We start from the raw sequence: 70000 nt of genomic DNA, 5'->3' as shown, positions 1-70000 counted from the left end.
AACCTAAGAATTACTAACCGCCAAACGTAAGGAAACTAACCCCCAAACGAAAGAATCCCTAACCTCCAAACCTAAGAAAACTAACCCCCAAACGTAAGACTTACTAACCCCCAAACGTAAAAATCCCTAACCCCCAAACGTAAGAATTACTAGCCCCCAAACGTAAGAAAACTAACCCCCCAACGTAAGAATCCCTGAGCCCCAAACATAACAAAACTAACTCCCAAACCTGAGAATTACTAACCCCCAAACGTAAGAAAACTAACCCCCAAACGTAAGAATTACTATCCCCCAAACGTAAGAAAACTAACCGCCCAAAGTAAGAATCCCTAAGCCCCAAACATAAGAAAACTAACTCCCAAACCTAAGAATTACTAACCGCCAAACATAAGGAAACTAACCCCCAAACGAAAGAATCCCTAACCTCCAAACGTAAGAAAACAAACCCCCAAACGTAAGACTTACTAACCCCCAAACTTAAAAATCCCTAACCCCCAAACGTAAGAATTACTAGCCCCCAAACGTAAGAAAACTAACCCCCCCACGTAAGAATCCCTGAGCCCCAAACATAACAAAACTAACTCCCAAACCTGAGAATTACTAACCCCCAAACGTAAGAAAACTAACCCCCAAACTTAAGAATTACTATCCCCCAAACGTAAGAAAACTAACCGCCCAAAGTAAGAATCCCTAAGCCCCAAACATAAGAAAACTAATTCCCAAAGCTAAGAATTACTAACCGCCAAACGTAAGGAAACTAACCCCCAAACGAAAGAATCCCTAACCTCCAAACGTAAGAAAACTAACCCCCAAACGTAAGACTTACTAACCCCCAAACGTAAAAATCCCTAACCCCCAAACGTAAGAATTACTAGCCCCCAAACGTAAGAAAACTAACCCCCCAACGTAAGAATCCCTGAGCCCCAAACATAACAAAACTAACTCCCAAACCTGAGAATTACTAACCCCCAAACGTAAGAATTACTATCCCCCAAACGTAAGAAAACTAACCGCCCAAAGTAAGAATCCCTAAGCCCCAAACATAAGAAAACTAACTCCCAAACCTAAGAATTACTAACCGCCAAACGTAAGGAAACTAACCCCCAAACGAAAGAATCCCTAACCTCCAAACGTAAGAAAACTAACCCCCAAACGTAAGACTTACTAACCCCCAAACGTAAAAATCCCTAACCCCCAAACGTAAGAATTACTCGCCCCCAAACGTAAGAAAACTAACCCCCCAAAGTAAGAGTCCCTGAGCCCCAAACATAACAAAACTAACTCGCAAACCTGAGAATTACTAACCCCCAAACGTAAGAAAACTAACCACCAAACGTAAGAATTACTATCCCCCAAACGTAAGAAAACTAACTGCCCAAAGTAAGAATCCCTAAGCCCAAACATAAGAAAACTAACTCCCAAACCTAAGAATTACTAACCGCCAAACGTAAGGAAACTAACCCCCAAACGAAAGAATCCCTAACCTCCAAACGTAAGAAAACTAACCCCCAAACGTAAGACTTACTAACCCCCAAACGTAAAAATCCCTAACCCCCAAACGTAAGAATTACTAGCCCCCAAACGTAAGAAAACTAACCCCCCAACGTAAGAATCCCTGAGCCCCAAACATAACAAAACTAACTCCCAAACCTGAGAATTACTAACCCCCAAACGTAAGAAAACTAACCCCCAAACGTAAGAATTACTATCCCCCAAACGTAAGAAAACTAACCGCCCAAAGTAAGAATCCCTAAGCCCCAAACATAAGAAAACTAACTCCCAAACCTAAGAATTACTAACTGCCAAACGTAAGGAAACTAACCCCCAAACGAAAGAATCCCTAACCTCCAAACGTAAGAAAACTAACCCCCAAACGTAAGACTTACTAACCCCCAAACGTAAAAATCCCTAACCCCCAAACGTAAGAATTACTCGCCCCCAAACGTAAGAAAACTAACCCCCCAACGTAAGAGTCCCTTAGCCCTAAACATAACAAAACTAACTCCCAAACCTGAGAATTACTAACCCCCAAACGTAAGAAAACTAACCCCCAAACGTAAGAATTACTATCCCCCAAACGTAAGAAAACTAACCGCCCAAAGTAAGAATCCCTAAGCCCCAAACATAAGAAAACTAACTCCCAAACCTAAGAATTACTAACCGCCAAACGTAAGGAAACTAACCCCCAAACGAAAGAATCCCTAACCTCCAAACCTAAGAAAACTAACCCCCAAACGTAAGACTTACTAACCCCCAAACGTAAAAATCCCTAACCCCCAAACGTAAGAATTACTAGCCCCCAAACGTAAGAAAACTAACCCCCTAACGTAAGAATCCCTGAGCCCCAAACATAACAAAACTAACTCCCAAACCTGAGAATTACTAACCCCCAAACGTAAGAAAACTAACCCCCAAACGTAAGAAATACTATCCCCCAAACGTAAGAAAACTAACCGCCCAAAGTAAGAATCCCTAAGCCCCAAACATAAGAAAACTAACTCCCAAACGTAAGAATTACTATCCGCCAAACGTAAGGAAACTAACCCCCAAACGAAAGAATCCCTAACCTCAAAACGTAAGAAAACTAACCCCCAAACATAAGACTTACTAACCCCCAAACGTAAAAATCCCTAACCCCCAAACGTAAGAATTACTAGCCCCCAAACGTAAGAAAACTAACCCCCCAACGTAAGAATCCCTGAGCCCCAAACATAACAAAACTAACTCCCAAACCTGAGAATTACTAACCCCCAAACGTAAGAAAACTAACCCCCAAACGTAAAAATTACTATCCCCCAAACGTAAGAAAACTAACCGCCCAAAGTAAGAATCCCTAAGCCCCAAACATAAGAAAACTAACTCCCAAACCTAAGAATTACTAACCGCCAAACGTAAGGAAACTAACCCCCAAACGAAAGAATCCCTAACCTCCAAACGTAAGAAAACTAACCCCCAAACGTAAGACTTACTAACCCCCAAACGTAAAAATCCCTAACCCCCAAACGTAAGAATTACTAGCCCCCAAACGTAAGAAAACTAACCCCCCAACGTAAGAATCCCTGAGCCCCAAACATAACAAAACTAACTCCCAAACCTGAGAATTACTAACCCCCAAACGTAAGAAAACTAACCCCCAAACGTAAGAATTACTATCCCCCAAACGTAAGAAAACTAACCGCCCAAAGTAAGAATCCCTAAGCCCCAAACAAAAGAAAACTAACTCCCAAACCTAAGAATTACTAACCGCCAAACGTAAGGAAACTAACCCCCAAACGAAAGAATCCCTAACCTCCAAACGTAAGAAAACTAACCCCCAAACGTAAGACTTACTAACCCCCAAACGTAAAAATCCCTAACCCCCAAACGTAAGAATTACTAGCCCCCAAACGTAAGAAAACTAACCCCCCAACGTAAGAATCCCTGAGCCCCAAACATAACAAAACTAACTCCCAAACCTGAGAATAACTAACCCCCAAGCGTAAGAAAACTAACCCCCAAACGTAAGAATTACTATCCCCCAAACGTAAGAAAATTAACCGCCCAAAGTAAGAATCCCTAAGCCCCAAACATAAGAAAACTAACTCCCAAACCTAAGAATTACTAACCGCCAAACGTAAGGAAAGTAACCCCCAAACGAAAGAATCCCTAACCTCCAAACGTAAGAAAACTAACCCCCAAACATAAGACTTACTAACCCCCAAACGTAAAAATTCCTAACCCCCAAACGTAAGAATTACTAGCCCCCAAACGTAAGAAAACTAACCCCCCAACGTAAGAATCCCTGAGCCCCAAACATAACAAAACTAACTCCCAAACCTGAGAATTACTAACCCCCAAACGTAAGAAAACTAACTCTCCAACGTAAGAATTACTATCCCCCAAACGTAAGAAAACTAACCGCCCAAAAGTAAGAATCCCTAAACTCCAAACATAAGAAAACTAACTCCCAAATCTAAGAATTACTAACAGCCAAACGTAAGGAAACTAACCCCCAAACGAAAGAATCCCTAACCTCCAAACGTAAGAAAACTAACCCCCAAACGTAAGACTTACTAAACCCCAAACGTAAAAATCCCTAACCCCCAAACGTAAGAATTACTAGCCACCAAACGTAAGAAAACTAACCCCCCAACGTAAGAATCCCTGAGCCCCAAACATAACAAAACTAACTCCCAAACCTGAGAATTACTAACCCCCAAACGTAAGAAAACTAACCCCCAAACGTAAGAATTACTATCCCCCAAACGTAAGAAAACTAACCGCCCAAAGTAAGAATCCCTAAGCCCTAAACATAAAAAAACTAACTTCCAAACCTAAGAATTACTAACCGCCAAACGTAAGGAAACTAACCCCCAAACGAAAGAATCCCTAACCTCCAAACGTAAGAAAACTAACCCCCAAACATAAAGACTTACTAACCCCCAAACGTAAAAATCCCTAACCCCCAAACGTAAGAATTAGTAGCCCCCAAACGTAAGAAAACTAACCCCCCAACGTAAGAATCCCTGAGCCCCAAACATAACAAAACTAACTCCCAAACCTGAGAATTACTAACCCCCAAACGTAAGAAAACTAACCCCCAAACGTAAGAATTACTATCCCCCAAACGTAAGAAAACTAACCGCCCAAAGTAAGAATCCCTAAGCCCCAAACATAAGAAAACTAACTCCCAAACCTAAGAATTACTAACCGCCAAACGTAAGGAAACTAACCCCCAAACGAAAGAATCCCTAACCTCCAAACGTAAGAAAACTAACCCCCAAACGTAAGACTTACTAACCCCCAAACGTAAAGATCCCTAACCCCCAAACGTAAGAATTACTAGCCCCCAAACGTAAGAAAACTAACCCCCCAACGTAAGAATCCCTGAGCCCCAAACATAACAAAACTAACTCCCAAACCTGAGAATTACTAACCCCCAAACGTAAGAAAACTAACCCTCAAACGTAAGAATTACTATCCCCCAAACGTAAGAAAACTAACCGCCCAAAAGTAAGAATCCCTAAACCCCAAACATAAGAAAACTAACTCCCAAATCTAAGAATTACTAACAGCCAAACGTAAGGAAACTAACCCCCAAACGAAAGAATCCCTAACCTCCAAACGTAAGAAAACTAACCCCCAAACGTAAGACTTACTAAACCCCAAACGTAAAAATCCCTAACCCCCAAACGTAAGAATTACTAGCCACAAAACGTAAGAAAACTAACCCCCCAACGTAAGAATCTCTGAGCCCCAAACATAACAAAACTAACTCCCAAACCTGAGAATTACTAACCCCCAAACGTAAGAAAACTAACCCCCAAACGTAAGAATTACTATCCCCCAAACGTAAGAAAACTAACCGCCCAAAGTAAGAATCCCTAAGCCCCAAACATAACAAAACTAACTCCCAAACCTGAGAATTACTAACCCCCAAACGTAAGATAACTAACCCCCAAACGTAAGAATTACTATCCCTTAAACGTAAGAAAACTAACCGCCCAAAGTAAGAATCCCTAAGCCCCAAACATAAGAAAACTAACTCCCAAACCTAAGAATTACTAACCGCCAAACGTAAGGAAACTAACCCCCAAACGAAAGAATCCCTAACCTCCAAACGTAAGAAAACTAACCCCCAAAGGTAAGACTTACTAACCCGCAAACGTAAAAATCCCTAACCCCCAAACGTAAGAATTACTAGCCCCCAAACGTAAGAAAACTAACCCCCCAACGTAAGAATCCCTGAGCCCCAAACATAACAAAACTAACTCCCAAACCTGAGAATTACTAACCCCCAAACGTAAGAAAACTAACCCCCAAACGTAAGAATTACTATGCCCCAAACGTAAGAAAACTAACCGCCCAAAGTAAGAATCCCTAAGCCCCAAACATAAGAAAACTAACTCCTAAACCTAAGAATTACTAACCGCCAAACGTAAGAAAACTAACCCCCAAACGAAAGAATCCCTAACCTCCAAACGTAAGAAAACTAACCCCCAAACGTAAGACTTACTAACCCCCAAACGTAAAAATCCCTAACCCCCAAACGTAAGAATTACTAGCCACCAAACGTAAGAAAACTAACCCCCCAACGTAAGAATCCCTGAGCCCCAAACATAACAAAACTAACTCCCAAACCTGAGAATTACTAACCCCCAAACGTAAGAAAACTAACCCCCAAACGTAAGAATTACTATCCCCCAAACGTAAGAAAACTAACCGCCCAAAGTAAGAATCCCTAAGCCCCAAACATAAGAAAACTAACTCCCAAACGTAAGAATTACTAACCGCCAAACGTAAGGAAACTAACCCCCAAACGAAAGAATCCCTAACCTCCAAACGTAAGAAAACTAACCCCCAAACGTAAGACTTACTAACCCCCAAACGTAAAAATCCCTAACCCCCAAACGTAAGAATTACTAGCCCCCAAACGTAAGAAAACTAACCCCCCAACGTAAGAATCCCTGAGCCCCAAACATAACAAAACTAACTCCGAAACCTGAGAATTACTAACCCCCAAACGTAAGAAAACTAACCCCCAAACGTAAGAATTACTATCCCCCAAACGTAAGAAAACTAACCGCTCAAAAGTAAGAATCCCTAAACCCCAAACATAAGAAAACTAACTCCCAAATCTAAGAATTACTAACCGCCAAACGTAAGGAAACTAACCCCCAAACGAAAGAATCCCTAACCTCCAAACGTAAGAAAACTAACCCCCAAACGTAAGACTTACTAACCCCCAAACGTAAAAATCCCTAACCCCCAAACGTAAGAATTACTAGCCACCAAACGTAAGAAAACTAACCCCCCAACGTAAGAATCCCTGAGCCCCAAACATAAGAAAACTAACTCCCAAACCTGAGAATTACTAACCCCCAAACGTAAGAAAACTAACCCCCAAACGTAAGAATTACTATCCCCCAAACGTAAGAAAACTAACCCCCCAACGTAAGAATCCCTGAGCCCCAAACATAACAAAACTAACTCCCAAACCTGAGAATTACTAACCCCCAAACGTAAGAAAACTAACCCCCAAACGTAAGAATTACTATCCCCCAAACGTAAGAAAACTAACCGCTCAAAGTATAAATCCCTAAGCCCCAAACATAAGAAAACTAACTCCCAAACCTAAGAATTACTAACCGCCAAACGTAAGGAAACTAACCCCCAAACGAAAGAATCCCTAACCTCCAAACGTAAGAAAACTAACCCCCAAACGTAAGACTTACTAACCCCCAAACGTAAAAATCCCTCACCCCCAGACGTAAGAATTACTAGCCCCCAAACGTAAGAAAACTAACCCCCCAACGTAAGAATCCCTAAGCCCCAAACATAACAAAACTAACTCCCAAACCTGAGAATTACTAACCCCCAAACGTAAGAAAACTAACCCCTAAACGTAAGAATTACTATCCCCCAAACGTAAGAAAACTAACCGCCCAAAATAAGAATCCCTAAGCCCCAAACATAAGAAAACTAACTCCCAAACCTAAGAATTACTAACCGCCAAACGTAAGGAAACTAACCCCCAAACGAAAGAATCCCTAACCTCCAAACGTAAGAAAACTAACCCCCAAACGTAAGACTTACTAACCCCCAAACGTAAAAATCCCTAACCCCCAAACGTAAGAATTACTAGCCCCCAAACGTAAGAAAACAAACCCCCCAACGTAAGAATCCCTGAGCCCCAAACATAACAAAACTAACTCCCAAACTTGAGAATTACTAACCCCCAAACGTAAGAAAACTAACCCCCAAACGTAAGAATTACTATCCCCCAAACGTAAGAAAGCTAACCGCCCAAAGTAAGAATCCCTAAGCCCCAAACATAAGAAAACTAACTCCCAAACCTAAGAATTACTAACCGCCAAACGTAAGGAAACTAACCCCCAAACGAAAGAATCCCTAACCTCCAAACGTAAGAAAACTAACCCCCAAACGTAAGACTTACTAACCCCCAAACGTAAAAATCCCTAACCCCCAAACGTAAGAATTACTAGCCCCCAAACGTAAGAAAACTAACCCCCCAACGTAAGAATCCCTGAGCCCCAAACATAACAAAACTAACTCCCAAACCTGAGAATTACTAACCCCCAAACGTAAGAAAACTAACCCCCAAAACGTAAGAATTACTATCCCCCAAACGTAAGAAAACTAACCGCCCAAAGTAAGAATCCCTAAGCCCCAAACATAAGAAAACTAACTCCCAAACCTAAGAATTACTAACCGCCAAACGTAAGGAAACTAACCCCCAAACGAAAGAATCCCTAACCTCCAAACGTAAGAAAACTAACCCCAAAATTTAAGACTTACTAACCCCCAAACGTAAAAATCCGTAACCCCCAAACGTAAGAATTACTAGCCCCCAAACGTAAGAAAACTAACCCCCCAACGTAAGAATCCCTGAGCCCCAAACATAACAAAACTAACTCCCACACCTGAGAATTACTAACCCCCAAACGTAAGAAAACTAACCCCCAAACGTAAGAATTACTATCCCCCAAACGTAAGAAAACTAACCGCCCAAAGTAAGAATCCCTAAGCCCCAAACATAAGAAAACTAACTTCCAAACCTAATAATGACTAACCACCAAACGTAAGGAAACTAACCCCCAAACGAAAGAATCCCTAACCTCCAAACGTAAGAAAATTAACCCCCAAACGTAAGACTTACTAACCCCCAAACGTAAAAATCCCTAACCCCCAAACGTAAGAATTACTAGCCCCCAAACGTAAGAAAACTAACCCCCCAACGTAAGAATCCCTAAGCCCCAAACATAAGAAAACTAACTCCGAAACCTGAGAATTACTAACCCCCAAACGTTAGAAAACTAACCCCCAAACGTAAGAATTACTATCCCCCAAACGTAAGAAAACTAACCGCCCAAAGTAAGAATCCCTAAGCCCCAAACATAAGAAAACTAACTCCCAAACCTAAGAATAACTAGCCGCCAAACGTAAGGAAACTAACCCTCAAACGAAAGAATCCCTAACCTCCAAACGTAAGAAAACTAACCCCTAAACGTAAGACTTACTAACCCCGCAACGTAAAAATCCCTAACCCCCAAACGTAAGAATTACTAGTCCCCAAACGTAAGAAAACTAACCCCCCAACGTAAGAATCCCTGAGCCCCAAACATAACAAAACTAACTCCCAAACCTGAGAATTACTAACCCCCAAACGTAAGAAAACTAACCCCCAAACGTAAGAATTACTATCCCCCAAACGTAAGAAAACTAATCGCCCAAAGTAAGAATCCCTAAGCCCCAAACATAAGAAAAATAACTCCCAAACCTAAGAATTACTAACCGCCAAACGTAAGGAAAATAACCCCCAAACGAAAGGATCCCTAACCTCCAAACGTAAGAAAACTAACCCCCAAACGTAAGACTTACTAACCCCCAAACGTAAAAATCCCTAACCCCCAAACGTAAAAATTACTAGCCCCCAAACGTAAGAAAACTAACTTCCCAACGTAAGAATCCCTGAGCCCCAAACATAACATAACAAAAGTAACTCCCAAACCTGAGAATTACTAACCCCCAAACGTAAGAAAACTAACCCCCAAACGTAAGAATTACTATCCCCCAAACGTAAGAAAACTAACCGCCCAAAGTAAAAATCCCTAAGCCCCAAACATAAAAAAACTAACTCCGAAACCTAAGAATTACTAACCGCCAAACGTAAGGAAACTAACCCCCAAACGAAAGAATCCCTAACCTCCAAACGTAAGAAAACTAACCCCCAAACGTAAGACTTACTAACCCCCAAACGTAAAAATCCCTAACCCCCAAACGTAAGAAATACTAGCCCCAAACGTAAGAAAACTAACCCCCCAACGTAAGAATCCCTGAGCCCCAAACATAACAAAACTAACTCCCAAACCTGAGAATTACTAACCCCCAAACGTAAGAAAACTAACCCCCAAACGTAAGAATTACTATCCCCCAAACGTAAGAAAACTAACCGCCCAAAGTAAGAATCCCTAAGCCCCAAACATAAGAAAACTAACTCCCAAACCTAAGAATTACTAACCGCCAAACGTAAGGAAACTAACCCCCAAACGAAAGAATCCCTAACTTCCAAACGTAAGAAAACTAACCCCAAAACGTAAGACTTACTAACCCCCAAACGTAAAAATCCCTAACCCGCAAACGTAAGAATTACTAGCCCCCAAACGTAAGAAAACTAACCCCCCAACGTAAGAATCCCTGAGCCCCAAACATAACAAAACTAACTCCCAAACCTGAGAATTACTAACCCCCAAACGTAAGAAAACTAACCCCCAAACGTAAGAATTACTATCCCCCAAACGTAAGAAAACGAACCGCCCAAAGTAAGAATCCCTAAGCCCCAAACATAAGAACTCTAACTCCCAAACCTAAGAATTACTAACCGCCAAACGTAAGGAAACTAACCCCCAAACGAAAGAATCCCTAACCTCCAAACGTAAGAAAACTAACCCCCAAACGTAAGACCTACTAACCGCCAAACGTAAAAATCCCTAACCCCTAAACGTAAGAATTACAAGCCCCCAAACATAACATAACAAAACTAACTCCCAAACCTGAGAATTACTAACCCCGAAACGTAAGAAAACTAACCCCCAAACGTAAGAATCCCTGAGCCCCAAACATAACATAACAAAACTAACTCCAAAACCGAAGAATTACTAACCCCCAAACGTAAGAAAATTAACCCCCAAACGTAAGAATTACTATCCCCCAAACGTAAGAAAACTAACCGCCCAAAGTAAGAATCCCTAAGCCCCAAACATAAGAAAACTAACTCCCAAACCTAAGAATTACTAACCGCCAAACGTAAGGAAACTAACCCCCAAACGAAAGAATCCCTAACCTCCAAACGTAAGAAAACTAACCCCCAAACGTAAGACTTACTAACCCCCAAACGTAAAAATCCCTAACCCCCAAACGTAAGAATTACAAGCCCCCAAACGTAAGAAAAGTAACCCCCCAACGTAAGAATCCCTGAGCCCCAAACATAACAAAACTAACTCCCAAACCTGAGAATTACTAACCCCCAAACGGAAGAAAACTAACCCCCAAACGTAAGAATTACTATTCCCCAAACGTAAGAAAACTAACCGCCTAAAGTAAGAATCCCTAAGCCCCAAACATAAGAAAACTAACTCCCAAACCTAAGAATTACTAAACGCCAAACGTAAGGAAACTAACTCCCAAACGAAAGAATCCCTAACCTCCAAACGTAAGAAAACTAACCCCCAAACGTAAGACTTACTAACCCCCAAACGTAAAAATCCCTAACCTCCAAACGTAAGAATTACTAGTCCCTAAACGTAAGAAAACTAACTTCCCAACGTAAGAATCCCTGAGCCCCAAACATAACATAACAAAAGTAACTCCCAAACCTGAGAATTACTAACCCCCAAACGTAAGAAAACTAACCCCCAAACGTAAGAATTACTATCCCCCAAACGTAAGAAAACTAACCGCCCAAAGTAAGAATCCCTAAGCCCCAAAAGAAAGAAAACTAACTCCTAAACCTAAGAATTACTAACCGCCAAAGGTAAAGAAACTAACCCCCAAACGAAAGAATCCCTAACCTCCAAACGTAAGAAAACTAACCCCCAAACGTAAGACTTACTAACCCCCAAACGTAAAAATCCCTAACCCCCAAACGTAAGAATTACTAGCCCCTAAACGTAAGAAAACTAACCCCCCAACGTAAGAATCCCTGAGCCCCAAACATAACATAACAAAACTAACTCCCAAACCTGAGAATTACTAACCCCCAAACGTAAGAAAACTAACCCCCAAACGTAAGAATTACTATCCCCCAAACGTAAGAAAACTAACCGCCCAAAGTAAGAATCCCTAAGCCCCAAACATAAAAAAACTAACTCCGAAACCTAAGAATTACTAACCGCCAAACGTAAGGACACTAACCCCTAAACGAAAGAATCCCTAACCTCCAAACGTAAGAAAACTAACCCCCAAACGTAAGACTTACTAACCCCCAAACGTAAAAATCCCTAACCCCCAAACGTAAGAAATACTAGCCCCAAACGTAAGAAAACTAACCCCCCAACGTAAGAATCCCTGAGCCCCAAACATAACAAAACTAACTCCCAAACCTGAGAATTACTAACCCCCAAACGTAAGAAAACTAACCCCCAAACGTAAGAATTACTATCCCCCAAACGTAAGAAAACTAACCGCCCAAAGTAAGAATCCCTAAGCCCCAAACATAAGAAAACTAACTCCCAAACCTAAGAATTACTTACCGCCAAACGTAAGGAAACTAACCCCCAAACGAAAGAATCTCTAACTTCCAAACGTAAGAAAACTAACCCCCAAACGTAAGACTTACTAACCCCCAAACGTAAAAATCCCTAACCCCCAAACGTAAGAATTACTAGCCCCCAAACGTAAGAAAACTAACCCCCCAACGTAAGAATCCCTGAGCCCCAAACATAACAAAACTAACTCCCAAACCTGAGAATTACTAACCCCCAAACGTAAGAAAACTAACCCCCAAACGTAAGAATTACTATCCCCCAAACGTAAGAAAACGAACCGCCCAAAGTAAGAATCCCTAAGCCCCAAACATAAGAACTCTAACTCCCAAACCTAAGAATTACTAACCGCCAAACGTAAGGAAACTAACCCCCAAACGAAAGAATCCCTAACCTCTAAACGTAAGAAAACTAACCCCCAAACGTAAGACCTACTAACCCCCAAACGTAAAAATCCCTAACCCCTAAACGTAAGAATTACAAGCCCCCAAACATAACATAACAAAACTAACTCCCAAACCTGAGAATTACTAACCCCGAAACGTAAGAAAACTAACCCCCAAACGTAAGAATCCCTGAGCCCCAAACATAACATAACAAAACTAACTCCAAAACCGAAGAATTACTAACCCCCAAACGTAAGAAAATTAACCCCCAAACGTAAGAATTACTATCCCCCAAACGTAAGAAAACTAACCGCCCAAAGTAAGAATCCCTAAGCCCCAAACATAAGAAAACTAACTCCCAAACCTAAGAATTACTAACCGCCAAACGTAAGGAAACTAACCCCCAAACGAAAGAATCCCTAACCTCCAAACGTAAGAAAACTAACCCCCAAACGTAAGACTTACTAACCGCCAAACGTAAAAATCCCTAACCCCCAAACGTAAGAATTACAAGCCCCCAAACGTAAGAAAACTAACCCCCCAACGTAAGAATCCCTGAGCCCCAAACATAACAAAACTAACTCCCAAACCTGAGAATTACTAACCTCCAAACGGAAGAAAACTAACCCCCAAACGTAAGAATTACTATCCCCCAAACGTAAGAAAACTAACCGCCTAAAGTAAGAATCCCTAAGCCCCAAACATAAGAAAACTAACTCCCAAACCTAAGAATTACTAACCGCCAAACGTAAGGAAACTAACCCCCAAACGAAAGAATCCCTAACCTCCAAACGTAAGAAAACTAACCCCCAAACGTAAGACTTACTAACCCCCAAACGTAAAAATCCCTAACCTCCAAACGTAAGAATTACTAGCCCCCAAACGTAAGAAAACTAACCCCCCAACGTAAGAATCCCTGAGCCCCAAACATAACATAACAAAACTAACTCCAAAACCGAAGAATTACTAACCCCCAAACGTAAGAAAACTAACCCCCAAACGTAAGAATTACTATCCCCCAAACGTAAGAAAACTAACCGCCCAAAGTAAGAATCCCTAAGCCCCAAACATAAGAAAACTAACTCCCAAACCTAAGAATTACTAACCGCCAAACGTAAGGAAACTAACCCCCAAACGAAAGAATCCCTAACTTCCAAACGTAAGAAAACTAACCCCCAAACGTAAGACTTACTAACCCCCAAACGTAAAAATCCCTAACCCCCAAACGTAAGAATTACTAGCCCCCAAACGTAAGAAAACTAACCCCCCAACGTAAGAATCCCTGAGCCCCAAACATAACAAAACTAACTCCCAAACCTGAGAATTACTAACCCCCAAACGTAAGAAAACTAACCCCCAAACGTAAGAATTACTATCCCCCAAACGTAAGAAAACTAACCGCCCAAAGTAAGAATCCCTAAGCCCCAAACATAAGAAAACTAACTCCCAAACCTAAGAATTACTAACCGCCAAACGTAAGGAAACTAACCCCCAAACGAAAGAATCCCTAACCTCCAAACGTAAGAAAACTAACCCCCAAACGTAAGACCTACTAACCCCCAAACGTAAAAATCCCTAACCCCCAAACGTGAGAATTACAAGCCCCCAAACGTAAGAAAACTAACCTCCCTAACGTAAGAATCCCGGAGCCCCAAACATAACATAACAAAACTAACTCCCAAACCTGAGAATTACTAACCCCGAAACGTAAGAAAACTAACCCCCAAACGTAAGAATCCCTGAGCCCCAAACATAACATAACAAAACTAACTCCAAAACCGAAGAATTACTAACCCCCAAACGTAAGAAAATTAACCCCCAAACGTAAGAATTACTATCCCCCAAACGTAAGAAAACTAACCACCCAAAGTAAGAATCCCTAAGGCCCAAACATAAGAAAACTAACTCCCAAACCTAAGAATTACTAACCGCCAAACGTAAGGAAACTAACCCCCAAACGAAAGAATCCCTAACCTCCAAACGTAAGAAAACTAACCCCCAAACGTAAGACTTACTAACTCCCAAACGTAAAAATTCCTAACCCCTAAACGTAAGAATTACTAGCCCCCAAACGTAAGAAAACTAACCCCCCAACGTAAGAATCCCTCGTCACCAAACATAACAAAACTAACTCCCAAACCTGAGAATTACTAACCCCCAAACGTAAGAAAACTAACCCCCAAACGTAAGAATTACTATCCCCCAAACGTAAAAAAACTAACCGCCCAAAGTAAGAATCCCTAAGCCCCAAACATAAGAAAACTAACTCCCAAACCTCCCAATTATTTATTAACCGCCAAACGTAAGGAAACTAACTCCCAAACGAAAGACTCCCTAACCTCCAAACGTAAGAAAACTAACCCCCAAACGTAAAAATCCCTAACCCCCAGACGTAAGAATTACTAGCCCCCAAAACGTAAGAAAACTAACCCCCCAACGTAAGAATCCCTAAGCCCCAAACATAACAAAACAAACTCCCAAACCTGAGAATTACTAACCCCCAAACGTAAGAAAACTAACCCCCCAACGTAAGAATATCTGAGCCCCAAACATAACAAAACTAACTCCCAAACCTGAGAATTACTAACCCCCAAACGTAAGAAAAGTAACCCCCAAACGTAAGAATTACTATCCCCCAAACGTAAGAAAATTAACCGCCCAAAGTAAGAATCCCTAAGCCCCAAACATAAGAAAACTAACTCCCAAACCTAAGAATTACTAACCGCCAAACGTAAGGAAACTAACCCCCAAACGAAAGAATCCCTAACCTCCAAACGTAAGAAAACTAACCCCCAAACGTAAGACTTACTAACCCCCAAACGTAAAAATCCCTAACCCCTAAACGTAAGAATTACTATCCCCCAAATGTAAGAAAACTAACCCCCCAACGTAAGAATCCCTGAGCCCCAAACATAACAAAACTAACTCCCAAGCCTGAGAATTACTAACCCCCAAACGTTAGAAAACTAACCCCCAAACGTAAGAATCCCTGAGCCCCAAACATAACATAACAAAACTAACTCCAAAACCGAAGAATTACTAACCCCCAAACGTAAGAAAACTAACCCCCAAACGTAAGAATTACTATCCCCCAAACGTAAGAAAACTAACCGCCCAAAGTAAGAATCCCTAAGCCCCAAACATAAGAAAACTAACTCCCAAACCTAAGAATTACTAACCGCCAAACGTGAGGAAACTAACCCCCAAACGAAAGAATCCCTAACCTCCAAACGTAAGAAAACTAACCCCCAAACGTAACACTTACTAACCCCCAAACGTAAAAATCCCTAACCCCCAAACGTAAGAATTACTAGCCCCCAAACGTAAGAAAACTAACCCCCCAACGTAAGAATCCCTGAGCCCCAAACATAACACAACTAACTCCCAAACCTGAGAATTACTAACCCCCAAACGTAAGAAAACTAACCCCCAAACGTAAGAATTACTATCCCCCAAACGTAAGAAAACTAACCGCCCAGAGTAAGAATCCCTAAGCCCCAAACATAAGAAAACTAACTCCCAAACCTAAGAATTACTAACCGCCAAACGTAAGGAAACTAACCCCCAAACGAAAGAATCCCTAACCTCCAAACGTAAGAAAACTAACCCCCAAACGTAAGACTTACTAACCCCCAAACGTAAAAATCCCTAACCCCCAAACGTAAGAATTACTAGCCCCCAAACGTAAGAAAACTAACCCCCCAACGTAAGAATCCCTGAGCCCCAAACATAACAAAACTAACTCCCAAACCTGAGAATTACTAACCCCCAAACGTAAGAAAACTAACCCCCAAACGTAAGAATTACTATCCCCCAAACGTAAGAAAACTAACCGCCCAAAGTAAGAATCCCTAAGCCCGAAACATAAGAAAACTAACTCCCAAACCTAAGAATTACTAACCGCCAAACGTAAGGAAACTAACCCCCAAACGAAAGAATCCCTAACCTCCAAACGTAAGAAAACTAACCCCCAAACGTAAGACTTACTAACCCCCAAACGTAAAAATCCCTAACCCCTAAACGTAAGAATTACTAGCCCCCAAACGTAAGAAAACTAACCCCCCAAGGTAAGAATCCCTCAGCCCCAAACATAACAAAACTAACTCCCAAACCTGAGAATTACTAACCCCCAAACGTAAGAAAACTAACCCCCAAACGTAAGAATTACTATCCTCCAAACGTAAGAAAACTAACCGCTCAAAGTAAGAATCCCTAAGCCCCAAACATAAGAAAACTAACTCCCAAACCTAAGAATTACTAACCGCCAAACGTAAGGAAACTAACCCCAAACGAAAGAATGCCTAACCTCCAAACGTAAGAAAACTAACCCCTAAACGTAAGACTTACTAACCCCCAAACGTAAAAATCCCTAACCCCCAAACGTAAGAATTACTAGCCCCCAAACGTAAGAAAACTAACCCCCCAACGTAAGAATCCCTGAGCCCCAAACATAACAAAACTAACTCCCAAACCTGAGAATTACTAACCCCCAAACGTAAGAAAACTAACCCCCAAACGTAAGAATTACTATCCCCCAAACGTAAGAAAACTAACCGCCCAAAGTAAGAATCCCTAAGCCCCAAACACAAGAAAACTAACTCCCAAACCTAAGAATTACTAACCGCCAAACGTAAGGAAACTAACCCCCAAACGAAAGAATCCCTAACCTCCAAACGTAAGAAAACTAACCCCCAAACGTAAGACTTACTAACCCCCAAACGTAAAAATCCCTAACCCCCAAACGTAAGAATTACAAGCCCCCAAACGTAAGAAAACTAACCCCCCAACGGAAGAACCCCTGAGCCCCAAACATAACATAACAAAACCAACTCCCAAACCTGAGAATTACTAACCCCCAAACGTAAGAAAACTAACCCCCAAACGTAAGAATCCCTGAGCCCCAAACATAACATAACATAACAAAACTAACTTCAAAACCGAAGAATTACTAACCCCCAAACGTAAGAAAACTAACCCCCAAACGTAAGAATTACTATCCCCCAAACGTAAGAAAACTAACCGCCCAAAGTAAGAATCCCTAAGCCCCAAACATAAGAAAACTAACTCCCAAACCTAAGAATTACTAACCGCCAAACGTAAGGAAACTAACCCCCAAACGAAAGAATCCCTAACCTCCAAACGTAAGAAAACTAACCCCCAAACGTAACACTTACTAACCCCCAAACGTAAAAATCCCTAACCCCCAAACGTAAGAATTACTAGCCCCCAAACGTAAGAAAACTAACCCCCCAACGTAAGAATCCCTGAGCCCCAAACATAACAAAACTAACTCTCAAACCTGAGAATTACTAACCCCCAAACGTAAGAAAACTAACCCCCAAACGTAAGAATTACTATTCCCCAAACGTAAGAAAACTAACCGCCCAAAGTAAGAATCCCTAGGCCCCAAACATAAGAAAACTAACTCCCAAACCTAGCAATTACTAACCGCCAAACGTAAGGAAACTAACCCCCAAACGAAAGAATCCCTAATCTCCAAACGTAAGAAAACTAACCCCTAAACGTAAGACTTACTAACCCCCAAACGTAAAAATCCCTAACCCCCAAACGTAAGAATTACTAGCCCCCAAACGTAAGAAAACTAACCCCCCAACGTAAGAATCCCTGAGCCCCAAACATAACAAAACTAACTCCCAAACCTGAGAATTACTAACCCCCAAACGTAAGAATTACTATCCCCCAAACGTAAGAAAACTAACCGCCCAAAGTAAGAATCCCTAAGCCCCAAACATAAGAAAACTAACTCCCAAACCTAAGACTTACTAACCGCCAAACGTAAGGAAACTAACCCCCAAACGAAAGAATCCCTAACCTCCAAACGTAAGAAAACTAACCACCAAACGTAAGACTTACTAACCCCCAAACGTAAAAATCCCTAACCCCCAAACGTAAGAATTACTAGCCCCCCAACGTAAGAAAACTAACCCCCAACGTAAGAATCCCTGAGCCCCAAACATAACAAAACTAACTCCCAAACCTGAGAATTACTAACCCCCAAACGTAAGAAAACTAACCCCCAAACGTAAGAATTACTATCCCCCAAACGTAAGAAAACTAACCGCCCAAAGTAAGAATCCCTAAGCACCAAACAGAAGAAAACTAACTCCCAAACCTAAGAATTACTAACCGCCAAACGTAAGGAAACTAACCCCCAAACGAAAGAATCCCTAACCTCCAAACGTAAGAAAACTAACCCCCAAACGTAAGACTTACTAACCCCCAAACGTAAAAATCCCTAACCCCCAAACGTAAGAATTACTAGCCCCCAAACGTAAGAAAAGTAACCCGCCAACGTAAGAATCCCTAAGCCCCAAACATAACAAAACTAACTCCCAAACCTGAGAATTACTAACCCCCAAACGTAAGAAAACTCACCCCCAAACGTAAGAATTACTATCTTCCAAACGTAAGAAAACTAACCGCCCAAAGTAAGAATCCCCAAGCCACACATAAAAAAACTAACTCCGAAACCTAAGAATTACTAACCGCCAAACGTAAGGAACCTAACCCCCAAACGAAAGAATCCCTAACCTCCAAACGTAAGAAAACTAACCCCCAAACGTAAGACTTACTAACCCCCAAACGTAAAAATCCCTAACCCCGAAACGTAAGAATTACTAGCCCCCAAACGTAAGAAAACTAACCCCCCAACGTAAGAATCCCTGAGCCCCAAACATAACAAAACTAACTCCCAAACCTGAGAATTACTAACCCCCAAACGTAAGAAAACTAACCCCGAAATGTAAGAATTACTATCCCCCAAACGTAAGAAAACTAACCGCCCAAAGTAAGAATCCCTAGGCCCCAAACATAAGAAAACTAACTCCTAAACTTAAGAATTACTAACCGCCAAACGTAAGGAAACTAACCCCCAAACGAAAGAATGCCTAACCTCCAAACGTAAGAAAACTAACCCCCAAACGTAAGACTTACTAACCCCCAAACGTAAAAATCCCTAACCCCCAAACGTAAGAATTACTAGACCCCAAACGTAAGAAAACTAACCCCCCAACGTAAGAATCCCTAAGCCCCAAACATAACAAAAGTAACTCCCAAACCTGAGAATTACTAACCTCCAAACGTAAGAAAACTAACCCCCAAACTTAAGAATTACTATCTTCCAAACGTAAGAAAACTAACCGCCCAAAGTAAGAATCCCTAAGCCCCAAACATAACAAAAGTAACTCCCAAACCTGAGAATTACTAACCCCCAAACGTAAGAAAACTAACCCCCAAACGTAAGAATTACTATCCCCCCAACGTAAGAAAACTAACCGCCCAAAGTAAGAATCCCTAAGCCCCAAACATAAGAAAACTAACTCCGAAACCTAACAATTACTAACTGCCAAACGTAAGAAAACTAACCCCCAAACGTAAGACTTACTAACCCCCAAACGTAAAAATCCCTAACCCCCAAACGTAAGAATTACTAGCCCCCAAACGTAAGAAAACTAACCGCCCAACGTAAGAATCCCTAAGCCCCAAACATAACAAAACTAACTCCTAAACCTAAGAATTACTAACCCCCAAACGTAAGAAAACTAACCCCCAAACGAAAGAATTACTATCCCCCAAACGTAAGAAAACTAACCGCCCAAAGTAAGAATCCCTAAGCCCCAAACATGAGAAAACTAACTCCGAAACCTAAGAATTACTAACCGCCAAACGTAAGGAAACTAACCCCCAAACGAAAGAATCCCTAATCTCCAAACGTAAGAAAACTAACCTCCAAACGTAAGACTTACTAACCCCCAAACGTAAAAATCCCTAACCCCCAAACGTAAGAATTACTAGCCCCCAAACGTAAGAAAACTAACCCCCCAACGTAAGAATCCCTGAGCCCCAAACATAACAAACCTAACTCCCAAACCTGAGAATTACTAACCCCCAAACGTAAGAAAACTAACCCCCAAAGTAAGAATCCCTAAGCCCCAAACATAAGAAAACTAACTCCGAAACCTAAGAATTACTAACCGCAAAACGTAAGGAAACTAACCCCCAAACGAAAGAATCCCTAACCTCCAAACGTAAGAAAACTAACCCCCAAACGTAAGACTTACTAACCCCCAAACGTAAAAATCCCTAACCCCCAAACGTAAGAATTACTAGCCCCAAAACGTAAGAAAACTAACCCCCCAACGTAAGAATCCCTAAGCCCCAAACATAACAAAACTAACTCCCAAACCTGAGAATTACTAACCCCCAAACGTAAGAAAACTAACCCCCAAACGTAAGAATTACTATCCCCCTAACGTAGGAAAACTAACCGCCCAAAGTAAGAATCCTTAAGCCCCAAACATAAGAAAACTAACTCCCAAACCTAAGAATTACTAACCGCCAACCGTAAGGAAACTAACCCCCAAACGAAAGAATCCCTAACCTCCAAACGTAAGAAAACTAACCTCCAAACGTAAGACTTACTAACCCCCAAACGTAAAAATCCCTACCCCCAAACGGAAGAATTACTAGCCCCCAAACGTAAGAAAACTAACCCCCCAACGTAAGAATCCCTGAGCCCCAAACATAACAAACCTAACTCCCAAACCTGAGAATTACTAACCCCCAAACGTAAGAAAACTAACCCCCAAAGTAAGAATCCCTAAGCCCCAAACATAAGAAAACTAACTCCGAAACCTAAGAATTACTAACCGCAAAACGTAAGGAAACTAACCCCCAAACGAAAGAATCCCTAACCTCCAAACGTAAGAAAACTAACCCCCAAACGTAAGACTTACTAACCCCCAAACGTAAAAATCCCTAACCCCCAAACGTAAGAATTACTAGCCCCAAAACGTAAGAAAACTAACCCCCCAACGTAAGAATCCCTAAGCCCCAAACATAACAAAACTAACTCCCAAACCTGAGAATTACTAACCCCCAAACGTAAGAATTACTATCCCCCTAACGTAGGAAAACTAACCGCCCAAAGTAAGAATCCTTAAGCCCCAAACATAAGAAAACTAACTCCCAAACCTAAGAATTACTAACCGCCAAACGTAAGGAAACTAACCCCCAAACGAAAGAATCCCTAACCTCCAAACGTAAGAAAACTAACCTCCAAACGTAAGACTTACTAACCCCCAAACGTAAAAATCCCTACCCCCAAACGTAAGAATTACTAGCCCCCAAACGTAAGAAAACTAACCCCCCAACGTAATAATCCCTAAGCCCCAAACATAACAAAACTAACTCTTAAACCTGAGAATAACTAACCCCCAAACGTAAGAAAACTAACCCCCAAACGTAAGAATTACTATCCCCCAAACGTAAGAAAACAAACCGCCAAAAGTAAGAATCCCTAAGCCCCAAACATAAGAAAACTAACTCCCAAACCTAAGAATTACTAACCGCCAAACGTAAGGAAACTAACCCCCAAAAGAAAGAATCCCTAACCTCCAAACGTAAGAAAACTAAACACCAAACGTAAGACTAACCAACCCCCAAACGTAAAAATCCCTAACCCCCAAACGTAAGAATTACTAGCCCCCAAACGTAAGAAAACTAACCGCCCAACGTAAAAATCCCTAAGCCCCAAACATAACAAAACTAACTCCCAAACCTGAGAATTACTAACCCCCAAACGTAAGAATCACTATCCCCCAAACGTAAGAAAACTAACCGCCCAAAGTAAGAATAGCCTAAGCCCCAAACATAAGAAAACTAACTCCGAAACCTAAGAATTACTAAAAACCAAACGTAAGGAAACTAACCCCCAAACGAAAGAATCCCTAACCTCCAAACGTAAGAAAACTAACCCCCAAACGTAAGACTTACTAACCCCCAAACGTAAAAATCCCTAACCCCCAAACGTAAGAAAACTAACCCCCCAACGTAAGAATCCCTGAGCCCCAAACATAACAAAACTAACTCCTAAACCTGAGAATTACTAACCCCGAAACGTAAGAAAACTAACCCCGAAACGTAAGAATTACTATCCCCCAAACGTAAGAAAACTAACCGCCCAAAGTAAGAATCCCTAAGCCCTAAACATAAGAAAACTAACTCCCAAACCTAAGAATTACTAACCGCCAAACATAAGGAAACTAACCCCACAACGAAAGAATCCCTAATCTCCAAACGTAAGAAAACTAACCCCCAAACGTATGACTTTTTAACCCCCAAACGTAAAAATCCCTAACCCCCAAACGTAAGAATTACTAGCCCCCAAACGTAAGAAAACCAATCCCCGAACGTAAGAATCCCTGAGCCCCAAACATAACAAAACTAACTCCCAAACCTGAGAATTACTAACCCCCAAACGTAAGAAAACTAACCCCCAAACGTAAGAATTACTATCCCCCAAACGTAAGAAAACTAACCGCCCAAAGTAAGAATCCCTAAGCCCTAAACATAAGAAAACTAACTCCCAAACCTAAGAATTACTAACCGCCAAACGTAAGGAAACTAACCCCCAAACGAAAGAATCCCTAACCTCCAAACGTAAGAAAACTATCCCCCAAACGTAAGACTTACTAACCCGCAAACGTAAAAATCCCTAACCCCCAAACGTAAGAATTACTAGCCCCCAAACGTAAGAAAACTAATCTCCAAACGTAAGACTTACTAACCCCGAAACGTAAAAATCCTTAACCCCCAAACGTAAGAATTACTAGCCCCCAAACATAAGAAAACTAACCTCCCAACGTAAGAATCTCTAAGCCCCAAACATAACAAAACTAACTCCCAAACATGAGAATTACTAACCCCCAAACGTAAGAAAACTTACCCCCAAACGTAAGAAGTACTATCCCCCAAACGTAAGAAAACTAACCGCCCAAAGTAAGAATCCCTAAGCCCCAAACATAAGAAAACTAACTCTCAAACCTAAGAATTACTAACCGCCAAACGTAAAGAAACTAACCCCCAAACGAAAGAATCCCTAACCTCCAAACGTAAGAAAACTATCCCCCAAACGTAAGACTTACTAACCCGCAAACGTAAAAATCCCTAACCTCGAAACGTAAGAAAACTAACCCCCAAACGTAAGACTTACTAACCTCCAAACGTAAAAATCCCTAACCCCCAAACGTAAGAATTACTAGCCCCCAAACGTAAGAAAACTAACCCCCCAACGTAAGAATCCCTGAGCCCCAAACATAACAAAACTAACTCCCAAATCTGAGAATTACTAACCCCCAAACGTAAGAAAACTAACCCCCAAACGTAAGAATAACTATCCCTCAAACGTAAGAAAACTAACCGCCCAAAGTAAGAATTCCTAAGCACCAATCATAATAAAACTAACTCCCAAACCTAAGAATTACTAACCGCCAAACGTAAGGAAACTAACCCCCAAACGAAAAAATCCCTAACCTCCAAACGTAAGAAAACTAACCCCCAAACGTAAGACTTACTAACCCCCAAACGTAAAAATTCCTAACCCCTAAACGTAAGAATTACTAGCCCCCAAACGTAAGAAAACAAACCCCCCAACGTAAGAATCCCTAAGCCCCAAACATAACAAAACTAACTCCCAAACCTGAGAATTACTAACCCCCAAACGTAAGAAAACTAACCCCCAAACGTAAGAATTACTATCCCCCAAACGTAAGAAAACTAACCGCCCAAAGTAAGAATCCCTAAGCCCCAAACATAAGAAAACTAACTCCCAAACCTAAGAAATACTAACCGCCAAACGTATGGAAACTAATCTCCAAACGAAAGAATCCGTAACCTCCAAACGTAAGAAAACTAACCCCCCAACGTAAGAATCCCTAAGCCCCAAACATAACAAAACTAACTCCCAAACCTAAGAATTACTAACCCCCAAACGTAAGAAAACTAACCCCCAAACGTAAGAATTTCTATCCCCCAAACGTAAGAAAACTAACCGCCCAACGTGAGAATCCCTAAGCCCCAAACATAAGAAAAATAACTCCCAAACCTAAGAATTACTAACCGCCAAACGTAAGGAAACTAACCCCCAAACGAAGGAATCCCTAACCTCCAAACGTAAGAAAACTAACCCCCAAACGTAAGACTTATTAACCCCCAAACGTAAAAATCCCTAACCCTTAAACGAAAGAAAACTAACCCCCAAACGAAAGAATCCCTAACCTCCAAACGTAAGGAAACTAACCCAAAAACGTAAGAGTTACTAACCCCCAAACGTAAAAATCCCTAACCCCCAAACGTAAGAATTACTAGCCCCCAAACGTAAGAAAACTAACCCCCCAACGTAAGAATCCCTAAGCCCCAAACATAACAAAACTAACTCCCAAACCTGAGAATTACTAATCCCCAAACGTAAGAAAACTAACCCCCAAACGTAAGAATTACTATCCCCCAAACGTAACAAAACTAACCCCCCAACGTAAGAATCCCTAAGCTCCAAACATAACAAAACTAACTCCCAAACCTGAGAATTACTAATCTCCAAACGTAAGAAAACTAACCCCCAAACGTAAGAATTACTATCCCCCAAACGTAAGAAAGCAAACCGCCTAAAGTAAGAATCCCCAAGCCCCAAACATAAGAAAACTAACACCCAAACCTAAGAATTACTAACCGCCAAACGTAAGGAAACTAACCCCCAAACGAAAGAATCCCTAACCTCCAAACGTAAGAAAACTAACCTCCAAACGTAACACTTACTAACCCCCAAACGTAAAAATCCCTAACCCCCAAACGTAAGAAAACTAACCCCCAAACGAAAGAATCCCTAACATCCAAACATAAGGAAACTAACCCTTAAACGTAAGACTTATTAACCCCCAAACGTAAAAATCCCTAACACCCAAACGTAAGAATTACTAGCCCCCAAACGTAAGAAAACTAACCCCCCAACGTAAGAATCCCTAAGCCCGAAACATAACAAAACTAACTCCCAAACCTGAGAATTACTAACCCCCAAACGTAAGAAAACTAACCCCCAAACGTAAGAATTACTATCCCCCATACGTAAGAAAACTAACCGCCCAAAGTAAGAATCCCTAAGCCCCAAACATTAGAAAACTAACTCCCAAACCTAAGAATTACTAACCGCCAAACGTAAGGAAACTCACCCCCAAACGAAAGAATCCCTAACCTCCAAACGTAAGAAAAATAACCCCCAAACGTAAGACTTACTAACCCCCAAACGTAAAACCCCCTAACCCCCAAACGTAAGAAAACTAACCCCCAAACGAAAGAATCCCTAACATCCAAACATAAGGAAACTAACCCCCAAACGTAAGAGTTACTAACCCCCAAACGTAAAAATCCCTAACCCCCCAACGTAAGAATCCCTAAGCCCCAAACATAACAAAACTAACTCCCAAACTTGAGATTTACTAACGATCAAATGTAAGAAAACTAACCCCCAAACGTAAGAATTACTATTCCCCAAACGTAAGAAAACTAACCGCCCAAAGTAAGAATCTCTCAGCCCCAAACATAAGAAAACTAACTCCCAAACCTAAGAATTACTAACCGCCAAACGTAAGGAAACTAACCCCCAAACGAAAGAATCCCTAACCTCCAAACGTAAGGAAACTAACCCCCAAACGAAAGAGTTACTAACCCCCAAACGTAAAAATCCCTAACCCCCAAACGTAAGAATTACTAGCCCACAAACGTAAGAAAACTAACCCCCCAACGTAAGAATCTCTAAGCCCAAAACATAACAAAACTAACTCCCAAACGTAAGACTTACTAACCCGCAAACGTAAAAATCCCTAACCTCGAAACGTAAGAAAACTAACCCCCAAACGTAAGACTTACTAACCTCCAAACGTAAAAATCCCTAACCCCCAAACGTAAGAATTACTAGCCCCCAAACGTAAGAAAACTAACCCCCCAACGTAAGAATCCCTGAGCCCCAAACATAACAAAACTAACTCCCAAACCTGAGAATTACTAACCCCCAAACGTAAGAAAACTAACCCCCAAACGTAAGAATTACTATCCCCCAAACGTAAGAAAACTAACTGTCCAAAGTAAGAATCCCTAAGCCTGAAACATAAAAAAAGTAACTTCCAAACCTAAGAATTACTAACCGCCAAACGTAAGGAAACTAACCCCCAAACGGAAGAATCCCTAACCTCCAAACGTAAGAAAACTAACCCCCAAACGTAAGACTTACTAACCCCCAAACGTAAAAATCCCTAACCCCCAAACGTAAGAAAACTAACCCGCAAACGAAAGAATCCCTAACCTCCAAACGTAAGGACACTAACTCCCAAACGTAAGAGTTACTAACCCCCAAACGTAAAAATCCCTAACCCCCAAACGTAAGAATTACTAGCCCACAAACGTAAGAAAACTAACCCCCCCAACGAAAGAATCCCTAAGCCCCAAACATAACAAAACTAACTCCCAAACCTGAGAATCCCTAACCCCCAAACGTAAGAATTACTAGCCCCCAAATGTAAGAATCCCTAACCCTCAAACGTAATTGAACTAACCCCGAAACGAACAAATTACTAACCTTCAAACGTCAGAAAAATAACCCCCAATCGTAAGAATTACTAACCCGAAAACGTAAGAAACCTAACCCTAAAACGTAAGAAATACTAACCTACAAAACGTAAGAAAACTAACTCCCAAACGTAAGGGAAATAACCCCCAAACGTAAGAAAACTAACTCCCAAACGTAAAAATCCCTAACCTTCAAACGTAAGAATTACTAAACCCCAAACGTAAGAATCCCTAACCCCAAAACGTAAGAATTAGTAAACCTCAAACTTAAGAAAAATAACCCTCAAACGTAAGAAATACTAACCCCCAAACGTAAGAAAACTAACCCTTAAACATAAGAATTACTAACCTCCAAAAATAAGAATCCCTAACCCAAAACGTAAAAAAACTAACCCGTAAAACGAAAGAATTACTAACCCCCAAACGTCAGAAAAATAACCCCAAAACATAAGAATTACTAAACCCCCAACGAACGAACGCTAACCCTCAAACGTAATAAAACTTATCACCAAACGTAAGAATCCCTAACCCCCAAACGTAAGAATCCATTACCCGAACTGTAAGAAAACTAACCCTTAAAAGAAAGAATTACTAACTCCCAAAGTTCAGAAAAATAACCCCCAAACGTAAGAATTACTAACCCCCAAACGTAAGAATCCCTAACCACCAAACGTAAGAAAACTAACCCCCAACCGAAAGAAATACTAACTCCCAAATGAAGAATTACTAACAAAAAACGTAAGAATCCCTAACCCCAAAACGTAAGAATTACTAACCCCCAAACGTAAGACACCTAGCCCCCAAACTTAAGAATTACTAAACCCGAACGTAAGAAAAAAAAACCCAAATGAAAGAATTGCTAACCCCCAAACGTAAGAAAACTAACCCCTAAACCTAAAAAAACTAACCTGCAAACGTAAGAATCCGTAACCCCCAAACGTAAGAATTACTAACCCCCAAACGTAAGAATCCCTAACATCCAAACGTAAGAAAACCAACCCCCAAACGAAAGAATTACTAACCCCCAAACGTAGGATTTCTTAACCCCGAAACGTAAGAAAACTAACCCCTAAACTAAAGAATTACTAATCCGCAAATGAGAAATTACAAACCCCAAACGTAGGAATCTTTAACCCAGAAAGGCAAGAATTACTAACCCCCAAACGTAAGAATGACTAACCCTTAAAACGTAGGAAAACTAACCCCCACACCTAAGAAAACTAACCCGAAAGGTAAGAAAACCAACCCCCAAACGAAAGAATTACTAACGCCCAAACTTCAGAAAAATAACCCCTAAACGTAAGAATTACTTATCCCGAAACGTAAGATTCCCCAACCCCAAAATGTAAGAATTACTAACCCCCCAACGAACGAAAACTAACCCCGAAACGTAAGAAAACTATCCCCCAAACGAAAGAATTAAAAAGCCCCCAATGAAGAATTACTAACAAAAAAGGTAAGAATTCCTAACCCCCAAACGTAAGAATTACTAACCCCCAAACGGAAGAAAACTAACCCCAAAACCTAAGAAAACTAACCCCCAAACGTAAGAATCTTTAACCCCCAAACGTAAAACTTACTAACCCTCAACCGTAAGAAAACTAACTCCCAAACCTAAGAAAACTAACCCCCAAACGCAAGAATCCCTAACCCCCAAGCGTAAGAATTACTAACCCCCAAACGTAAGAATTACTAACCCCCAAACAGAAGAAAACTAACCCAAAAACCTAAGAAAACTAACCCCCAAACGTAAGAATCTCTAACCCCCAAACGTAAAAATTACTAACCCTCAATCGTAAGAAAACTAACTCCCAAACCTAAGGAAACTAACCCCCAAACGCAAGAATCCTTAACCCCCAAACGTAAGAAAACTAACCCTCAAACGTAAGAATCCCTAACCCCGAGACGAAAGAATTACTAACCCTCAAACGTAATAGAACTAAACCCCAAACGAAAAAATTACTAACCCTTAAACATCTCAAAAATAACCCCAAATCGTAAGAATTACTAACCCCGAAACGTAAGAAACCTAACTCCAAGACGTAAGAATTACTAACCCCCAAAACGTAAGAAAACTTACCAATAAACGTAAGAGAACTAACCCCCAAATGTAAGAAAACTAACCTCCAAACATACGAATCCATAACCCCCAAACGTAGGAACTCCTAACCCATAAACGTAAGAAATCTGATCCCCAAACGTAAGAATCCCTAACCCCCAAGCGTAAGAATTATTAGCCCCCAAACGTAAGAATCCCTAACCCCCAAACGTAAGAAAACTAACCCCGAAACAAAAGAATTACTAGCCCCCAAACGTAAGAAAACAAACCCCCAAAGGTAAAAATCCCTAACCCCAAACGTAAGAAAAATAACCCCCAAACGTAAGAATTACTAACCCTTAAACTTAAGAAAACTAACCCCCAAACCTAAGAAACCCTAGCCCCCAAACGTAAAAATTACTAACCCCCAAACGTAAGAATCCCTAACCCTCAAACGTAATAGAACTAACCCCCAAACAAAAAAATTACTAACCCTCAAACGTCAGAAAAATAACCCCTAATCGTAAGAATTACTAACCCCCAAACGTAAGAAACCTAACCCCAAAAGGTAAGAATTACTAACCCCCAAAACTTCAGAAAACTAACCCCCAAACGAAAGAATTACTAACACCCAAACGTAAAAATTACTAATCCCCAAACGTAAGAAAACTAACCCCCAAACGTAAGAATTACTTACCCCCAAAACGTAAGAATTCCCAACCCCAAGACGTAAGAATTACTAACCCCCCAACGAACAAAAACTAACCCCCAAACGTAAGAAAACAAACGCCTAAACGTAAGAATCCCTAACCCCAAACGTAAGAATTACTAAACCCTAAACGTAAGAAAAATAACTACCCAGCGTAAGAAAACTAACCCCGAAACGTAAGAGAAAAAAACCCCCAAATGTAAGAATCCCTAACCCCGAAACGTAAAAATTATTAACCCCGAAACGTAAGAATCCCTAATCCCCAAATGTAATTATTACTAAGCCTCCAACGAAAGAAAACCAACCCCAAAACGTAAGAAAACTAACCTCCAAACATAAGAATCCATAACCCCCAAACGTAGGAACTCCTAACCCATAAACGTAAGAAAACTGATCCCCAAACGTAAGAATCCCTACCCCCAAACGTAAGAATTACTAGGCCCAAAACGTGAGAATCCCTAACCCCCAAACGTAAGAAAATTAACCCCGAAACAAAAGAAGTTATAACCCCCAAACGTGAGAAAACAAACCTTCAAAGGTAACAACCCCTAACCCCAAACGTAAAAAAAATAACCCCAAAACGTAAGAATTACTAACCCTCAAAGATTAAAATCTAAACCCCAAACGTAAGAAAGCTAACCCCCAAACGCTAAAAAAAATTAACCCTTAAACTTAAGAAAACTAACCCCAAAACCTAAGAAACCCTAGCCCCCAAACGTAAAAATTGCTAACCCCCAATCGTAAGAATCCCTAACCTTCAAACGTAATAGAACTAACCCCCAAACGAAAAAATTACTAACCCTGAACGTCAGAAAAATAACCCACAATCGTAAGAATTACTAACCGCCAAACGTAACAAACCTAACCCCAAAAGGTAAGAATTACTAACCCCCAAAACGTAAGAAAACTATCCCCTAAACGAAAGAATTACTAACACCGAAACGTAAAATTTACCAACCCCCAAACGTAAGAAAACTAACCCGCAAACGTAAGAATTACTAAACCCTGAACAGAAGAAAAATAACCCCCAAACGTTAAAAAAAAAGTTAACTCCTAAACTTAAAAAAACTAACTCCCAAACGTAAGAATTGCTAACCCCCAAACGTAAAAATTACTGACCCCGAAAAGTATGATTCCTTAACAATCAAACGTAACAGAACTAACCCCCAAACGAAAAAATTACTAACCCTCAAACGTCAGAAAAATAACCCCCAATCGTAAGAATTACTAACCTCCAAACGTAAGAAACTTAACCCCAAAACGTAAGAATTACTAACCCCCAAAACCATTAGAAGACCAACCCCCAAACGTAAAAATCCTTAATCCCCAAACGTAAGATTTACTAAATCCCAAACGTAAAAAAATTAACTTTCAAACGTAAGAAACCTAACCCCAAAACGTAAGAATTACTAACCTCTAAAACGTACGAAAACTAACCCCCAAACGTAAGAAAACTAACACCCCCCAAAAAAGAATCCCTAACCCCCAAACCTAGAAACTCCTAACTTCCAAACGTAAGAAAACTGATCCCCCTACGTAGGAATCCCTAACCCCCAAACGTAAGAATTACTAGCCTCCAAACGTAAGAATTCCTAACCCCCCAACGAAAGAAAACTAACCCCCAAACGTAAGAAAACTAACCCACAAACATAAGAATTCATAACCCCTAAACATAAAAATTCCTAACCCCCAAACGTAGGAACTCCTAAGCCCCAAACGTAAGAAAACTTACCCCCAAACGTAAGTGGTACTAGCCCCCAAACGTAAGAATCCCTAATCCCAAAACTAACCCCCAAAGAAAAGAATTACTAACCCTCAAACGTAAGAATTACTAACCCCCAAACGTAAGAAAACAAAGCCCCAAAGGTAAGAATCCCTAACCCCAAACGTGAGAAAAATAACCCCCAAACGTAAGAATTACTACCACCAAACGTAAGAAAGCTAACCCTTAAACGTAAGAATCCCTAACCCGCAAACGTAAGAATTTCTAAACCCCAAACGTAAAAAAAATAACCCCGAAACGTTGAAAAAAATTAACCTTTAAACTTCAGAAAACTAACCCCGAAACGTAAGAATCCCTAACCCCCAAACGTAAAAATTACTAACCCCCAAACGAAAGAATCCCTAACCTTCAAACGTAATAGAACTAACCCCCAAACGAAAAATTTACTAACCCTCAAACGTCAGAAAAATAACCCCCAATCGTAAGAAGTACTAACCTCCAAACGTAAGAATCTTGACCCCAAAAAGTAAGAATTACTAACCCCCAAAACGTAAGAGAACTAACCCCCAAACGTTAGAAAACCAACCCCCAAACGTAAAAATCCCTAACCCCCAAACGTAAGATTTACTAAATCCGAAATGTAACAAAAATAACTCCCAAACGTAAGAATCCCTAACCCCCAAACGTAAGAATTACTAAACCTCAAACGTAAGAAAAATAACCCCCAAACGTAAGAAATACTAACCCCCAAACGTAAGAAAACTAACTCCCAAAGGTAAGAATTACTAACCCCCAAACGCAAGAATCCGTAATTCCAAAACGTAAGAAAAATAACCCACAAACGTAAGAATTACTAACGCCCAAACGTAAGAAAACTAACCCTCAAAGGTAAGAAAGCTAATCCCCAAACGTTAGAATCCCTAACCCGCAAACGGAAGAATTACAAAACCCAAAACGTTGAAAAAATAATCCCCAAACGTTGAAAAAAGTTGACTTTTAAACCTAATAAAACTAACCCCCTAAACGTAAAAATTACTAACCCCCAAACGTAAGAATCCCTAACCCTCAAACGTAATAAAACTAACCCTCAAACAAAAAATTACTAACCCTCAAACGTCAGAAAAATAACCCTAATCCTAAGAATTACTAACCCCCAAACGTAAGAAACCTAACCTCAAAAAGTAAAAATTGCTATCCCACAAAACGTAAGAAAACTAACCCCCAAACGTACGGAAACTAAACCGCAAACCTAAGAAAACTAACAACCAGACCCAAGAAAACTAACTCCCAAAAGTAAGAATCCCTAACCCCCAAACGTAAGAATCCCTAACCCCCAAACGTAAGAAAACTGTCCTTCAAACGTAAGAATTACTAAACTCCAAACGTAAGAAAAATAACCCGAAAACGTAAGAAAACTAACCCCGAATCGTAAGAAAACTAACACCCAAACGTAAGAATCCCTAACCCCCAAACGTAAGAATTACTAACCCCAAACGTAACAATCGCTAACCCTAAAACATAGGAACTACTAACCCCCAAACGTAAAAAAACTAACCCCAAAGGAAAGAATTACTAACTCCCAAACGTAAGAAATACTAACCCCCAAACGTAAGAAAAAAAACCCCAAAGGTAAGAATCCCTAACCCCAAAAATAAGAAATAAAACCACAAAACGTAAAAATTACTAACCCCAAAACGTAAGAAAACTAACCCCCAAACGTAAGAAAGGTAACCTCCAAACGTAAGAGTTACTAACCCGCAAACTTAAGAATTAAAAAACCCCAAACGTAAGAAAAATAACCCTCAAAAGTTGGAAAAAAGTAACGCCTAAACCTAAGAAAACTAACCCCCAAACGTAAGAATCCTTAGCCCCAAACGTAAAAATTACTAACCCCCAAATGCAAAAATGCCTAACCCTCAAACGTAATGGAACTAACCTTCAAACAAAAAAATTACTAACTCCTAAACGTCAGAAAAATAAACCACAATCGTAAGAATTACTAACCGCCAAAACGTAAAAAAACTGACCCGTAAATGTAAGACAACTAACCCCAGACCTAAAAAACTAATCCCCAAACGTGAGAATCCGTAACCCCCAAAACAAAGGAATTACTAACTCCCAAACGTAAGAATTACAAAACCCTAAAAGTAAGAAAAATAACCCCCAAACGTAAGAAATACTAACCCCTAAACGTAAGAAAACTAACCCTCAAACCTAAGACAACTAACCCGCAAACGTAAGAATCCCTAACCTTCAAACGTAAGAATTACTAACCCCCAAACTTAAGAATACCTAACCCCCAAACGTAAGAGAACTAACCCCCAAACGAAAGAATTACTAACCTCCAAACGTCAAAAAAAAATAACCCCCAAACGTAAGAATTAGTTACCTCTAAACGTATAAAAACTAACTCCCAAACGTAACAATCCCTGACCCCAAAACGAACGAAAACTAACCCCCAAACGTAAGAAAACAAACCCCTAAACGTAAGAAATAGTAACCCCAAAATGAAGAATTACTAACCCGAAACGTAAGAATCCCTAACCCCCAAACGTAAGAATGACTAACCCCCAAAACGTAAGAAAAATAACCCCGAAACGTAAGGAATACTTACCCCCAAACGTAAGAAAACTAACCCCCAAACCTTAGAAAACTAACCCCCAAACGTAAGAGTCCCTAACCCTCAAACGTAAGAATTACTTATCCCCAAACGTAAGAAAAATAACCCTTTAATTTAAGAATCCATAACCCCCAAATGAAAAAAAACTAACCCCCAAACAAAAGAATTACTAACGCCGAAACGTAAGAATTACTAACCTCAAACGTAAGAATCGCTAACCCCCAGACGTAGGAACCACTAACCCCCAAACGTAAGAAAACTAACCCCCAAACGTAAGAATTACTAGCCCCCAAACGTAAGAATCCCTAACCCCAAAAATTAGAAATAAAACCCCAAAACGTAAAAATTACTAACCCCAAAACGTAAGAAAACTAACCCCGAAACGTAAGAAAGCTAACCCCCAAACATAAGACTCCCTAACCCGCAAACGTAAGAATTAAAAAAACCCCAAACGTAAGAAAAATAACCCCCAAACGTTGGAAAAAAATTAACCCCTAAACCTAAGAAAACTAACCCCCAAACGTTAGAATCCTCAGCCCCAAACGTAAAAATTACTAACCCCCAAACGTAAGAAAACTAACCCCCAAACCTTAGAAAACTAACACCCAAACGTAAGAATAGCTAACCCCCAAACAAAGGAATTACTAACCCCCAAACGTAAGAGTCCCTAATCCCCAAACGTATGAAAACTAACCCCCAAATGAAGAATTACTAACCCCAAACGTAAGAATCCCTAACCCCCAAAGGTAAGAATTACTAACCCTCAAACGTAAGAGACCTAACCCCCAAACGTAAGAATGACTAACCCCAAAACGTCAGAAAACTAACACCCAAACCTAAAAAAACTAACCCCCAAACGTAAGAATTACTAAACTTCAAACGGAAGAAAAATAACCCCAAAAAACGTAAGAATCTCTAAACCACAAACGTAAGCATAACTAACCCCCAAACGTAAGAAAACTAACCCACAAACGAAATAATTACTAACCCCCACACGTTAAAAAAATAACCCCCAAAGGTAAGAATTACTAACCCCTTAACGTAAGAAAACTAACCCCTAAACGTAAGAATCTCTAACGTCCAAAGGTAAGAATTACTAACCCCCCAACGTAAGAAAACTAACCCCCAAAAGTAAGAATCCCTTACCCCCAAACGTAAGAATTACTAAACCCGAAACGTAAGAAAAATAACACCCAAACGTAAGAATCATTAAAACCCAAACGTAGGAACTAATAACACTCAAACGTAAGAATACTAACCCCCAAACGAAAGAATTACTAACCCCTAAACGTAAGAATCCCTAACCCCCAAACGTAAGAATTACTAACCACCAAACGTAAGAATACTAACACCCAAACGTAAAAATTTTTAACCCCCAAACGTAAGAAAAAAACCTCAAAACGTAAGAATCTCTGACCCACAAACGTAAGAATTACTAACCCCCAAACGTAAGAAAACTAACCCCAAAACCTAAGAAAACTAACCCCCAAACGTAAGAATTACTAAACCCATAACGTAAGAAAAATAACCTTCAAAGTTAAGAAATTTATCCCCGAAACGAAAGAAAAGTAACCCCCAAACTTAAGAATTACTACCCGCCAAATGTAAGCATACCCTAGCCCCCAAACGTAAGAATTACTAACCCGCAAACGTTAGAGACCTAGCCCCCAAATGTTAGCATGATTAACCCCAAGAACGAGAGAAAAGTAACCCCCAAACCTAAGAATTATCAAACCCCCAAACGTAAGAAAGTAACCCCCAAACGTAAGAAACTTTAACTTTAAAACGTAAGAATTACTAACCCCGAAACATGAGAAAACTAACCCCCAAACGTAAGAATTACTAAACTCCAAACGTAAGAAAAAGAACCCCCAAACTTAAGAATTACTAAAATGCCAAATGTGGAAAAACTAACCCCCAAACCTAAGAAAACAAACTTCAAAACGTAAGAATCCCTAACCCTTAAAGGTAAGAAAACCAACCCCCAAAAGAAAGAATGACTAACCCCAAACGTCAGAAAAATAACCCCCAAACGTAAGAATTACTAACTCCCAAACGTAAGAATGCCTAACTCCCAAATGTAAGAATTACTAACCTCCCAACGTAAGATAACAACCTCCCAAACGTAAGAATGACAAACCCGCAAAACGTAAGAATCCCTAAACCCCAAACGTAAGAAAAATAACCTCCAAACTAAAGAAATACTAAAATCACAACTGTGAAAAAACTAACCCCCAAACCTAACAAAACTAACCCTAAAACGTAAGAAAACTAACCCCCAAAAGAAAGAATTACTAGCCCTAAACGTCAGAAAAATAACTCCCAAATGTAAGAATTACTCACTTCTAAACGTAAGAAAACTAACTCCCAAAGGTAAGAATCCCTAACCCCCAAATGTAAGAATTACTAACCCCCCAACGTAAGAGACCAACCTCCCAAACGTAAGAATGACTAACCCCCAAAACGTAAGAAAACTAACCCCCAAACGTAAGAAAACAGACCCCCAAACGTAAGAATCGCTAACCCCGCAAACGTAAGAATTATCAAGCATCAAAAATAAGAAAAATAACCTTCAAACGTAAGAAAATTAACCCCGAAACGTAGGAAAACTGACCCCCAAACGTAAGAATCTCTAACCTTCAAACATAAGAATTACCAACCCCCAAACGTAAAAAAAACTAACCCCCAAAACAAAAGAATTACTAACCTCCAAACGTAAGAATTACTAACCCCCAAACGTAAGAATCCCTAACCCCCAAACGTAAAAATTACTAAACCCCAACGGAAGAAAAATAACCCACAAACGTAAGAAAACTAACCCCGAAACGTAGGAAAACTGACCCCCAAACGTAAGAATGTCTAACCTTCAAACGTAAGAATTAACAACCCCCAAACGAAAGAATCCCTAACCCCTTAACGTAAAAAAAACTAACCCCCAAACAAAAGAATTACTAACCCCCAATCGTAAGAACCTGTAACCCCCAAACGTAAGAATTGCTAACCCCCAAACGTAAGAGACCTAACCCCCAAACGTAAGAATTTCTCACCCCAAAACGTAAGAAAACTAACCCCAAAACGTATTAGAACTAACCCCAAAACATAAGAATCCCTAACCCCCAAACGTAAGTATTACTAACCCGCAAACGTAAGAAATACTAAACCCCAAACGTAAGAAAAATAACTCGTAAACGTAAAAATTATTAAAACTTTAAACGTACTAGAAATACGTGAATCGCAAAACCTCGCGAAGCTAGGGGTAGGTGTACAGTTGATTAGAAGTGAAGGAATGGGCAAGGGCTGTTTATGATAGTGATGGAGAGGATAGTGCGCCTCCCGGAGTGTGCCCTTTGAAAAGGCCCACCCTTGTGCAATTGGTTGTACCACACCCACTCTGGGTCATGTCATCCCCACATACTATGGGAGTGATACCCTATAGTTAACATGACATTAGGGATGCAGCATTAGAAATGTGAAGGGGGGGTGTCCCAAAGCAATGAAAACAAATCATGGAAAACCAAAATTTAGATAAAAGAATCTTGCATTGCAAAAGAAGTAGGAAAAAGGATTTCAAGGTTTGAAAAAGTCATGCTCCCTGCTTGTTTAAAAACTGACATACCTTTCCTCCCCCTCACCCCCTTCACATGTATAATGGTGCTTCCCTGACCAGAAGGTTCTATAAATTACATTGATCTCCTTACTATTCATGGAATTGAGAAGTAGTCATTCAATAGAGTATAAGCATTTAACAGAAGGAAAAATAATTGCTACCGTGGACATGGTCAAGTGTTACCCTGTGCAACCGTCTCCCTTTCCCACCAATCCTTTCACTCCCAGAATTGAGCCGCCTTATTCTAAATTCTCCTTATAATTTCAATACACTCAAGCAGATAGGTCATAAGAATTAAGGAAATAAAAATAATTGTGGATAGTGTTTTGCTATGACACCAAAATCTCAGGAATAAAATTACTAAGGAGAATTAGCTCTGATATGTTGGTAGTGAAAGGGTTGGTAAAAGTGTAAAGGGTACAATATTTTTCAAATGATATTTAAGAGAGCTCTCCAAAGATGGTCTATGTAACTGTAGCTCATCTTTTTGCTCTCCAAACGCCCCCCCCCCCCCCCCCCACCCGTACCTTCCAGGATAATGATTAATTGAAACTCAGTAAGTACAACATTTGCTATAGTTGAAACTGCTTTATTTGCATGAACAAAATATGTACTGATGACATGTGATTGTGGTTGGTTGAAGATAAATTGCTAAATTCTCCTTCCAACAAAACAAAAGGAGAATTTGACCTTACATCAAAAGTCACTCTGGGCCTTATTTCGCACGCCCGTTCAATAAATACTGCTATGTAATGTTCTCTTTGTTATGAGTGCTCAGTGAATAGTTGCAAGGCAAGACTGGGGGAAATTGAATGGATAAGAAATGACTATATCTTCATCCAAAAATTCCATTTCCCTGAGTCTCATCTGCTTACTATTCAGTAATGAAGTTATTTTACTGCAGCCTGGATACATAATTTTGGTATTGAGAAAAATTACTAAGTGACAAAAGTTATGTTTTCACATTTAACTGCAATTTTGTTGTCACTTACCTTGCAGAAGAGGTTAGAATGTAAAGATTTATCTTTATGCTACATCTAAACTGGCAACACTAGATAAACTAAAATGTATAAAATAAATTTTATGTTGAAATGAAATTTTCGAAAGTGTACTTTTCTTGTGTCCACTTACCTTAAGAAGGAAGAAATATCTCGCATTTAGACACTGGCGATATGAGATTTTAAGATGAGGAAATAATCACTTACCTTAACAAGGAAAAAATATCTAGCATTTAGATACTGGCTATATGAGATTTTAAGATGAGGGTTCATTTGTGAACTACGGGTAGTTGTTGATTGAGCAGATTAATGGCGGTGCTGATGTTGACGTGCGGTGATATCAGCCAGTTGTTGTAATCGTTCCTCTTCTCTTAGCCTTTGTTGTAATTGCTTGCTTTTAGCTATCGCCTGGAGTCTTTGAAAGGACAATGGCTGTAGAACTACATTATCTAAAGAGCGTACTCTAGAGAGTGCAACAAAACTACATCCTGCAGCTCTTTCTGCTTTTCCTAGGTCAATTACCGCTGTAGATAATGTTTGGCCTTGCGACTTGTGAATGGTCATCGCGTAGCTTAAACGAAGTGGTAGCTGCTGTCGTGACAATCGTTGGCCTTCAGTTTCCCATTCAAATAAGTGTGGTGGTATAGGGACAATCTGAGGGTGTGTGTGCAGGAAAGGTGGTCCTGTGTAGTGCTGAAAATCCACCAGTGCTGCGATAGGCAAACAGGGGGGAGGGCGCTCAGGATGGAAGATGAGGTCATGTACAACACCTGATGCACCATTACACAGTCCAACTTCCTGCCAAAGGTTACATGTTAGCATTACAGCTGCTCCTCTTGCAAGAAATATAACAGCATCAAGACCTCCAGCATCATCTGATGTGGCGGCCTTTGCATTTCTGCCTGAATGAACAGCAGAGATGCGAGCAACTGGGTTTGCTAGGTTGCTAAGTTTGTCATAATTGTAGTTTGCTACACTTGCTTTGTCAAAAAATAACCGTGGGGCATCTTTGAAGTTGTCCATGTTGATGTGCTGTGGTGTACGTTCGCAAAGTTTTTGCCAATCGCATTGTGTGCTCTGGCCATTTCGCATACGCATAAGAATTTCTCGGAAAACTTCAGCCTCTGGATTATTTCCTGCTTGTCTAATGTTTTGCCTTAGCATCACAACTGTTTCGAAAAGAGTATATATTGAATAACCATGTTGACCTAGAATTGAACTGGGCGATGTGGCATAAATAGGCTTGTCTCCAACAGGTGGCAATTGTGCGAAATCTCCAAGCAAGATCATTGAAATTCCTCCAAGTGGTTCATTTAGTTTACCTGTAGCCTGGCGCAGACGCTTATCTACCCAAGCCAATGTCCTCTGTCCGAGCATAGACATCTCATCAGTAATAAGGTAATGCTTATCAGCGAAGCGAAGTTGTAATCGTTGTAGTGCTTGTCGTTGCAAGTCAGAATTGTTGTGGTTACGCACTGGCAGCTGCAACGCAGAGTGTAATGTGCAGCCCCGAATGTTGTATCCAGCAATTCCAGTAGTACCTGTCAGCTTACACTTATCGCGTAGAATGGTCATTAAGGCATTGATTAAAAAAGACTTGCCCGATCCTGCCGTTCCTGTAATTATCATGCGAAGAGGCTCATTTGGTGTCTCACTGTTGAGAGCGTCATGATGCATAGCTACTATGTTGAAAGCAAGGCGCTGATCGACATTTAGTTGTTCTGGATTAACAGGCTGGTGCTGTCTCCTGTGTACAACAGTTGGGTCTTCGCCTGCTTCATTTCTCCTTTTTGTGATCCAATTTGCAGAGTCACGAACTAAACCAGGAGGCATTGTCCTTCCTGCTGTCGTCCAGTCAAAGTGGAAGTTTTGCTGAGTGGGGTTTTCTTGTGATACACTTTGGTCATATTGTTGATTTAAGCGACACAGGAGCATCCACTCTTCAGGTTCTTCTTCGTGCTGTGGTTCGTCATCTTCCTCATCATCATCGTCTTGTTCTTCCTCAGTGTAACGTTGAGCTTGTTGTTGCTCTTGCGCTAACATGGGCATGTAATCTCCAGGGTTGTCCAATGTAAGAAATGCATGGTAACATTGTATGTGAATGTCATCTGAGTCTTCAAGTCCATTCCAAGCAGTATTAACTTCACCAGACCATGGTTTGTATTTAATCAGCTGATATTTACAGTACTTTCCATAGTTCTGTCCGGATGGATTAGGGGAAAAATTGGGAAATGTTCGAATGATTACTTCTTGTTTACGGCGTTTGAGCTCTCCTTTCGAGACATAGTAAGCTGAAGCAAATTGAACCAAGTTGAGATCAAGAATATTTGGGGTCTGTTCTTGCCAGTTAGCTCGAAGCGAGTAAGCATCAAGTACTGAAGGGTCTAATGCTTCATCGCCTTGATTGTCATTTTCGTCTTGCCCCGTCCGAACTCTTCTACTACCATCTAATGACACACAGAGAAACGAGAATGTGGAGGAGTACAATGGTTTTCCAAGAAGCAGGTGAGCAGTTTCTTGTGATCCTATGTCACGCTCTCCAACAACTTGGATCATTGCACTTCGCAATGCAGTTGTTGCCATGTCTGTGTCATGAAGCTTGTTTACACAGAGTCTCAGGATTTCAGTGGCTGACTGGGATCTTGGTTCACCTTTAGTAGCATACTTAGCCATGTAGCGAATGCATTGGTCAGTATCAACAATGGCTTGAAGATCAACATTGGCTCTCCAGTGTTGTAGCATTACTCGGTTGTGGGAGTTAATACGGCTGTCATTGCGTTTAGTAGTTAGGGTTACTTTAACTCGAGCTTGGGTGACTTCTTCAACTGTCAGTTCCTGGTCATCGCTGCCTGCTTTTCTTATCAGGTGGAAGTCAAGGGATGTTTCTTCTTGACAGTCCTTTGGGAAATTGAAACGGCATGTTGGTTCCTGTCCGGGTTTGGTCAGAAGGCAGTATGCTGTACTGCATTTTGTGTGGCGTTCAACTGAATTGACAAGGGCTTGGTAGTCATCATTGATATTTTGCATGTTTTGAAATAGTGAAGATGATGGATGTGGGGAAGGTACAACCCAGTTTTCCTGGGGAATGGCCTCATTAATTGTGGTTACTAACCAGTCTGCATATTTGATAACAGTTGTTGTTGCTTGATGTCCTGCTTCAATTTGGGGTTGAAAGTCAGCTGCCATGTGTTCATAGCTTGGTTGTTGCATTTGCAGTTGCAGAATCTGCTCTAGCTTCCATCCTTGAACAGCTGTGTTTACGAGGTTGCAAAGGCCTGGATCATTTGTAAGCTTTGCACAGCCATGTGCGTGTATACTGCCTCGCGCCTGCCACTCAAAACGATGCCACTTCCATTGTGTGTGCAATACTCGATCTAGCCAAACATTAGAAAATTCATCTAGCCTTGAAACAAAGTAAGAATCTGTCAAGTGTGGATTGTCTATTACAGCTTTAATGCGAATGGAAGGTGTGGCATTGTTTGGCTCCTGTAGTAGTCGGTGTAAATCTGGCCAGTAGTTGTCAGCTGCACTGAAAGTGAAGAAAAAGGTGGGAGCCCCTTTCTGTGCAATGAGAGCTTTCAGTTCCTGGTAGCGTTGATACCAGTACTGCTTTGTCCCTTGAATCTTGGCAACGTAACGTTGAAGGCGATTCATGAGCTGGTTGGCTGACATCTGTCCTACCATTTGACGAAGTTCCTCGATTGTTAAATTGGAGTCTTCTGGATTTTGCGTGAGATAGATGCGAGCTTGGGACAACAGTTGATGGCGTTGTTTCATGTTGAGTGCCCAATATGGAAATCGAGGGTGTGATGCAAAGCGCCAGGAAAAGGTTCCTGCTGTCGAACAGTCTACATACTTAATAAGGTGTTTGAAGCCTTCCGTTAAAGAAACTTCTCGAAGGCGTGTTTTCTTAGTGGGATCTCCTTTTCCATAAGGGAAAAGAGTTGGAAATGCCATAGTAGCCAAACCCTCTGTACGGAATTCATTGATAGGATCACCATCATTGGATGGCCAGTCTAACGGATCTTCTCCATCTATTAAAGCCCTTATGGCATCCTGTTCTGACTGTTGAGATTGCGGAAGTGGGAGAAAGGAATGACTGTGCTGAGAATCGGCATCATCATTGCTCTGAGAAGTGTGTTCTTCGGCAGTGTGTTCCTGTGCATTTGGCTGTGGATCCTCAGCTGTAGGGAGATCTGAGGGAACTCCATCAATGGGTAAACTGTGGAGGGCTTCATAGTCAATTTGAATGTCAGCATAAAAGGGATTGTTATCCTTCAGCCATGTGATTGCCTGAAGAACCTTCTGTCTTCTAACTCTACAATCTGTGTGTGTGTTGTCAGCTCCATGTTTTCGAATTATCAGGTAAGGTAGTTGTGCAACATTAGGAGGAAGTCTAGAGAGAAAACCCTGAATGTTTTGGGGAAGATTTAAAACATGTCCCTTATAACCCCTTTGTCCTCCATGTTTCCGATAAACACACATAATTGGGCAAGCTCTTGCAATAAGCATCTCCTCAATGTCAGTTAAGCCTTGTAATGCTGTTGGTAAGCAACCCGGATCCATGTCATTTTCCTGGGAGAATAATTTGGGGTTTCCCTTATCACGCTTACATCTTAGGCATTCAAAAGTCTGAAATGTTAAACCAGTGTTTGTTGGCCAAGTTTCCTTACAGGTTACACATTGTCGGTGTTGTAATTTATTCATTGCACGATGGAAATTTGCCATCTCAGTTTGAACCCATTGTTGTTCATGTAAAGGCTGTTCGTCATTTCTCCACCCGTTGGAAAGATAGCTGTCGCGATTATTTTGATCTTCTACATGTTCTAGCCTCTCGGTCTCTCTGTACATAGCACCATTTTGTCGAAGCAATTGGAGTCTGTTTTGTCGTTCCTCGTTCGTTTCAACTTCTATTCTACGAGCACTGTTGTCACGGGCGATTTGTAATCTGTCATGTCTTTGCTGTTCACTTTCTGCTTGTATTCGTATGGACTGGGTTGTCCGAAGCGTTTGTAATCGCAAATGTCGTTCCTCTTCAGTCTCATTAATCCGTCGGTGTGTCTGGTTTGTCCGAACCGTTTGTAATCGTAAATCTCGTTCCTGTTCGGTCTCATTAATCAGTCGTTGTGCCTGGTTACTTCGAAGTCGATGTAATCGAAGCTCGCGTTCAACAGAGGTTTCGTTATTGAAGCGAGCACGAGTTAAATCTAACCTAGATTGCCTATCTTCTAAAGTTTCTAATTGACGCCTACCTTGGTTGTACTGCCTGTGATACTCCAATCTGCGGTTCCTCTGCTCCTCTGTTTCTTCCTTACGGCGGTGTCTTTCCTGAGCCAAGCGAAGTTGCCTTTGCTCTGTGGTTTCCTGATGTCTCCTTCTTCTTCGCTGCTCGCGCTGACTCTGAAGTCGCCTTTCACGTTGTTCAGGAGTTTCGTTGTTAAATCTCCCTCGGCGAATATGTCTTGTCCCTTGTGCCTGCTCCTGTTGTTCATTTGCATCACAATTTGGTCGTCTTTCACCAATAGTAAACATTTTTCACGCCTCGATGAATTACACGTACGGCCCTCAAGAATAAACATGAGAGTGCGCCATTGTGACGCAGCGGTTTTCTTTCATACAGTGACCAGGCCTTGCCGCTTCTGACCGGTTGAAACCGGTTGTGTTGCATAGCAACTACGAATGGCGTCTGACGTCAGGGAAAGTTGCCACTTGCCAGCCTTGTTGGCGTCAGACGCAATTCGTAGTTGCTATGCAACACAACCGGTTTCAACCGGTAACAGTACGGACACCTTCAAAGATATAAACATATAAATATATTTTCCGCTCGACTTCGCGCGGCTTAGCTCCACTCGGGCCGGCTCGGCTCGGCCCGACAAATTTATTAACCTCGCTACGCTCGGGTCTTCGGCCCTCGCTTCGCGAGGAAAAAAAACTAACCCCCAAACCTAAGAAAACAAACTGCAAAACGTAAAAATCTTTGAACTCTTAAACGTAAAAATTACTAACTCTTAAACGTAAGAATCCCTAACCCTTAAACGTAAGAAAACTAACCCCCAAACCAAAGAATTTCTAACCCCCAAACGAACGAAAAATAACCCACAAACGTAAGAATTACTGACCCCCAAACGTAAGAAAACTAACCCCCAAACGTAAGAATTTCAAACCCTCAAACATAAGAATTACTAACCCGGCAACGTAAGAGAACCAACCCCCAAATGTAAGAAAACTAACCCACAAACGTAAGAACCCCTAACCCCTAAACGTAAGAATTTTCAAACCTAAACGTAAGAAAATTATCCCCCAAACGTAAGAATCCCACCCCCAAACGTAAGAATTACTAACCCTTAAGAATAAGAAAACTAGCCCTAAACCTAAGAAAACTAACCCCCCAAACGTAAGAAAGCTAACCCCCAAACGAAAGAATTACTAACCCCCAAACGTCAGAAAAATAACCGCCAAAAGTAAGAATTACTAACCCCCAAACGTAAGAAAACTAACCCCAAAACGTAAGAATTACTAGCCCCCCAACGTAAGAAAACTAACCCCCGAACGTAAGAAAACTAATCCCTAAACGTAAGAACTCCTAACCCCCAAACGTAAGAATTACTAAACCCCAAACGAAAGAAAAATAACCCTTAATTTTAAGAATCCCTAATCCCCAAACGTAAAAAAAACTAACCCCCCAAACAAAAGAATTACTTACCCCCAAACGTAAGAATTACTAACCCCCAAACGTAAGAAACTGTAACCCCGAAACGTAAGAATTGCTAACCCCCAAACGTAAGAGACCTAACCCCCAAACGTAAGAATTTTTCACTTCAAAACGTAAGAAAACTAACCCACAAACATAAGAATCCCTAACCCGCAAACATAAAAATTACTAACCCCCAAACGTAAGGAAACTAACCGCAAACGTAAGAATCAATAAGCCCCAAACGTAATAATTATCATACCCCAAACGTAAGAAAAATAACCCCTAAACGTAAGAATCCCTAACCCTCAAACGTAAGAAAACTAACTTCCAAACAAAAGAATTACTAACCCCAGAACGTCAGAAAAATAACCCCTAAAAGTTAGAATTACTAACCCTCAAACGTAAGAAAACTAACCTCCAAACGTAAAAATTTCTAATTCCCAAACGTAAAAATTACTAATCCCCAACGTAAAAAAACTAACCCCCAAACGTACGAAACCTAACCCCGAAACGTAAGAATTCCTAACCCCCAAACGTAAGAATCCCCAACCCCAAAAAGTAAGAATTACTAACCCCCAAACGTAAGAGACCTAACCCCCAAACGTAAGAATGATTAACGCCAAAAAGGTAAGAAAACTAACCCCTAACGTAAGAATCCCTAACCTTCAAACATAAGAATTATTAAACCCCAAACGTAAGAAATCCTAACCCCCAAACGTAAGAATTACTAACCCCCAAATGTCAGAAAGCTTACCCCCAAACGTAAGAATCGGTAACCTGCAAACGTAAGAATTACTAACCACGAAAACGTAACAAAACTAACGCCCAAACGTAAGTAAACAAACCCCCAGACTTAAAAATCGCTAACGCCCAAACGTAAGAATTTTTAAACCTCAAACGTAAGAAAAATAACCCCGAAACGTTAGAACCCCTAACCTTCAAACGTAAGAATTACTAACCCCCAAACGTAAGAAAACTAACCCCCAAACGTAAGAATCCCTAACCGCCAAGTGTAAGAATTACTAACCCCCAAACGAAAGAATTATTTACCCCCAAACGTCAGAAAAATAACCTCCAAACGTACGAATAACTAACCCCCAAAACGTGAGAAAACTAACCCCCAAACGTAAGAATTTTAACCCCCAAACGTAAAAATCCGTAAACCCCAAACGTAAGAATTACTAAACCCCCTAACGTAAGAGAACTAACCCCCAAACGTAAGAATCTTTAACCCAGAAACGTAGGAATTACTAAGCCCCAAATGTAAGAAAAATAATCCCCAAACCTAAGAATCCTTAACCCCCAAACTAAAGAATTACTAAACCCCAAACGTAAGAGAAATTACTAACCCCCAAACGTAATAATCCCTAATCCCCAAACGTAAGAATCCGTAACCTCCAAACGCAGGAACTACTAACCCCCAAACGTAAGAAAACTATTCACCAACGGAAGAAAACTAACCCTTAAACGTAAAAATCCCTAACCCGCAAACGTTAAAATTACTAAACCGCAATCGTAAGAAAAATAGCCCCGAAACGTAATATATACTAAGACCCCAAAATTAAAAAAACTAACCCCCTAACCTAAGAAATCTAACCCCAAAACGTAAGATTCCCTAAGCCTCAAACGTAAGAAAAACTAACCCCCAACGAAAGAATTACTAACCCCCAAATGTCAGAAAAATAACCACCAAACGTAAGAATTACTTACCCCCAAACGTAAGAAAATTAACCCCCAAACGTAAGAACTTCTAACCCCCCAACGTAATAGAACTAACGCCAAACGTAAGATAACTAATCCTTAAACGTAAGAATTACTAAACCCCAAACGTAAGAAAAATAACCCTAAAACGTAAGAATATCTAACCCACAAACGTAAAAATTACTAACCCCCAAACGTAGGAAAACTAACTCCCAAACGTAAGAAAACTATCCCCCAAACGTAAAAATCCCTAACCCCCAAACGTAAGAAATACTAACCCCCCAACGTAAGAAAACTAATCCCCAAACGTAAGAATCCCTAGCCCCCAAACTAAAGACTTACTAAACCCCAAACATAAGAATCCCTAACCCCCAAACTAAAGAATTACTAAACGCCAAACATAAGCAAAATTACTAACCCCCAAACGTAATAATCCCTAATCCCCAAACGTAAGAATCCGTAACCCCCAAACGCAGGAACTACTAACCCCCAAACGTAAGAAAACTATTCACCAAACGTAAGAAAACTAACCCCCAAACGTAAGAATCCCTAACCCGCAAACGTAAGAATTACTAACCCCCAAACATAAGAATTACTAACCCCCAAACGTAAGAAACCTAACCTCAAAACCTAAGAAAACTAACCCCCCAAACGTAAGAATCCCTAACTCCAAAACGTAAGAATTACTAACCCCCAAACGTAAGAAACCTAACCTCCAAACGTAAGAATTACTAACCAACAAAACGTAAGAAAACTAACCCCCAAACGTAAGAATTCCTAACCCCTAAACGTAAGAATCATCAAACCCCAAAGATAAGAAAAATAACCCCAAAACGTAAGAACCTTAACCCCCAAACGTAAGAATTACTAACCCCCAAACGTTAGAAAACTAACCCTTAAACGAAAGGAAACTAACCCCCAAACGTAAGAATCCATACCTGCAAACGTAAAAATAACTAAACCCCACACGTAAAAAAAATAGCACCCAAACGTAAAAATTACTAACCCCATAACGTACAAAAACTAACTCCCAAACCTAAAAAAACTAACCCCAAAACGTAAGAAGTGCTTAACTGCAAACGTAAAAATTATTTATCCCTAAACGTAATAATCTCAACCCCTAAACGAAAGAATTACTAACTCCCAAACGCAAAAAACTAACCTCAAAACCTAAGAAAACTAACTCCAAAACGTAAGAATTACTAACCCCCAAACGTAAGAAACATAACCTCCAAACGTAAGAATTACTAACCCCCAAACGTAAGAAAACTAATCCCGGAACGTAAGAATCCTTAACTCCCAACCGTAAGAATTGCTAACCCCCCAACGAAAGAGAACTGACCGCAAAACGTAAGAAAACTAACCCCCAAACGTAAGAAAAATAACCCGAAAACAAAAGAATCTCTAACCCAAAAACGTAAAAATTACTAACCACCAAACGTAAGAACACTGATTTCCAAACCTAAGAAAACTAACCCCCAAACGTAAGAATCCCTTACCTTCAAACGTAAGAATTACAGACCCCCAAACGTAAGAAACCTAACCCCAAACGTAAGAATTACTAACCCGCAAAACGTAAGAAAACTAACCCTTAAACGTAAGAATCCATAACAACCCAACGTAAGAATTACTAAACCCCAAAGGTAAGAAAAATAACCCCAAAACGTAAGAATCCCTAACGCCCAAACGTAAGAATTGCTAACCCCCAAACGTAAGAAAACTAACCCCTAAACGTAAGAATCCCTAACCCACAAACGTAAGATTTACTAACCCCTAAACGTAAGAATTCTTAACCCCCAAACGTAAGAATCCCTAACCCCCAAACGTAGGAACTATTAACCCCCAAACGTGAGAAAACTAACCACCAAACGTAAGAAAACTAACCCCCAAACGTAAGAATCCCTAACCCCCAAACGCAAGAATTACTAACCCCCAAACGTAAGAAAACTAACCCCCGAACGTAAGAATCCTTAACACCCAAAAGTAAGAATTGCTAACCCCGCAACGGAAGAGAACTGACCGCCAAACGTAAGAAAACTAACCCGTAAACGTAAGAAAACTAACCCCCAAACGTAAGAATCCCCAACCTCCAAACGTAAGAATTACTAACCCCCAGACGTAAGAAACCTAACCCCCAAACGTAAGAATTACTAACCCGCAAAACGTAAGAAAACTAACCCCTAAACGTAAGAATCCATAACAACCCAACGTAAGAATTACTAAACCCCAAAGGTAAGATAAAAAACCCCAAAACACGAGAATCCCTAACGCTCAAACGTAAGAATTACTAACCCCCAAACGTTAGAATTACTAAACCCCAAACGTAAGAATCCCTAACCCACACACGTAAGATTTACTAACCCCAAAATGTAAGAATTCTTAACCCCCAAACGTAAGAATTACTAAACCCCAAACGTAAGAAAAATAACACCCAAACGTAAGAATCCCTAGACCCAAACGTAGGAACTATTAACCCCCAAACGTAAGAAAACTAACCACCAAACGTAAGAAAACTAACCACCAAACGTAAGAATCCCTAAGCCCAAACGTAAGAATTAGTAACCCCCAAACGTAAGAATCCCTAACCCCCAAACGTAAAGATTACTAAACTCCAAACGTAAGAAAAATAACCCCCAAATGTAAGAATTACTAACTCCCAAACGTAAGAATCCATAACCCCTTAAACGTAAGAAAACTAACCTTCAAACGAAAGAATTACTAACCCCCAAACGTAAGAAAATTAATCCCCGAACGTAAGAATCCCTAACTTCCAAACGTAAGAATAACTGGCCCCCAAACGTAAGAGAACTAACCCCCAAACGTAAGAAAACTAACCCCCAAACGTAAGAATCCTTAACCCCTAAACGTAAGAATTACTAAACCCCAAACGTAAGAAAAATAATTGTAAAACGTAAGAATGTCAAACCCACAAACGTAAGAAACACTAACCCTTAAACGTAAGAAAACTAACCTCAAAACCTAAGAAAAATAACCCCCAAACGTAAGAATCCCTAACCGCCAAACGTAAGAATTATCAAACCCCAAAAGTAAGACAAATAACGCCCAAACGTAAGAAGATTAAGCCCTAAACGTTAGAATCCCTAACCCCCAAACGTATGAATTGCTAACCCCCCAACGTAAGAGAACTAACCCACAAACGTAAGAAAACTAACCCCTAAACGTAAAAATTACTAAACCCCAAACGTAAGAAAAATAACCCCAAAAGGTAAGAATCTCTAACCCACAAACATAAGAATTACTAACCCTTAAACGTAAGAAAACTAATCCTCAAACCTGAGAAAACTAACACCGAAACGTAAGAATCCCTAACCTCCAAAGGTAAGAATTACTAACCCTTAAACGTAAAAAACCTAACCCCCAAACGTAAGAATTACTAACCCCCAAAACGTAAGAAAACTTACCCCTAAACGTAAGAAAACTAACCCCAAAACATAAGAATCCCTAACGCCCAAACGTAAGAATTACTAACCCCCAAACCTAAGAGAACTAACCCCTAAACGTAAGAATCCTCACCCGCAAACGTAAAAATAACTAAACCCCAAACGTAAAAAAACAGCACCGAAACGTAAAAATATACTAACCCCATAACGTACAAAAACTAACTCCCTAACCTAAAAAAACTAACCCCAAAACGTGAGAAGTGCTTAACTCCAAACATAAAAATTATTAATCCCTAACCGTAATAATCTCAACCCCTAAACGAAAGAATTACTAACCCCCAAACGTAAAAAACTAACCTCAAAACCTAAGAAAACTAACTCCAAAACGTAAGAATTACTAACCCCCAAACGTAAGAAACCTAACCTCCAAACGTAAGAATTACTAACCGCCAAACGTAAGAAAACTAACCCCGGAACGTAAGAATCCTTAACCCCGAAATGCAAGAATTGCTAACCCCCCAACGTAAGAGAACTGACCGCGAAACGTAAGAAAACTAACCCCCAAACGTAAGACAAATGACCCGAAAACAAAAGAATCTCTAACCCCAAAACGTAAGAACACTAATCCCCAAACGTAAGAATCCCTAACCCCCAAACGTAAGAATTACTAACCCCCAAATGTAAGAAAACTAACCCCCGAACGTAAGAATCCTTAACACCCAAAAGTAAGAATTGCTAACCCCCCAACGTAAGAGAACTGACCGCCAAACGTAAGAAAACTAACCCCTAAACGTAAGAAAAATAACCCAACAACAAAAGAATCTCTAACCAACAAACGTAAGAATTACTAACCACCAAACGTAAGAAAACTGATCCCGAAACCTAAGAAAACTAACCTCCAAACGTAAGAATCCCCAACCTCCAAACGTAAGAATTACTAACCCCCAGACGTAAGAAACCTAACCCCCAAACGAAAGAATTACTAACCCGCAAAACGTAAGAAAACTAACCCCTAAACGTAAGAATCCATAACAACCCAACGTAAGAATTACTAAACCCCAAAGGTAAGATAAAAAACCCCAAAACGTGAGAATCCCTAACGCCCAAACGTAAGAATTACTAACCCCCAAACGTTAGAATTACTAAATCCCAAACGTAAGAATCCCTAACCCACAAACGTAAGATTTACTAACCCGAAAACGTAAGAATTCTTAACCCCCAAACGTAAGAATTACTAAACCCCAAACGTAAGAAAACTAACCCCCAAACGTAAGAATCCCTAATCCCCAAACGTAAGAATTACTAACCTCCAAACGTAAGAATACCTGACCCCCAAACGTAAGAAAACTAACCCTTAAACGTAAGAATTACTAAGCCCCAAACGTAAGACAACTAACTCTTAAACGTAAAAAAACCTAACTCTTAAACGTAAGAATTACTAACCCCTAAACGTAAAAAAACGTAGCCCCCAAACGTAAGAATGATCAACCGTAAAAACTTAAGAAAATAAACCCCCAAAAGTAAGAATTACTAACCCCCAAACGTAAGAAAACTAACCCTCTAAAGGTAAGAATCGGTAACCACCAAACGTAAGAATTACTAACTCCCCAACGTACGAAAGCTAACCTCCAAACGTGAGAAAACTAACCCCCAAACGAAAGAATTACTAACCCCCAAACGTCAGAAAAATAACCCATAAACGTAAGAGTGTATTTCCTGAACGAGTTTCTCGTTTTGCATGCAATCTTATTATTGTTTTATATACATATTAACGTTTTAAAACTGTAAGTTGAGTCAAAAGGATGTTATACTTAAGCAATAGACCGCACTTTCCAGAAGTTTACCAGCGTAATAAAACCACGCGGGATGTTGGGAGAACACGAGAAAGCTTGTAAATCACGAGCCGCAGGCGAGTGATTTACAAGCTTTTTGAGTGTACTCCCAACATCCCAAGTGGTTTTATTACGCTGGTAAACTTCTGGAAAGTGCGGTCTATTGCTTTTATGAAATAACTACTTGGACAAAAACACTTAGAAATCGGCGCTTTTTAGTTTGTAACTTGATCAAGTTGTTTATTCTCTTCAAATTCATCAGTAAAGCGGAAGAACCAATCACAAATCGGGATCTATTTTGAGCATAAACCTGTTGAATCCCCGAAGGACGCATCGCGGTTTGAGCGAATGAATGAAAGTGTTTTTCAAAGTGCCCCTGGGACGAAAATGTTACCAAATTTCAATCCTTTACGGCGATTGGAAGTATTATTTTTTTTAGCTTTTTATTCGAGATTTCACGGCCGCCATTACTTGGCCTTGTTCCGGAAGTTAAGGCTCAAATTACAGGAAGTGACGTCATTGGCTCAACACGAAAAATTCCAGATGGCTAATTTTCATATGGATTCTACTTCATAAACTGTATTCTGCTGTTGCGAACTAAATAACAACAGAATACAGTTTATGAAGTAGAATCCATATGAAAATTAGCCATCTGGAATTTTTCGTGTTGAGCCAATGACGTCACTTCCTGTAATTTGAGCCTTAACTTCCGGAACAAGGCCAAGTAATGGCGGCCGTGAAATCTCGAATAAAAAGCTAAAAAAAAAAAATACTTCCAATCGCCGTAAAGGATTGTAATTTGGTAAAATGAGTAAGAAGGTCATATTCTACACGAAAATGGAAAAAGATAGAAAATGAAATTTTCGTCCCAGGGGCACTTTAAGTGGAATTACTGTCGAACTCTCACAAAAATGTGGCAAAAAAAGGTTAATGCCTCGGGCGAAAGAATGCTTTTTATTAGCAGATAGCAGTTACTGATGAAAAGTAATGTTTACACAGCCGATTTTACATGAATTAAACATATTGCTGTATGCCGTGGACGTCGCAACTGTGCTGTGGTGAGCCATTCCTGTCGAGACGTTGTTCATGTTTATTGTGGAACTTGTACACGGCAGCTGCTGGAATGGACTTCTTGTAACTGTACGTTGCTGAACGGCAGATGTTTGTACTTCCTCGTCTTCGCAAAGTGCCACTGTCAACACGTCGCTGCACTTTCGAAGCTGATTTACTGATGGCTGATTGTGATAGCTTCGCAAGCTCGCTTCATTGCGGTGGCCAGAAATTGCCATGATCTCTCGATCTGTTAATCCGGCGTTGGCCCACAGGGTTATGGCTGTCGCTCTCACCGAATGGTTGGTGTAGGTACGGGACAGACCTGCTTCGGCACTGATTTCTTTTATTAATGAGGACAACTTGTTCTTTCCGAGTGGCCGATTTTCATACCACACTTTATCTGAAGGGCGCCAATTTCTCTTCGGATACTGAAATAGTGCATCGCATTGTGGATTGAGCTTTGTGAGGAAGACTTCCAGAGCAGAATAGCCATCGGTTGTACAGGTGGTTTTGTACATTCGGCCATTTTTTTCGAAGCTCTCCACTTCTGAAATTCCCCCTGGATGGTTCTTTGTCGTTTGGTCGTGCGTCATGGTGACGAAAGGGCAGCCTGTTGAATCTCTCTCAAACGCAAAGCTTGTTTTCTTGAGGTTTCTCTGGCCTTCAAACCTACGACGACACCAAAACAGAGAAACATGAAACCAGACGTTTCTCAAGAGGGACAGCGGCTTGGTGAGTGCAAAAACTTCACTTGTTTTGAGCTTGGCCAGGTCTTCTTTTTCTATTGCTGGTTTGTGCTTGGTGTTTTGCATGCCTTCTTGCTTAAGCTGCTTAATTTTGGCGTGAAGCATTTGGTTTGAGAGGACAAAACGTGAGTCGTGAGTGAACCTTATTCCTAAACTGTGTGGTGGTGTGTTTCGATATCTCTCAATGCCATTTCTTAAGGAGAGAAGAGTCGCGCGGCTGTAATTTTCGCCTTCTGTATTTCTTGCTTCGGCGTAGAAATGCCTCAGATTCCTGTCCAGCTCTTCGACCGCCATTTCTGCCAGACTTACGCCAATAGCCTTTTGTTTACTCCACTCTAGGTGAACAGAGGAAGAGGAATTGCGATTTGAGCAGTTAATATCAAATACCTTGTACTCGGGTTGAAGTCGGTTTTAATTGTTTTAAACGCTTCAAGTTATTTGTAAACAACTTGACTTTGGCATATAAACCTTCAATAAATTACAAATTTTGTACTGTTTATCAATACTGTTTGAGCCGTTTATTTTATAAAATAACAGTTTAAGTGAAAAGCCAGGCTAAAAGATTATTCATGTAATTAAAACCAACCTGTGAATACGGAAACTGCCCACTGTGTTGCCTGCTTGGTTTTTTTGGCTTGTGCATTTTCGACGATCGAGTCAAGTTCTTCGTTTTCCACATCGGCAAATCTTCTCTTTTTGCTCGACCTTTCTTCTTCTGTCTCAGTATTTAAGCTCTCCTTTTTAGAATTTGGCTCCAAATTTTTATTGTGCGGCAAAAGCACATCAAAGCCTGACAATATGTCGAAGTTCGGAAAGTTTTCGTCGCGCTCGTCGGCCATTATCGAGAAATCTCCAGCGGAAGAGCAGCGGGAGTTTACCGGTACAATAGTACATAGGTTTGGCAACTCTATTGACCAATCAGAACGCGCGTAGTATGTTAGGTATTTTATAATATCGAATACTCAACTTGACGTCAATTCAAAGTCAACAGCACTTACTTACCCATTTGCCTAAAAGTGTTCCTGTTTACTGATCAAAGCGTCCGCATTCCCGCGCTCTGCCGAATTGATCAGTATAGTTTCGTTGTGTTTAATCTATCAAGATAACTAAAATTTTGTCCTATACATTCCATCCTGCCGTAGACAGATCAAATCAACAAATAGGAACGTCATAGATCATCTCTTAAACTTCCCATACACTTATTTTCAGAAATCAGGAAATTAAACCTCCCGTTTTATTCTTTTTCGTTCTTTCTTGGGTTTATCTGTAACAGATGGACGCAAACAAATTGAGAACATACTGAAATGTTTTAAAAATTGTTCGAAGGGTTTGTTGCGATTTTAGGTTCAGAATTTCAGTGCTCAGTTTACAATAGAGGGACACAACGAGAACATTTAAAGCAAAATAGTGTTGTTTCCTTCATTCCTGACATTATTTTATGGCCTTGTCAGCTAGTTTTCCTTCCCAGTTTAATCTGAATTCCTGAAGCGGGTAATATCTTTCCTAACCGAGATATTCACGATCATCATTGTTCACCAAAACGAACCCATGGTTGCTCGGTAATTTAAAATATAACTCCAGTTACCTATGATACAGTTAATCAGTGGAGCCGGAGAGTTAGGAATGCTTATATTTGGTTTTCCATACCTTGTAAACAGAACAACACGGAACTCTTGGAACGTGTGGGCTTAAGAGTGCCTGACTGTAACTTTCGAGAATCGCTGGCCAAGCTTGAAAAATCGAAACTCCTGATAATTTGCCTGAAGTTTACTTTTGGGGAACTATCTTCGAAAATATTATTTGAATGTTCTGGAAATTTATAGTTTTCGAGAATTTTGGAAAAAACGAAATTACGGGTTTTGTCTCATTAATTGTGCAAAAATCTTACTCAAAATTAGCCAAGTTCAATACGCTTGTGTTGAAACAGTACGCAACGCTACAAAACGAGGTCGGTTTTGAATAAGAGCATAACTCACCTACTGTCTATCAATGGGACCTATGTAAACTTTTGTAGAACTTTGGAGGGTTTATGGCTCGTTGAAAAATTGACATTTTAAGGACTTCGCGATGAGGTGAAAATTGAGTAAGATTGAAGGTTTAAAATGCATCTTGGTATGTCAGGTATCGACTCGAGAGGAACATTGTGATAAAGTTTGGGTCTTCGTCTTTGATAATATGAAATAAAAAATCTGGGCAATCAATGCACGCGCTGACGAAAACCAAAGTTAGCGAGGCTTCGTTAACAAATTTGCATAATTCGCAAGTGTTGAGAAAATGCTGTTGTGGCTCCTCGGTGAAAACATTGACCCAGGCTATCTTCAAATGGTCATTTTATCTCATATTGCATTTGTTTGTTTCTCTTTCTTGTTTAATAACGTGATAGAAAAGGTCTGGACAAAAAAAAATGCACGCCTTCGGGAAAGAAAATATTCGCCAAATTCTGGTGGGAAAATTTGCATAATGCAAATCTCCCAATAAATCTTTCTGCAAAGGAATCTGATTGGGAAGGTTTCGTGAAGAGACCCGAAACACTCCATATAAGAGGAGTTAAAACAACGTTTAACAATCCGATTTCAACAAATAATTGTCGAATTAAATTTTTGTGTCAAACTGATACTCGCTATTGCGTTACCTGCGTCACGTCAATAGCTGTCGATATGTCTTAAAAGATGCCCACAAACACACATGCACAGATACACGCTTCAAAACCTGTGTGCCAATTTCCGTTTGACAAAGTAATAGAGACTTTAAGCATCGACGACGGGAACGGCAACGGCGACGTGAGATTGTGAGGGAAAACCCAAATGTCACATTGCGCATGTCTGGCGGGAAATATCCAGACGTTCTGCTCCGGGGCCCGACGTGAGAAAGCTTCGTTTGGCGTTGCTCGAAAACGTGAGTAACATTTCACATATTTTACCTCCGTTTCGCCCCGAAAAAATGATATTTTTAATATTGCTTGGCACTTAAGGCAACCGTAGGAAAAGTACGCGTTGAGTTTTTGTTTTATTCTTTCCGAAACTATAATAACTTCATCAGTCGGCTGTTACAAAACAGAAAGCTAGTGAGACTAGTGACGATGCCTGCAAAATTAGAAATGACTTGCGAGTCTGACACTAATTATCGATGTTTCTCTCTAACATCAGTGTAACATTACTTTTTCTTATTCAAAACAAGACAAACTAGAACTTTTAATTTACATTTAAGCTGGAGAAAAATAAACAGTCTATGTTGCTCAAAAATAGCATCCAAACCACAAACCACTGTGTCATATCGTAGGTTTCAGTTCAAATTTTTAGATGTAAAGATAACGAAATTCTCACGCGTGCTCGCACTGCTAAAGCGTTTCTTGAAATCCCAGCCTTCGATGCAGAACATTTGAAGTAAATTAATGTTAATCTAGTTGCTATTTCTAGTTATATCGGTGATTTTTATTACGACCTAAAAATATATCAAATGGTGTGAATTGTTTATACATCGCAAAACTGCAACTGCGACAAACACGTTCTCGTTAACAGCAGTAAAAATTCTTCATCGGTTATTTCATTATTAAAATCGATTTCTGACTTCTTTTAACGAAGACTCGATGGGTGCTTTCAATTCGACGAAAAATTACAAAAATTTCGGGTGGGAATCGAATGGAACAGCATCTTTTCCGGAAAAGATTTTCGAAAATGTAGGACAACCTTTTTGAACAGCTGTTCCCGAAAAGTGGAAACCGACCGAGCATAAGCCCGTTCCATTCGAGACCGAAATTTCCGAAAATTCAAATCGAAAAGTTTTGGTGAATGGAAAGCGTTCATCGTATTTAATCCTCTTCGAGGGAAGTTGTCGTCCTATTGCGCCTGCTTAACTGCTTCCAATTTCGCGACGCAACCGCGTCCTCTCCTCAGTCTTTCCTCGGTTTCTCCGTCGCCGTTGCCGTTCCCGTCGTCGATGCTTAAAGTCTCTAATAACTCAGTTTATACCTACAGTCCACATTGGCTGTAGGGCATGCATTTATCTTTGGACATCGAATGCCAACAAGAGAAACACGAGTATCTTAATGACACTGCATACACGCAATGTCTACTGCATACATCACAGGTAGCCGAAGCTCTATGAGCGTTCAAAAGAAATTCGTTTGACCTTTTTATTGTCATGTTGTAATTTGAGTGTCACGATGAGTGTTACACAATGGCGTAAATTTTAAGGGTTTGTATTGGAATTTACGAACGTGTTTTGGAATCGAAAATAAAGGGAATAAATTGAACAAAAATGGCTTACCTTGTCTCTCGATCTCTTACCAGTGTTTGTGTGCCATATTTTAGCCATTTCAGTACGATTCCAATGGATTTTTAAAGGTTTGCTGGACATTTTCCTCGCTCTATATCCTGCTATATATATCTATCCCCAAAATCTTGGTCACTTCAGTCCCCTGTAATTTACTTTCGAAGACTTGCGCACGTTATCAACGGGGTCAGAATACGACGTAATGCGCGGACAAAGGACTACGGACCACGGACTACGGACTGGGTATAACAGAGGTACTAAGGTAAGTGTATAATAGGAGGACTACGTACTACGCACTAGGCTTAAAGGAGAACTGGAAGTCTGAAAATCATATCTTTCTTGTATTCATTTTCAATAAGTTTAAGATGTATAAAATCAAGTTTCGGTAGTTGTTTTTGAGAAACAAAAAATGGACTGGGAATAAAATAGTGAGGATCGACAGTGCAAACATAAAATCTTGCTTTATCTCAGCGAAACAGCTGAATTCTTAATACGCGCTGAAGAGAGTCCGGTATTTTAGATTTTTAGAATTCATCTCAGGGCTCGATTTGGTGAAAACTTGCTCTTGCAGTGCAGATTAAATGCGCAAAAGGATGTTTGATGATCATTGATCATGATCAACCAATAAGCCCACGTGCACAGTCATGTAGATGTCGTGCATGCATGCAGTAGATGTTGCGTGTATACAGTGTCACTAAGGTACCCGTGTTTCTGTTGTTGACATTCGACAAAGGTAAATACATGCCCTGCAGCCAATGTGGACTGTAGGGCATGCAGTCAGTCCGCAGTCCGTAGTCCGTAGTCCATACTCCTCCTATACCTTAGTAGTACTACCTCTTTTATACCCAGTCCGTGGTCCACAGTTCTTTGTCTGCGACTCACGTTTTATACTGACTGCGTTGTTAACGTTGCAATTTTTTTCTAAAAATACTATTGATACCAAAGTGACCAAGATTTTGGGGGTATAGATATATATAGTAGGATACCGTATAGAGAAACGAAAACTTTCAGCGAACCTAAAACCCACTGTAATCGTACTGAAATGGGCAAAATATGGCACACAAACACTGGCAACATATCAAGGGGAAAAGGTAAGCCATTTTTGTTCAATTCATGCCCTTTACTTTTTGACTCCAAAACACGTTCGTAAATTCCAATTCAAACCCTTATAATTTACGCCATTGTGTAACACTCATCGTGACATGACAAGGTAGACACTGCGTGTACACAGTGTCACTGTGTTTCTCTTGTTGACATTCAACAAAGATAAATGCATGCCCTACAGCCAATGTGGACTGAAGGTATAAACTGAGTTATTTTTTTGGCTAAACAGAAATTGACACACAGGTTTTAAAGTGTGTATTCGTGCACGTGTGATATTTCATACCAGTAATTACGTTAAAGTATGGCGTGCCGGCTGACATTGTTTTTCAGTCGCTTGCGAAGGTACAGTATCAAACAACACGAACATAGTTTTTTTTTAACTGACCCGCTTCTGAGTGATCATTATTTGGAAGCCACTGAAAAAGGTTGGACTGGCTATTCGAAAAGCATTCCACTAAACAAACTTGATTTAATGAAAAATGTTCGCTTTGACCGACTCCATGCCAACTTTCTTACCTCATTTGACAAGCGTGTATTTTTTAAACGTGATTCCAGTGTCCTGTGAACGTTTTTATTTTTATCAAAACCGCTTATTTGCCAGCAAATAAAAGTCTTTATTCTAGTTGTTGTAAATGGCAATTTCGCAGCACAAGTTGGTTTCTGGGCATTATATTATTTAAAATATGTCGACAGGTATTGACGTGACGCAGGTAACGCAATAGCGAGTGTCAGTTTGGCACTATTAATTTTTAAAGGTTAAGATTCGACAATTATTTGTTGAAATCGTGTAATTAAAGATTGTTTTGACTCCTTTGATATGGAGTGTTTCGGTCAAATAGTCTCTGCGAGAAACTCTCCCAATCAGATTCCTTTGCAGAGAGATTTATTGGGAGATTTGCATTATGCAAATTTCCCACCAGAATTTGGCGAATGTTTTCTTTCCCGATGGCGTACATTTTTTTTGTCCAGACCTTTTCTCCCACGTTATTAAACAAGAAAGCGAAACAGGCAAATGCAATATGAGGTAAAATGACCATTTGAAGATAGCCTGGGTCAATGTTTTCACCGAGTCGCCACAACAGCACTTTCTCAACACTTGCGAATTATGCAAATTTGTTAACGAAGCCTCGCTAACTTTGGTTTTCGTCAGCGCGTGCATTGATTGCCCAGATTTTTTATTTCATATCATCAAAGACGAAGACCCAAACTTTATCACAATGTTCCTCTCGAGTCAATACCTGACATACCAAGATGCATTTTAAACCTTCAATCTTACTCAATTTTCACCTCATCGCGAAGTCCTTAAAATGTCAATTTTTCAACGAGCCATAAACCCTCCAAAGTTCTACAAAAGTTTACATAGGTCCCATTGATAGACAGTAGGTGAGTTATGCTCTTATTCAAAACCGACCTCGTTTAGTAGCGTTGCGTACTGTTTCAACACAAGCGTATTGAACTTGGCTAATTTTGAGTAAGATTTTTGCACAATTAATGAGACAAAACCCGTAATTTCGTTTTTTCCAAAATTCTCGAAAACTATAAATTTCCAGAACATTCAAATAATATTTTCGAAGATAGTTCCCCAAAAGTAAACTTCAGGCAAATTATCAGGAGTTTCGATTTTTCAAGCTTGGCCAGCGATTCTCGAAAGTTACAGTCACGCACTCTTAAGTGTTGCCCTAAAAAAAAAAAGGGTTATACGCCGTTATTCTATCTACTTAATTATACTTCTGTTCAAAACCTCTGTACTCGATCGGCGGCACCGACTTTGGTTTGACACTAAAGCATGCATGCAAGCGATGTTTTATTCTGGATAAAAGAAAATTCTTTAACTCAGATCAATTAACAGTGGAAAATTATCAATAATGTCCCAACGCAGCAATAAGTTTGAGCTAACATCGACACAAATCTTTCGTAACTGTAAACAACATTACTAAGAAATCCGGCGGTGCAGTTTACCCCCAAAGTATGGGGTGGCCGCAAAACGGCCATAAAACATGAGCCAATTTGGAACAAAATCCACTGGAAAACAAACTGTAAAAGTTGTGTAACAAAATTTTTGAAGTGAGATTTGAACTTACGAAAAACAAAAAATAAGAAAACAGGAATTGTCTCTCACTGTAGAGCACTGCTGATCAGATGAGGAGAATCTTAACTAGACTGTTTTCAAACTGATTAACAATGCCACTTGATCTATTTTGAAACAACTTTCCATTCAATTCGAGCATCCAGCAACGACATTGAAACCCTGTGCATGGTACAAAGAAACACATACGTATATGACCGAGTACAAAGTAAACCGAACTTGGACGCAACCAATCATCCATGCATGATTTTAGATTCCCGCTGACAAAGAGAAACATTGCTGCGTACAACGAGTGTTTCCTCAATGTTTCTCATTCTTTTCAGAAATATTCTGTTTCCCTAATATAAACTATTTCTCCGTTTGCGCACACAGGAAACTTGTTTTGGATAAACCGCAATGTTTCCAGGTTTCAGGGACCTTGGGAATAACGACGTCAATCAAATTCGTGATCTGACGCAAATTAAATGTTCTCCGTGTCCGAAATAGATTTTTTCCGTGTTAAAGTTCTATTGCCGCATACGTCTTACCTTCGTCCTTATGACAGACTAAATTAACCTATCTCCCAGAAAGTAACGAGAAAAGTCCCAAGACAGGAACTAAATTATCATTTGCCAATACCCTTCACTACCTGGTCTAAAATCTATTTGACTCTTCATTACATGCAGGACTGAACTCCTTCTACCGGTATCACAAGGCGTCTTAAGAAATGGGAAACATTATCGCAGATTGGAAACGTTTGTCCAAAATGTTTCTTGTGTGCGCAAACGGGAAAATGTTTATAGGTATCTTATCGCGATTATAGTGTATGGGAGAGCAAAGCCTGAGGCATGATTGTCCGAAAAATAAACAGAGGGCAACAGCGTGAAATATTAGAGCATTTTCAGCTGATATAGTAGCAAGCCAGGAAGAGGTGTATTTGTTTTAAAACTCTCTGAGCAATTCCTAAAATTAGGACTTTAGTACGTATAAATACACCCTGTGATTGGTTGGTAAAAATTGCGCCAATTTCTCAACCAATGGAAAGCAAAACCCAAACCAATCGTAACTTGCTCGCACGTGTTTTCCCGCGCTTGGCGCAGGTTACATGTATTTGCTTCGAGAACAGATCTATTTTAGATTTGTTCGTTGCGCTGTTTGCGTCTATTGCTGATTGTTATTGACAAAAGTAGAATTGCTTTCGTTTGGGTTTTACGACACTCAAGGTCTCAAGTAGTGGCACCGCAAAACGACGACTGTTTGCTCTGCCTAAGCGCCTGCATGAACGCAAAAAGAGCCACCCCCGAGTGGTGTTTTCACCTTTTCCGGCGAAACAAAAACCGGCAAAGGTGTTTGCTCTCGCAACATATGGGAATTCTCTTACTTGAAAAACGTCTAGCTAGCAGGTGATCCCGACCATGACCAGAATTTTGTGCACAGCTGACTGACAGTTGTCCAATCCTGTAAAGTTGTCCAATCCTATAAAGCATGAGATTAATACAAAATACTGCTGCACACTAAGCGGTTTGACCATATTACTCCTATCATGTTTAAACTTCACTTGCTACCGCTAAACTATCGCATACATTTTAAAATATTGCTTTTAGTCTACAAATGCCTTAATGGCTTGGCACCAACTTACCTATCTGAACTTTCACACTACTATAATAGTTCACGTTTACTTCGTTCTAGTTCTCAGAATCTTTTAGCTGTGCCTAAATCTAGGTTAAAGACGTATGGTGATAGAGCTTTGTTGCTGCTAGGCTATGGAATCAATTGAACTCAGGAGTGTTACCTCTGTTGACCAGTTCAAGACGCAGTTGAAGACATACAGTATTTAAATTGGCTTATGATGATGTCTAATTATTTTTAGTTTAGTTAATTTCATTATAATTAACAATTAGATTATGAGCTCGAGATTTCTATCGCGTGATAGCTGATGAGGGCGCAGCCCGAATCAGCTATCACGCATAGAAATCGAGAGCGAATAATCTAATTGTTTTAGTATAAATCTACTAGTCGTGCAAAACTAAGCAAGTAAATTATCTATATCCTCGTCGCAGACACTACGAAAACGCGACGAAGTGGCCGCCATTTTGTTGAAAATCGCTACTCACTATCTATCACAGAATAGATAGCGAGTAGCGTAGCCAATCAGAGAACGGCATTCGTGATAGAACACTAGTAGATTTATACTAATAGCTATTAGTTTGTATTTTATAACACATTGTTGTACAGCGCTTTGAGCAATTAGTGGACACAGCGCTCAATAAGTGATTTTATTATTATTATTATTATTATTATTATTATTATTATTATTATTATTATTATGATTATTATTATTATTACAAGGTACAGATGCATGTTCACACTGCCGCAAGCAGAAAGATATTTTGGGACCAATTTTCGGTTAACATCCGTTTCCATCTTGGATGCAACTCGCCCAGATTAAGGACGCGCCTATTCGTAAAGGCGTCCTACACACAAAGTGTTCCTACAAGTAACATGCTTATATAACGAACACTGTTTGCACTTTACTCCCCTGGGCCCAGTTGTTCAAAGCCCAATTAAGCTAATCCTAACGTGAACTTTGATTCAAGTTTAATTACTTATCGATAAAGATTCTTCCAAAAGAGTTTTGACGTACACTTTGCTTTACCGTCAGCTTAAAATTGGCTTTTGAAAACAATTTTAGCGAGCGAGATGAAAACCTCGGTTAACTTTGAGTCGGGGATTAACGTTAATCGGTTTCCGAACAACCAGGCCCTGATCGGCAAACGATATCGTACCCAAGGCTTTGATACTAGTTTGGGACAATTTATTTGTTTTCTAAACTTGATCTAACTTGTTATGACCAAGCTTTACTATGAATATCAACACAGAACTTCAAAGCGGAAAATTGAATCGAGCAAAGAGAAAATTTTGCTTTCGAAAGTGATGTAAAAAACGTTGGTCCTCCAGGTTGGGGGTTGGGCGGTGAGCCAATCACCCACCCCCTTAAAACAAAGCAGATTACAGAAACCTTAAACACTCTATCGAAGGCAATCTTCTCTTGGGACCAATGTGGTACCTTGCTTAAGTAAGCAAAGCATGACGCCCTTGAGCCAAAGCCGAGAGGAAGCTCAGGAGTTGAACAGACCACTAATGACACCAAGGGCTCAGATAAGAATAGGGAACTGGAATGTGAGAACGATGCATACTACAGGAAAATCCGCACAAGTTGCGAGAGTGATGAATCAGATGAAGATCCAAATTATGGGAATAAGTGAGTGCCGATGGACAAGAGCAGGTAGAATGAAATTGAGTTTAGGCGAAACAGTACTTTACTCAGGACGAGATGACGATCAACGCATGCAAGGCGTGGCAATAATGATGACAAAAGAGGCAACAAAGGCTCTAATTGACTGGTAACCAATTAATGAGAGAATAATAAAGGCAAGATTCTACTCTAAGTTTGTCAAGCTTACGATGATACATGTGTACGCGCCAACCAATCATGCTGATGAGCAAACGAAAAACGATTTCTACGGGAAACTACAAGAAGTAGCCGAGCAGATGGGAAACCTTGTCAACGGCCTTGAAAGAGTAATGTGCTGGGCACCGTTAATGATAATGGAGAAAGACTGAAAGAATTCTGCGATTCTAATGAAATGGTTATCACTGGAAAAGTATTTCCTCATAAGGAAATTCACAAGCAAACCTGGGTGTCGCCCGATGGAAAAACAAAAATCAGATAGATCACACTCTGGTTAACAGAAGATTTAGAACGTCAGTTAGTGTTAGATACCAGGTCGATGAGGTCAGCAGATGTAGCCAGCGACCATGACCTTGTTCGATCAACCATCAGATTAAAGCTCAAAAGAGCACCGGTGACAAAGAGTACCAAGAGGAAGTTTAACACACGGAAACTCCAAAACAATGATATACACAGAAGGTTCAACATACAGCTGAAGAACAGATTCCAGGCACTAGCAGTAGAAGAGCCAATGACCGAAGAAGGAGAGGAAGAAGAAGGAGACGAAGTAGAAAGGAAAAGTGAGATAATGAAGAAAGCTTATGTACAAACGGCAGAAGAGGTCCTAGGGTATAAGAAAAAGAAAAACAAGCGTTGGTTAAGCCAGGAAGCTTGGACTCTGATAGACCAAAGGAAAGCCATCAAACAGAAGTTAATTGGTGCAAGATCAGAGAGGCAAAAAAAAGAGATGGCAAGATGAATACCGACAGAAGGATAGGGAAGTTAAAAGACAGGTTAGGGTGGACAAAAGAAAATGGACAGAAGAGATTGTAGAAGAAGCTGAAAATGCAGCTAAACAACAACACACGAAAACACCGTTATACCCTGACAAAAGTATTAAGCAACGAAAGGCCAAGGCAGAGTGCTGCAGTAATGGACAAAAACGGTAAGATCCTTAATGATAAAGAGAGTAAAACCAAACGATGGCTGGAGCACTTCTCTAAAGTACTAAATAGGGAGAACCCTAGCAATCCAGTAAGCGAGATTGAGACAGAACTGCCGGATGAAATAGAAGAAATTAATACATCTGAACCCAGCAGGACCGAAGTAAGGAAGGCAATAGGGCATCTGAAGAATGGAAAAGCACCGGGAATTGACAACTTACAAGCAGAGCTGCTTAAAGCTAACATTGACTATGCTACCACTTAAGTCGAGGAGATCATAGGCATAGTGTGGAGAGATGAGAAGACACCAAGAAAATGGAGAAAAGGACTGATTTTCAAACTGCCGAAAAAAGGAAATCTGAAGGAATGTAAGGACTGGCGTGGAATAACGCTGCTGTCAGTTGTCAGTAAGGTCATGGGAAAATTGTGATCGACAGGATACGAATCGGAGTAGAGTCGAAGCTCAGAAAGAAACAAGCAGGTTTTCGACCAGGTAGAGGAACTACTGAGCAGATTTTCATATTGAGAAATATCATCCAACAGTCAATAGAGTGGCAGTCATCACTGTACGTTAACTTCATAGATTTCGAGAAACCGTTCGATTCAGTCCACAGGGATAGCCTATGGTTGATTATGAGAAGCTACGGCATACCATTCAAGATAATCAACATGGTGAAAGCGCTTTATGATGACTTTCAATGCGCAGTAGTGGATGGCCAGGATACAACGGAATGGTTTAAGATCAAAACTGGAGTGAAACAGGGCTGTAACACGTCAAGTTTGCTATTCCTACCAGTCGTTGACTGGGTAATGATAAATACCTTGCAAGAGGGGAACACCGATATAAGATGGAAGTTCACCACAAAGCTCGAGGATCTAGACTTTGCGGATGATATAGCCCTTTTGTCATCAACTAGGCAGCACATTCAGACTAAGACCGATAAGGTGGCCCATGAAGCAGAAAGAGTGGGACTGAAAGTCAATGTAGACAAATGTAGACTGCTACGAATAAATTCGCGGAAAAACGATGTGGTGGAGGTAAATGGACGAGGAGTAGAGAGTGTTGATAGATTTGTGTACTTGGGTGCTACAGTTTCCAAAGAGGGCGGAGGCACTGAGGACATCCACAACAGAGTAGTCTAGCAAGAGGGGTATTCTTGAGATTGAAAAAGATTTGGAGTAACAACAGGATCAGTCGACGAACCAAAGTCAGGCTATATAAAACACTGGCAAAGCTAGTCTTGATGTATGGCTGCGAGACGTGGAAGATGAATAAAAGTGATGAAAACAAAATCGACGTCTTCCAAAGCAGATGTCTTAGACGGATATTTAAGATACGCTGGCAGGAAAGAATTACAAACAAAGAAGTCCTGATTATGGCTGAGATGGAAAATCTCAGTGAGGACGTTCGAAGGCGGAGATGGAAATTCATCGGATACATCATGAGGAAAGAACCGAATAATGACTGCAGGACTGCATTAACCTGGACACCTGAAGGGCGACGAAAACGGGGCAGACCAAGGACATCATGGAGGAGGACTGCAGAGAGGGAAAGGGAAAAGGCTGGAACCTGAACATAACGACAAGAGACTTGATTCTCCAATACCATATATCAGACAATCTAAAATATTAACTCAGAAATAAGAGCTACATTTACTCTGTTTCTTGACTTCTTTTCACCAAGTACATTTTCATGCTACGAGTTTTGAAAACGATATTTAAAGCAGGCATATGTGAAAAACTGAAAGCGAAGTTAGAACGCAATTGGTAAACTGACACTCATTTATTTCGTTGTGTTTGCTGAATTATTGAATCACCTTGTAAACTAACAACATGACACTCAATATGAGGTAAATGCTTTATCTCCTGTTAAACTTGGTACAAATCAAACTACAGCACACTGTTTAAGTTCTTGTTGAAAACCGCTGTATGTGTTCCCCGTTCAATGTTTTTTGGTCATCATCCGGGACTTAACGTTATATGGACGAAACACGAACAAGAAATGGCAAGAATTTTCTCTTCAAAAAGCGTGAGTTTGAGAAGCTATTCAATTACTTTTTGCCGTTATTACTGTAGCGTTGTTAGGCTAGTGATCGATTAGTCGAGAAATGCGATTTTTGGTCGGATTTCCGTACTAAATGTCACAAATAATTTCCAGATGTTCGTTCGGCGTGATTCGCATTGCGTCATGAATTTAGAATGAAAACGGAAAATTAATTTAAAACGCTGTCTTGCTCCGATTAAGCCGATTCTGTTGTAGAAAGCTGAACTTGAGCGCTTAAAGACCGGGTTTTGGGTGAGATTTAAGATGCGTTGGCGCCGTTAATAATTGCCAAATGTCACAATTGTTTGGTGGGATCACAGGTCATGTTTCATTTCACTCACATGCAAATCTCATGTCTAATTCCAAAAAAGCCCCTCTTTTCCCTTGCATAGTATTTTCTGACCTTACGTTCTTGTAATCTATCTATTTACTGATGTGAAATTCAATAGGAAACGCTAAATAAATGAATAAATAAATAAATAAATAAACAGATAGATAGACGGATAGATAAATAAATAAATAAATAAATAAATAAATAAATAAATAAATAAATAAATAAATAAATAAATATCTTAAGAAAAGTTAACAAAAATGTCAATTTCTGTAGCCACCTTCTGGAAAATCAGCTCATATAGCACAAGGGTATAGGTTGTAGAGAAGTTAGAAGTAACCCAAGGACGGACAGCTTCTGAATGACATTTTTATTGGAAGAAAAACTTTTTATGCCCTGAGCGAGATTTGAACCCACGTCCCCCTGATTACCGGCCGGGTGTGATTACCACTACACTATCAGAGCAACCATGCTGGCTACATGGCAAATTTAGATAGCGGGATGTGATAGTGTAGTGGTAATCACACCCGACCGGTAATAGGGGGACGTGGGTTCAAATCCCGCTCAGGGCATAAATAAGTTTTTCTTCTCTCGAACCAACAAAGGAGTACAAATACGGAACGTGAGGCCCGAGGCGAAGACGCGGGGAGCCGGGGAGGGTTTTGGTAAAAAGACTGCGCGAACGACTTTTAGTTCCACTCCGAACATCAGGAAATTGATTTTTTGGTCAGCCGAGCCGGAACTGATCCATTTCTGGCGTAGCGGACGATAAGCACGTGCTGCAAATGGCGGGAAAGTACTTGCGCCTTCATCCAGTCTGGTCAGTTACAACACACCATTTATCGTCGGTAATTCATATACCCCCTATTATAATAAGGGATACATGAAGTACATACCATTGAAGTACATACTCCATTTATACTACCGTCCCATCTACTCCGTACTTCTTCTTATATGAATTTTTTTTAATTATTATTATTTTTTGTATCTTAATTTTTTTTCGTGTTTCGGAATGTTCCATGTTGCGGGTTTTATCGACGGGCCTCCTCCTTTTGCTAACGTTTACTTGGAGCACAGAGAGTCCACAAAAGTTGTGAAAAAGAAATAAATTAATAAATTATTGACTTATGTTGTTCGTTTCTTGCGGTTTTCTATAGTGCTCATTTGCATAAAATTTACGCGTCAGCACTAATGTCGCGTACTGAGTTGTGCGCGAGCGGATCTAAGCTCTGCTGACTTTACTATATATAAATATTGACAAGGGAGGCAACTTTTTCGCGAAACAATCTGAACACACTCAGCAAAATAGCTTTGAACGTTCGACTTGTTCGCCGCTTTGCAACCAAATTCGTATCAAATGAAAGCTGGATAAATTTGGGAACACATTTACCTGTCAGAATCCCAAGAAGAAACAATTTTGAGCCAGCATTTTAGCTCCGTTTTCGTAGTTTTGCTCGGTGTATTTTTTCGCATCAGCTGCGGCCAGTTACCTTGGCGCAGACGTCACAGATTTACGCGCCATCGCGAGCGAAATGTCGCCTCTCCCTACCTTACAAAGATGTTTTTGCGCGACAGCCATGGACAGTCATCGCTCCCTGTT

General features: G+C 40.3%; 2 protein-coding genes across 2 annotated transcripts; both read right to left on the bottom strand.

The window, feature by feature from the left end:
- Window positions 1-39068: 39068 nt before the first annotated feature.
- On the bottom strand, window positions 39069-44294 carry LOC146458894 (uncharacterized). The gene has a single exon (XM_085090168.1). The coding sequence runs from the start codon at window positions 44292-44294 to the stop codon at window positions 39069-39071; it is 5226 nt and encodes a 1741-aa protein (XP_084946294.1).
- An 8075-nt stretch (window positions 44295-52369) lies between these two features.
- LOC146458893 (uncharacterized) lies at window positions 52370-55112 on the bottom strand. Its single transcript, XM_085090167.1, has 3 exons — window positions 54776-55112; window positions 53530-54524; window positions 52370-52525 (listed from the first exon to the last, which is right to left on the bottom strand). The coding sequence occupies exons 1-3, from the start codon at window positions 55026-55028 to the stop codon at window positions 52370-52372; spliced, it is 1404 nt and encodes a 467-aa protein (XP_084946293.1). The 5' UTR covers window positions 55029-55112.
- Window positions 55113-70000: the final 14888 nt, after the last annotated feature.

Source organism: Pavona decussata, unplaced genomic scaffold (genome assembly GCF_977016875.1).
Source record: "Pavona decussata unplaced genomic scaffold, jaPavDecu1.1 SCAFFOLD_225, whole genome shotgun sequence".
Lineage (NCBI taxonomy): Eukaryota > Metazoa > Cnidaria > Anthozoa > Scleractinia > Agariciidae > Pavona > Pavona decussata.
Note: the sequence above shows the minus strand (reverse complement) of the source record. Positions and strands in the feature narration are given on the sequence as shown.

Bases quoted from the DNA above. Each gene is read 5' to 3' on its own strand.
- LOC146458894 (XM_085090168.1), bottom strand. From the start codon at position 44,294: ATGTTTACTATTGGTGAAAGACGACCAAATTGTGATGCAAATGAACAA.
- LOC146458893 (XM_085090167.1), bottom strand. From the start codon at position 55,028: ATGGCCGACGAGCGCGACGAAAACTTTCCGAACTTCGACATATTGTCA. The intron at 54,525-54,775 runs GTTGGTTTTAAT...CTGTTCACCTAG, and splicing joins GGCAGTTTCCGTATTCACAG to AGTGGAGTAAACAAAAGGCT. The intron at 52,526-53,529 runs GTTACAAGAAGT...GAAGTTTACCAG, and splicing joins CTGCCGTTCAGCAACGTACA to CGTAATAAAACCACTTGGGA.